Below are 70864 nucleotides of genomic sequence, written 5' to 3'. Positions count from 1 at the left end.
GATGACAGTTAAGCAGTGGAAATAGACATAGAAATAAATAAGAGCACAGAAGTGTTCCCATTCCCTCAAGGAAACTCTGAGCACAGTCTGGACTCCCACATGGGGAGAAGAGAAGAGAGGTGTTGATGGATTCACCTCTATGCTAGCTAGATGGGGGGCTGGCTGGTTGGGATGTTGGATGGCTAGGGGGCTGGGGGCTGGCTGGCTGGGGGGCTGGGAAGCCGGCTGGGGATTGGCTGGCTGGGAGTCTGGCTGGCTGAGGGGGTTGGGGGTCTTGCTGTATGATTGGCATAAATGACTCTCAACTTATTCATTAGGCTTGGGAGCCTGGTTAAATGCATCCACCTCAGACACAGATCCAATCTCCACCACCTGCTCACCACGCCATTAGTCAGGCTTCAGCTATGGCGAATTTACAAAAGTGGAAAATAATTATAGGATAACAAAGTTTAATACTTCTCAAGCCACTTACCATATGCCAGGACAACCCCCAAGCAGGTAAATATTATCTTCCCATTTAAAGATAAGAAAATTAAGGCACAGAAATGTTAAGTTTAGTAGCTGTGATTTGTACTCAGACAGCCCAGCCCCCTAACCACTATATGGTACTGTCCTGCAAAAGGCAGCTGAATTTAACCCTGAGGGTACATTTGTCTTTGTTCTATGCATGAAAACCTAATCCCTTTCCTTTCTTCTTAAACCTCAACAGGGTAAACTCAAGCTGCCTTTAATTCTCACTGTTTGGATGAGCATTTTGCCTTAATATGGTCTTTTTCTTCTACACAGAATTGCCTGCCAGAATGAGGTGCAGAGTTTCTTCCTGCCCTAAGCTTTGCACCTAAGAGGTGCAAGGACACTCAGACCCTAAGGTGGCCCAGACTCAGGACTCACAGACTTGTCTTGGGGCCTCAAGGACCTGGGCAAAAGGATCCTCTCGGCCCCAACCTTCTCCCTCTAGCCCTCCTCCCCAGCACCCCAAAGACAATCACTCACCACCACCCCCTCCCCCACCCCCTGCTTTGGTTCGCAAACAGCTTCCTTCTCCCCCAGACAACAGCCAGCCTGTATCTCATCAACCAGCACGCTGTGCGAGCGCGCCCTTTATGGCTTCAGACAGGGCTCAGAAGACAAGTAATGAAACTGCCTCGGTGATGCCCAGGCTCCTGCCCTACCTAGTTCTAGTAATTCAATTTCTTTTCAGCTATTGGAACAAAAGGCCCTCTTCACCTCAGAATATTTCAAATGCCAAAACAAATAGCAACTTAGAGCAGATGGGACCATTCACATCCATCCCTCTTTGTTTACTGTAATGGAAGTAAGGATGAAACACCACAAAAAGAGTGGGAATGAGAAATGGGTTTCTCTCCTACCTTCAAGCCCTACCCCCACCCCCCACTCAGAAGTAGCTGTTGTAATTGAAATTTTACATGAATGATTTTATACACAAGGAACATTTTCCCTTTTCAACATAAATGGCAACATAACATATTTACTGTTTGGATCGTGTTTTTGTATTTTAATTTAAAATTTTCCTGCTTACAAATATATCTTGGAAAACTTTCTATCTGAGTGTGTCCAGATCTCCCTTATTTTTTCCTTTGGCTGCAAAGAATTACATTATATGGCTATACTATATTTTATTTAACTAGCTTTCCACTAATAGATAGTTAGGATACTTCTAGATTTTTGTGATTACAATTGGTGCTTTATTTAACAGCATTGTCTACGTATTTTGGGGAAGGCTGTGAGTATTTCTGCAAGATAAATTCCTCCTTATTTTTAAGTAGATGGTGCCAAATTGCCCACCAAACTGAAGTTTTTCACTGGAGGCTGAACAAACAGCTGAAGCCTGGTTGTTAAATTATTTAAAATAATCAAAACTATTTTATATGAGAAAGCATCTCATGGCTCTAAGACACAAAAACATGCATCATAAAGGGAAAAAAGGAGATGTTTTATTTCATTAAAATTTTAGGCTTCTGTACCATAAAAGACACCCTTAAAAAATTAAAAGACAAGGCACAAAACTGGGAAGGGATATTTGCAATACATTCAGTGGAGCTAATATCAACACCAAGTTGTCATATTAGCAAATGACAAACACTTTTTGTATCCGGTATACCAGAGTAGTGAACGCTCTGGGAGTGCAAATGGCACAGGCACCCGAGAGAGCAATTTGGCTACACCTCATCCAATGGAAGGAGCGCCCGCTGCAGTGACTCTATTTTCCTATTCTATATTCTTGGTATCCCAGCATCTGTGACCTCCCCGAGGTGGCAGAGAGTCCCCTCCAGGGAGAGCCATTTCTTAGAGATAGCACAGGCTCAGAGCACACAGCTCAATCCTTCTGCCTCTTCTCTCCAGCTTCTCTAAGGCAGTATTCACTCCTCAGTTCTCATCCCCCCAAACTCAGGTACCGATTGATCGCCAGAGGCTGCTGCCACAGTTACTGTGCCACAAAACGTTTTTGTAAACAAAAGACTGAGTATTTGAAGGTGTGTATAAGCCTAGCTTTGTGTAGGTACCCTCTGATATTTACACAGGATGAAATTGCTAACGATGTATTTCCCAGAACATAATCCTGTTGTAAGGCGGTATAGGACTGCACAGTCCGAAGCCTGCTGACTTTCAGACCAGTGGTTTTGTAACAGGGTGGTCCCCAGGAAAGGGGGAGGTTCCAGGTTCCCTGCCCCACCCAAATGGAGGGTGGAGCTGAGCAGGGAGAGAAAAAGCTGCAGAGGAGACTGAGGAAGGAAGCAGGATGGAGCCAGAAGGAGACCTGGAGGAGGCACATGGAGCCTAGAGACACGTGAAGAAACTGTGCTTGCCTTTTGGTTGTGGACTGGGTGACACAGATGTGGGTGAGACCTGTGGGGAGGTGACAATGGCAGCTTTTATCTTGATTTTGATTTTGCTCTTTTCCTTCCAGGCTTGTCTGGTTGTTTCTGACCCTTTTCTGTGGGTCCCCACTGGAAGATGCTTTAGACTTGTGGCAGGCTTTGGGGACTTGCTCTGGGCCAATCCCATTTGGATGGACTTTTACCCACGAGGGGACGGGTAACTTTGGGTGCTTCACTTAGAAACTAGACTCTTTGCCTTACCTGTATTGTTTCCTAGTTTTATTAAAGTTCCTTCCCATTAAAGTCTCCTATGTTTTGTGTTGATGTGGCGGATGGCAGAACCCATTTAGAATAGGCAGTTTTGCAGGGTTTGGGCTGTCCCTCTCCCTGCCCTGTAACAGTTTCTACATGCAGAAAACATGATAAAGACTCTGGGTCATACTTTCCTCTAATCCCGCTGCCTCCTAGCTAAACCGGGTGTTTTTCCTTGTGACCCGGGATGACATGGGCAATCTCCCTTCATCTCCAGAAATGTGATATATTTCAATGGCATTATTGTCACTCTCTTGTTGTCACTCAGTCACCTCTATCAATTAATATCCTGTGGGCACAATGGCTACCCCCATATTGCCACCTGAGAAAGTCCCATACCACACAGAGGGAGATATATGCATCTCACTGCAGCTTTGCTGGTTACCCCGAAGAACTGGAAAAAACCCAAATGTCCATCAGTACGAAAAATAAGGAACATATTGTCCTGTGATCTCATAATGCCCAAATCAGGAAGACAGAAAAGATGAGAGTTGTGTGTCACAAAACTGAATGAATACAGCAAATTGCAGGGTAGATCAATGTGTCTGCTTCTGAATTTTAAAACTATGTAAAATAGTGTGTATTATTTATAAAATGTGCTAAGAGTATAAAAACATGGAAGAGAAAGGTTCTCACCCAACTGGAGCATGGTTTCTCTGGGAGGGAGAGCAGGGGTCAGGGTAGGAAAGAGTTCAAAGGAGGCTTAACCTCTCCCAGTGATACTTTATTTCTTTCAAACCAAGCAAATATTTGACTGAGGTATGAGGAAATGTTAAGATTTGTTTAATTTGTGTGTTCAGTCTGAATGTTTGCTATTCTATTTTTGACACTACTGTAAGTTGGAGCTATTTTATAATCAGATGCAGATATGATTTAGGCTGCATGATGACCTCAAGGTCATATATAAAGACATCAAGGTCATATATATAGACAGCATGGTGGATGCCGGCAAGATCTGTCCCCACCTCAGCTGCATCAGATTCTGCCCCACCCCCCATCTTATTTTCAAAATGGCTGACCTATTAGAAAACACAGAAAATATACCTATATGTTTATCAAGTGTTCAAAAGTTAAGCCACACGCCTCAAAAGATAAGAATGATATTAGAGTGTTGTTCAATTAATTAGCTAAAAAAATAAATTATTTTTCAGGACGAATAAGGAAGAGAAAAATAGTCTATGACTCCCAATAAAAGCAATAGTTGGCACACCTATTCTTTTTTTTTTTTTTTTTATAATTTTTTTTTTTTTTTAGAGGCATGTTTATTTATTTATTTATTTGTTTGTTTTGTTTATACATGCACTGGGTACAGTCAGAAGCGCGGGAGGGTGAAAGAATTCACCAGAGCCAGAGTAGGGAGCAGAGCAGGCAGAAGGACCGAAGTACACTGCTGAGGGGAGCAGCGGGCGGCAGGAGAGGTCTGCGCGCCATGTGGGACCCTCCTCCGGTGGCCGGGGAGCAGCCGGGGATCGAACCGGCGCCGCAGAGGCCGCGGGCAGCTTCGCAACCCAGCGCTCAACCGCTGCGCCACCGGGGAGGCCCCTGGCACACCTATTCTAAAAAATTTTTCTGAAATGTTCAGATTAAAATTTTCAGAATTTTCATGAAAGAGAATTATTTCACCCATAATAATGAACTTTCTATCCTTTAAAGTATTTCTTTTATTTTTACTAAAAGCAAAGAGTGTCTGGGCCTCCCCGTTGGCGCAGTGGGTTGAGCACAGCACTGTGAAGCTGTCTGTAGCCTCTGCAGCGCAGGTTCGATTCCCGGCCAGCCAGGGAGATTCCCACATGGCACAGCAGAACTCTCCTGTCTTGCCCGCTGCTCCCCTCAGCAGTGTTTTCGGTCTGTCGGCCTGTTCTGCTCCCCACTCTGTCTCTGGTGAATCCTCTCACCCTCCTGCACCTCTGGCCTGTACCCCAGCTATTGTATAAATAAAAAATAAATCTTTAAAAACAAAAAAGCAAAGACTAGCTTTTATTTGTTCTCAAAACAAAGGCTACATTTTGCTAGAAATATTTTTAAATCTTTGCATTAGTCACAGGTTTTCAGCAGCAAATATCAAATGAATAGCTTAAACCTTATGAATAGTTTTTAACAAATGACTAGCTTAAATGATAAAGACATTTGGTTTTTGATATAACAGGTGGGGTTCAGACAAATGGCATGGAAGTGGCTGCTGTCACTCAATTATCTCAAGGACCTAGGGTCTTTCTTTCTCATCTGCTGTCTTCAGTGTGGCAGCCAGCCTCCAGATTGGCCCTTCATTATCCCCACATTCTAGTGTTCACATCCCTCCTACAATTTACCATATTTAGATTTGGTCTATGTGGCTACTAGAATATGGTGGAAGGAATGGTATTACTTCTGATATTAGGTTCTAAAAAGACTCCAGAATCCATCTGATTCATCTTGGGTTCACACACTCTCTCTTGTTTTTTTTTTTTTCTCTCTCTCTCTCTTCCTCTTTCACTCTCTTGCATTTCTCACTCTGGAGAAAGCAAGCTGTCATCTTGTGAGCAGCCCAGAGGAGAGACCCTGAAGCTTTTTATCAATAGCCAACCTTTATTTGACCTTTTCAAACTAGTGTGCCAATTATTGCTTTTATTGGGAGTGACAGGCTATTTTTCTCTTCCCTATTTGTCCTGAAAATAATTAATTTTTTTACTAATTAATTTTCTATCAATGGTAGAAATGATCCTTAGCAACAACCAAGGGAGTGTGTTTGGAAGTGAATTCTCCCAATGACCCTTGAGTTGACGAATCTGAGAGCTTGACTACTATACGACCTCAGAAGAGACCCTGAGGTAGGACCACTCAGCTAAGTGATTTCTGGGTTTCTAGACCTCAGAAACCATGTGGAATGATAAATGTTTGTTATTTTAAGGTGTTACATTTTGAAGGAATTTGTGACACAGCAGCTCCAAACACCATGTCCTCATAGGACAGCACCTCAGCCTTGAAGAAAGTGGGCTGGGCAGGCAGGGCTCTCCTTAGGTACTTTTCCTTTTTATTATGGAGGAAAATCTTTCTTAGAAGCCACCCAGCAGACAACCCTTACTTCTCACCGGCTGTACTGTGTGTCTTGATCACCTCTAGCTGCAAGGGAGGCTGAGAAATCAAGTACTGGATCTTTCAGTTGCTTCATAAGGAAGTGGGCGAGCAGCAGGAGGCTGAGGGAGGGCTGCTGTGCAGCAACAACAGCCTCTCCCAGCCCTTCCCAGTTTAATCTGTCTGGTTTTCTTCACTTGGAATCATTTAACTTGTTCCTTCATACTCTGTATTCACTGAAAACTAGAGTTAGATTCAGATTAAACATAATTGGCAAAATTACTCATGGATGATGCTGTGACTTCCATACTCTCATGTCAAGAAATAACCAAGTTCTTCATTAAATAGACATTTTATAAGATCTAAGCAGAGAGTGGTGCACCACTGATAGAGGGCTAAGCCAGAATCTGGATCCTATCCTTCTACCCCAAGAGCTGTCTTATACTTAAGGGAACTCTAGGTTCTTCTAGACTCTAAGTTCATTTTGGACTGTCTTGTTGGAACTGTGTGTGATAAGCAGTCTCTGCTTCTTGCATGTGATTTCCTCAGGGCCCGATGAATCATAGAAACAATGTAAACACAGTCAAAACACCCAAAAGGATCATGAACTGACTTTGAAAATCAAATGCAGAAACGCTGAAATGTGATCCTTTCTTGTTGTCCGCTTGGAGTTCTTAAGGTTTTAAAAGTAGAATGTCAGGGGGAAATGTGGCGAAACTTCTCCACTGGTTGGCTCCAAGGCACAGGACAGGCGAGAGACCCACCAGCTCTGCTCAGACGTATAGAACATTTGACCACATCAGCACCCAGTTACATGCTCCTCTGGGGCCCTCTTGTGCACAGCTATGATGAATGTAAGATGGCAGCCACAACTAGAGTTGGCTTGTCTGCATAGGGGCTGTGCTGCGCCAACTATGGTCTTTACCCCTCTCCATGGAATAGCAGAATCTGTATCCTCAATGAAAATCAAGGCCTAGGGCCTCCGTGGTGGCACAAGGGGTTAAGAAGCAACCTATGAAGCTCTCCGCAACCACTGCAGCATGAGTTTGATCCCCAGCCGGCCAGAGAGCTACCCACATGGCACAGCAGACCTCTCCTGACTCGCCCGCTGCTCCCCTCAGCAGTGTATTTCAGTCAGTCTGCCTGTTCTGTTCCCCACTCTGTCTCTAGTGAATCCTCTCACCCCTCACACCCTTGGCCTATACCCCAGTTCTTGTATTAATAAATAAATCTTAAAAAAAAAAAAGAAAAAGAAAAAGAAAATCCAGGTCAGAGGAAGCAGGGACACCAGAGACTGTGTCAGGACATAACACAGATCCTGAAAGGGCAGTGGGCTTCCCTAGATCTCTTCCCCGGGAGCCCGAGTGAACAAGATGGGCTTGCTTCCTGCATCCCTGAGCACAATGAGATGATGGGAAGGAGAACACCTGTCAGGGCAGTCGGCCTTGAAGACCACCTCCAGTTGCTTACCATTGTCTGCTGCCTTCGTGGTGGGGGTCTCTGCTGGCTGTGTGGAGCCTTCCCTCCTTCTCCTTCCCACCCCCAGATCTTGCTGTCATCACAGACAAATCTTAAACTCACCTTCCACCCGGTTTTCCAGGTTCTGTCCCAGTTTCCCCAAGTTGGTCAAAGGCAGCCCCACCCCTCCCAGCTAAGACCAGGCTGAGACGAGGCATTTGCCGTGACTCATCCTGCCCATCCAACCAGTCCCCGGGCCCCGAGAGTCTTCTGTGGCAACGGCTTTATTAACTTGTCTTCTTTCAGCCACCACCCTCCTGGCCACCGACATCCTTAGGAAGACTCAGCTCAGCGTTATTCCTCCTTGTTCTCGTTGCCCTTCCAAGACGTGCCTGCCTGGGGACGCTGCAGTCTCCGCCTGCCCGCTGCAAATGGTCTTGCCCTCATCTTCTGCTCCTCCCTTCCACGGCACCTTATCTCCCGCTCCACCTGCTTCAGAAGCCTTGTTTCTTACCACCCTGGGTAATAATAGACATACCATGTGCCAAGCATTTTATGGTCATATCTTTAAACTTTATTTATATTTACCTGCACAGCATGGGTGTTATTATCCCTTTGACAGATGGGGAAAACTGAGGCTCGGAGAGGTTACCCAGGTCATGCTGCCTATAAAGAACAGAACTGGGATTCAGTCCATGCCCTTCGTCCCACGTAGCAAACTGCATTGTTCATTCCCGCCTCTGCAAGGAGCTCACACTGCTCCTGGGCACAACACCTGCGCTGCTCCTTGCGGCTTCTTCAAACCCCTCAACCCACAGCTCCCCTGAAGGTCCCAGCCCTTCTCTCTCAAATTCTCTCACAGGAGTCTCCGTCCTGTACAATCCAGAGCTTTATTACAGTCTGCCTTGTATTTTTCTCTCATTATTTCACATTTGCCTGTCTTGTTTTCAAGAAGCCTGGAAGTGTCTGAGTTGGGGAATGGGGTTTCCACTTACTCCTGTCTTCTAGAACCCCTGGATACAGAACTGGGTGCACAAATACTCTGTGGAGCTGACCTGATCCCCCCCAGGAAAGTGGGTTGGACTTCACCCTGTCACAGCCACCCGTCCCCGCAGCAGCCTCATATCTCTGTGGGTAGGTACACACACACACACACGCACACACAAACACATGCACATGCGCGTACACACTGTCACACATACATTTAGTCAAAAGATCTCTTCCCAGGATCCTCTCTGGTGGCTCAAGGGGTTAAGTCTCAGCACTATGAAGCTATCTGCAACCACTGTAGAATGAGTTTGAGCCCTAGCCAAGGAGCTAACCCAAATGGCACAGCAGACCTCTCCAGACTCGCCCGCTGCTCCCCTCTGCAGTGTATCTCAGTCAGTCTGCCTGTTCTGCTCCCCACACTGTCTCTGGTGAATCTTCTCACCCCCTCCAACCCTGCACCTCTGGCCTACAGCCCAGCTCTTGTATGCATAAATAAATAAATCTTAAAAAAAAATCTCTTCCCAAACAGAAGCAATTACATGCCTGGAACTACCCACCCAAGATGGAAAACTGCCTCCTCACTGAATACTGGGTGTTGTGGAATTCCAGCACGGCCCAGTGTGGCCACAGCATTGGTGGCCGCCCAGGGAGCTCAAGAATGGCTCTGATATCCAAACAGAGGATGGACATTGGGCGGGGACCTGCAGTCCCTGCTCCAATTCTGGTCCTGCCACTGTGTGGTCTTGGGGGAGGGGAGAGATGTGATCTGGTCACTTGGCTAGTTTGGGACATCCTCAGGCAGTGTAACTCACAGGCTATGAGGAAGCCCCTCCTCTCCAGAGCCACGTTGCTGGGCTCCTGAAGAAGCATCACTAGTGACTCCTACAGCTAAACCCCACTTCTCACTCCCCACCCCTCCCCAGCCACGCTCCCACCTTCTGGGCCTCAAAGCCTCTCTCTGTCCTGAAGGGGTGTGACCATATTTGGCCTCCAAGCTAGAATTAAGTGTTGCCACTTCAAATCCATCATTTCAAAACAGGAAAAGGAGCATACAATAAATTTCAGATCTTTTTCTTCCAACACTTAAGGGAAGGTTTGGGGTTTGGTGAGAGGGTGCTGAGTAAGGGCTAATGGTATCATGAAGGGTGGGAGGAGAAAAGATAGTGAGAGATAGCAGTGGTATCAGATGGGGCCCCTGAAACCAACTTCCCTTCCTTTACAGTTTTGCCCACAGCCAATCCTAACATGTGAATAAACAAACAAGGGGGTAAGCAGAGGGGGGCTTATGTAAGAAAAACAAATAAAAATAATTGTGTAACACGTCACACATTCCCCACAGAGGCCAGAGAAGGAGTGTGGGACAGACGTCACTGTGAGGGGCACTGGGGGCCTGAGTGTGTCCCTTCAAAAACCAGAGACATCTGGTCAGGCTTGGCCCTGCGGGGAGGGGACGCTGCCTGCTGGAGGGAGGCCAGCACTTAATTCCTTTGCTGCCACAGCGCATCAGGGAGGGAGGCACCTTCTGATAACCATCGGTGGAGTTTTGCAACTCGAAGTGTGAAGCCTTCTCAGCCGGCTAAGGCCCAAGCAGAGCCCGCCTCTGTGGGCATGGCCCTGGGCGGCTGCCAAGAATGCTCCTGATTGTGCCAGAGATGAATGTACCCACGCCGTGAAGCCAGGGGGCCGCTCCCAGGACCAGGGTGCTGCTCATACAACCGGGGTGTCTTCTGCGTCTCTCCCGGGTCTGCAGCCCTTGACCGAGTTTAACAGGCCCAGGTGGCGGCTGCCTGAGCCACCTGTGGGTGCGCCAGCCACCAGGGAGAGACGGCCATATTCCAGGCTCCAGGCTGGCAGGGAAGCTTGGCAGGGAGGCCTGAGCTCCGGCAGACAGCGCTGAGGGGCGGCTCCTCCCCACCACGGGAGGCCCGGGGCTGAGGACATGGAAGAACAGGTGTTCAAGGGAGACCCAGACACGCCGCATTCCATCTCTTTCTCTGGCAGCGGGTTCCTCTCCTTCTACCAGGCTGGGGCCGTGGACGCCCTGCGGGACCTGGCCCCCCGCATGCTGGACACGGCCCATCGCTTCGCAGGCACGTCTGCGGGGGCTGTGATTGCCGCGCTGGTCATCTGTGGCATTGAAATGGGTAAGGGCTTTTTTGGGGGTTCTCTGGGGGGCTTCTGGAGGGATTCTCCAAAACAGAGCTGGGTGACTGCCTAGAGATGCTCTGGGGACCAAAGCTAAGCTTTCTGGGTGGCAGGAAAGGAAGTGGTGGGTTGAGCGGGACAGTGAGCAGTGCGTGCAACATTTGAAGGCAAGGTCTGTGAGGGCCCAGGCTTCTCTGACCCACGGGGTGAGCTTGGACTCACCCCCCACCCCCCTCCTTCCTCGAGTGACTTCTCTGTGGGAAGTCAGTCTTCCAGGGCCTGGCGAGGGAAGTCAGTATCTCCCACAAGCATCCTGGTGTCAGATGCTACACCAGGACACAGTCACACTTTGGGGTAAAGTGTTGCTCCTGTCTGGCCTCTTCAAATGCAAATACTCATGGGAAGGGAACCCCTTCATGTCTATATCACCTTCATGAAGATGAATTTGTGAGAGCAGCATCCAGAAGGCTGGAGAGGTGGGACCCCTGGGAGTAGAGGGGGAGAAACTGGGAAGGAATGTGGATGATCACCTTTACCCTCTGTGCTGCTTGTTTGGGGTCCCCAAGAAGGATGGGCCCACACCACTGACACATGAGCAGAAGAACCAGCGCCTACAGACTCATTCTTAGCAGCCCCAGACCTAGTACTAGAAAGACCCTATGTCCTTGGGGTGCATTTATTTTATCTTTGTCTTGATTATAATTTTTATTTTTTAATTATTTTATATCCTTGCTAGTGTATTGACAATATTATAATAATATATGTGACTTATATATGTGATTTCTCTCCTCAAGTGTAGTCACCACAGCACTCCCACCACCAAAACACCCATAGTCCTCCACCAGAGCACATCGTGCTCTACCCCCTGGCCCTAACTCTCTGAAAGCCACAAATCCATCGCTAGCTTTCAAAGATTGGTTTTAAAGTTTGTCTTTGTCTGACTCTTTGTTTGGTTTCTCATATTCCACATGTAAGCGACGCCATCCTGTACTTACCTTTCCCTTCTGGCTTATTTAGCTTAGCATAATCCCTTCTGGCCCCATCCATGTTGCCCCAAATGGCATGAGTTTATCTATTTTTCATTGCTGAGTAGTGTTCCACTGTGTGTATATACTACATCTCGATCCGCTCATCTGCTTTGGGGTACTTAGGTTGTTTCCAGAGTTTGGCTATTGTAAATAGTGCTGTCATCAACATGGGAGTGCAGGTTTGCTTTTGAATTAGTGTTTTTGGATTTTTGGGGTAGGGGTGCATTTATTCAGTTACTGCACTATCGTTTTGTGTCAGGCTCTGTTCCAGGTACTGGGACAAAGTCCCTGCCCCCATGGAGTAGAAATTCTGTGGGGGTGGGGGGCGGGGAGGACAGTTAACATTCAAACAAATAACCTCCCCCTGTCAAGAAGTGATTGCCTTATGTAAAATCACAGCAGGAAATGTTCAGAGAATAAAGTGCGGTGTGTCTTAGAAAGGGTAGTCAGGGAAACAGACCAAGTGGAGTGAGTGAACACACCAGGTAGGGGAGAGTCAAGTTGCCTGGGGGGCTGGGGAGTGGTGGGAGAGAGAAAGGGGTGGGGATAAGGCTGGAGAGGCAGGCAGGGGCCAACTCACATGGACCCTTGTAGCCAGAGAGATGGGGAGCACAGGCACTAGATGAGGAAGGTGACGTGGGGGAGGTGATGCCATGTGGGTTATATTCCAGTTCAGCTGTCTCATGGAGTGGGCCTGGGACAAGTTATCGACCTCTTTGTGCCCCAGTTTCCGCATTCATAAAGTGGAAATTCCACTTACACCTAATTCCCAGGGTTGTTAAAAGATTAACAGCTAATCAATTAGTGCCTGCTGTTCCACTCAACCCATTTCTTATTTTCCTACTATCCAGAAGGCCTAGCTTTGCTCCCCAAATCGTCTCAGGCAATCATCCATGGCTGATATGATAAATTGCTTATCACAGGGCCTGGTATGTGGCAAGCTCTCTTCACACTGTTTTTAAGGGACCCCTGTTGCTGGGTCACGTGAGTTAGGGAGCACAGCAGAAACATGACAGTGGGAAAATACTGTATGTTTATGTGAGGAATGAGCGAGGCAGGTGGCTGGGCGGTGAGGTTGGTGAGAAGTGGTTAGATTCAATACATACTTTGAAGGTGGAGCCGGGGAGACTCACTGAAGAACCAGGTGCAGTGTGTGAGGATGTCAGCAAGCAGGGCACCTCCACTCGAGATCCCTGAACTGCGTGGGTAGTCTTTGTCTTTGTTTTAAAGAATAATAGAAATGCCCATTCTCTTACATGCAAGATCATTACATTCTTTTTAATATTTCACAAGCAACAAGTTTCTTCTCACTGTACAAAATTCAAACAATGGAAAGTCACACAAAGTAAAAGTGTACAGAATTTAAAAAGAGCCTCCACCCAACCCCTTCCTGTAGCCAGTCTCAGGGATCCATGTGGATCCTTCCAGATGTTTTTTTATGTACAGAGTCTGCTGTGACTGTTGTAGCTAATGTCACCCAGTGGACTCTGGGACAGGCCTACGGACTGGGGCTGGGAAAAGGGCCCCACTCCTTCGTCCTGGAGTCACAGCACTGACCTGGGCAACACCTTGCCTCTGTGACACTCATCTGCTCCATTGCTTGCACCGTTCTCATGTCTTTATTCAGCTTCCTATAGTTCACTGTCTAAGAATCATTCTCTGGCATTCAAGGACTTTCATAATTAATTCAGCTCAAGCGATTCAATAAATACTGGCCAAACCCTATTCGGCCAGGCTGTGATGGGTCCTAGAAAGACCCCTAACTGTGGGCGTAACCAAGGACTGACTGTGTGCTGCTATAAGGAGGATAGAGCACAGGGAGCGTGAGACAGCAGCACGCTGATGAGATTCAGCCACATCGCTCCTGCCTACTTCGTTCCTTTTAACTGCTATGCAACTATTTATTAAAAGCATTTCCTTTATACCCAACCCTATTCTGTCTTTGACACATTAATTCATTTAGTCTTCACTAACCCTCTGAGGTGAAAACTGTTATTTTCTCCATATTACAGAGGAGGAAACTGAGTCACAGAAGGCTTAAATAACTTGTCTAAGGTCATACAAACAGTACTTGGTGAAGATGAGGTTTGAACCCAGTCCGGCAGCAGAGTTGACATTCTCACCCCTTCAACCCCTCTGCCTCCTGTCAAAGCAGTGCCAGGGGTGGGGATGCTGGCTGCATGGATAGTGGGATCAGGGAAATCTCTTTGGGCAGGTAGAATTTGCACACAGACCTAAAGGAGGTGAGGGAGGCTGCCGCAAGTGTATCTGGAACATTCCATGCAGAGGACAGCAACTTGTACTACATCCTGCCAGCTGTCAGAAGCAGGGGAACCAACACTCAGTCTCCTGGCTTTCTTCAAGGTCCCCCAGCTTTCTTCAAGTTCTTTTCCCTCCGTCAGTGTGTAGTCCATCAGACCCCATCACGGTTCACCCAGCCATTCCAGTGATGGACACAGCCAAGCTGTGGTTATAAGCAACCCCACAATCAGCATCCTGTCATGTCTCCCATGGTCACGTGGAGTGTTTCCCTAGGATCCTCCATTAGCTTGGCGAGACTGTTATATTACTCTCAAGTCAATTCTACCAGCTGGACACCAGCAGTGTCTACGAGTTCTAACTTCCCCACAATGTCATCAGCCTTTTCGCTATCAGACTTCAAAGTTTTCAACAGTCTGTGGATGTGAAACTCTATCTCATTTCATTGTGTCTATCGAATCTGCCTTTCCCGATTGCTAGGGATGTGAAACTTCTCTCTGTATTTATTGACTGCTTGTGTTTCTTCTTCCATCACTGGCCTGCTCGTGACCTTGTTCCATTTTCTCTACCGATCTGTCATTTTCTCTCTCACTTGTAGTTACAGTTTATACACCAAGCATTTGTCAGTTATAGAGATTGCAGCTGTCTTATTCCACTCCATGGCCTCTCTTTCTGTTTTATTGATGTCTTTTGTCATTTAGAAAATTCCAGCTTCTATGCAGTCAAATGGTTCAATGCGTTCCTCTTTACATTTTGTAATTTTCAGTATCTTTGTCATAATGAGCTCCTCAATGTTTTCCAGTTTTGCTCTCTCAAATTTAGGTTAATACCTCTAGAATTTATTTTGTGGAGAGTTTGAAGTAGAAATCTAAGTTTTCATTAGTTTTGCCGTGTGAAAACCAATTATCCCACTCCAGTTAGGGGCAGTCCTTGCCACTTTTTTCTGAAATGCTGCTTCTGGCTTATTCAAGTTCCTAGATTTTCCTTTTTCTTCCATTGACTAATTCATCTGTTTCTGTACCAGACCCTATGGTTTTAATCAAGATACCCTTATCATAGGGGACATACAGCATATGCAGCAATCTTTCTCCTACTTCCCTTCCAATTTTTTCTTTAAATATTGCTTCTGCCACTTTTAACCCCTTCCTTTCCACATGAGAAGCTCTATTGGGATTTTGCTTAAAATGACACCTTCCCATTTATAAATATAGTCTTCTCTATTTTTTCTGGTCCTCTTGTCCTTCAATAAAGACCTTGTGTATCTTTTATTAGATTTGCTAGTTTTTGCTGCTATGGGGATGAGATCTTTTGTCCTATGGCATTTTCTTTTTCTTTTCTTTTCTTTTTTTTTATATAGGAACTGGGATACAGGCCAGATGTGCAGGAGGGTGAGAGGATTCACCAGAGACAGAGCAGGGAACAGAACAGGCAGAAGGACCAAAGTACACTGCTGAGGGGAGCAGCGGGGGGAGAGAGGAGAGGACTGTCCTGCCATGTGGGAATCTCCCTGGGGCGCAGGGAATTGAACCGGAGTTGCAGAGGCTGTGGACAGCTTTGTAGCGCGGGGCTCAACCCACTGTGCCACTGGGGAGGTCCCCCCCCCCATTGCATTTTCTAAGTGATTTTTGCTGCTGTAAACTATTGTTGATGGTTTTGCACAGTGAGACTGTTTTGAGCAAACTTGTTAAACCTTGAAAATTCGGTGCGTTTGCTGGTAGATTATCTCATACTCATGTGCAAACAATTACACTATCTGAGTATTATCAAACATCGTCTCTTTTTAAAAAAATTCTTCAACATATGGGCCTCCCCTGGTGGTGCAGTAGTTGAGCGCTGGATTGTGAAGCTGCCCGCAGCCTCTGCAGTGCCGGTTTGATCCCCGGCCACCGGCCAGGGTCCCACATGGCACGCAGACCTCTTCTGCCACACCCACTGCTCCCCTCAGCAGTGTACTTCATCAGTCTGCCTGTTCTGTTCCCCTCTTTGGTTCTGGTGAATTCTCTCACCCTCCCATGCTTCTGACTGTACCCAGTGCTTGTATAAATAAATAAATAAATAAACAAACAAACAAACAAATAAATAAATAAATCTTAAAAAAAAAAATTCTTCAACATTTGTCGCCCATCCCGCCCCTTCTCCAGACCTGGGCTTTCTGTGTGGGGATTATGTGTGGTTCCTGTGAGAACTGAGGCAGCAGTGGGGCCATCTTCTGGAAATGCATGCCTCAATTTGGATACACATGAAGTTGTTTATAAAAGCATTAAACACAGAGTTTATTCTTAATTCAAAATGCAGTAAATATTCATTCATTCATTCATTCATTCATTCACCTGAGGAAAAATGGCCTCTATGACAACCAGTGGGGCATTCAGAATTTCCAGTCTGGTCAGAAGTAAGGCTGGGAATTTGCCTCAAAGCTATATTTGCATAATTTCAAAAAATTTTCTTATCAAAGAGTGGGGACTTGGGGAACTTGAAACTACAATCCTTCTTAAGCTACTACTTGGTATCTTTTTCCCTATAAAAACTGCATGGTAACCGAATTACTCATTCATTCATTCATTCAGTCATTCAACTAGTGTTTATTGACCATGTGCAGAGGATACAGAGATGTAATGCAAAACAAAACTCTGCTCTTGCCCTCATGGAGCCCACAGTCACCTCAGACTTGAAGGCAACCACCAGGTGGTTACAATGCAAGACAGTTGCAATTGAATGTTAGAAAATTTAAAAGCATAGGAGTTCAGAAGGAGGTTGCAAACATTGCAGTGATGGAAATCCTCGGGGTGGTGGTATTTGAGTCACCACTTGAAAAGTGAGTAGAAGCCCCATAGGTCGGGCAAGGTGAGGTTTTTAGCGAGGACAAGACAACAGGACAAATCACCAGGTGGGGACGTGCTGCCTCCTGGATGTGAACAGAGCAGGTGGGCTGCTGTCAGGGCCATGGGGGAGTTTCAGAGAAGCAGCTCTTGGCTCAGCGAGAGTTGCCCAAAATGGGGAAGGGCCATTTGGGGGAGCCAAAAAAGGGGAGCACCTGCCCTCAGAGAGGTCCATACTGAGGGTAGAGCACCCCCACCTGGATGCTGCTGTGGGGGTCCCATTATTTAGTGTGGTGACCAAGAGGATCTGTAAACCTAGGGTCCCCAGATTCCCAGCCCCAAACCCAATATTTTTTATGTTGTTACATGAGTCTAAAAGAAAAGTTTCATAATAGAATATGTACATCTGTTAAACTTTTCAAGTAACTCTAATTCCCCCTCACCTCATCCTTTATATTCCCTTGATACTTTCTCCTCCCCAATCCCTCTGACTCTCATTTCATTTTTTAATGTTCACTAATTTTTATAAGTCTTTGTTGAATTGTCTGCTGTATAAATGTCGATCATTTGTCTTTGTCATTCTGACTTGCTTACCTACACATAATTCCCTTGAACTCCTTCCATTTTGCTATACGTGTCAGCATTTTGTCTTTCCTTGTGGCTGAGTGGTATGCCACTGTGTTGGATATCCCACATCTCCTTGATTTAATCCTCAATCACTGGGCATCTAGATTGTTTCCATGTCCTAGCTATTGAAATAGTGCTGCAATTAACACTGTAGAGCATCTAATTTTTTGGTCCTGCATCTGTTGGATAGATGCCCAAGAGTGGGGTTGCTGGGTGGTATAGTATTCCCAATTTAGGTTTTTTTTTTTTTAAAGATTTATTTATTTATTTATTTATAGAAGAACTGGGCTACCTGTACTGCTACACACTCTGTCTCTGGTGAATCCTCTTCCTGTCCACCACCACCATCCTGCTGCCCCCTCCCTACACCTCTGGCCATTTTAATTTTTTAAGGTAAATCCAGATTGCTTTCCATAGTGACTGCACCAATTCATATTCCCACCAACAGTGTAATAAGGATCCTCTTTCCCTGCATCCTCTCCAGCATTTGTTGTTGGGGGTATAGCTTTCCCTAATCAGATGAATTTAACCAGAATGGAGGGGATAATGTAACAAACCCCACAGGCAGCTCAGAGACCAGCACGTCCACAGGAAAGTGCACTTAACACGGAAGCAGGCTCTCTGAATTCTGAGGACAAAAGTATCCTATAGTCGGAGTAGAAACAACCTTGTAGGTACAGTCTTCTCACATAGTCTTTCATTGTGGGATTTAATAGGAAGGTGGGATTCAAACTAAAGCTGGTGTGACTCAAAAGCCCAAGTTCTCTCCATCTCTCCCTCCCCCAGGTCCCAGGAAAGCACTCAGCAGTGAGTGACCTCAGAAAAGTCTGCTCAGCGACTGTGCATTGGAAGGAACTGATGCCTACTTCCCACTCCCCACAGCTGACCCTGGGTATCACCAGTGATCCCATGAAGGAGCTTGGCAAACTAAGGGGTTGTTGTAGCTGCACTGGGCAGGATAGCAGAGGCTTCTGCCAGACAGAAGAGCATTGTCTTCCCTGTGGCCTTTGCGCGCCATCCCCCCATCCCCGAAGCTGGTGAGGTGATTCTGGAGTCTGGACCCAGCTTCCTCCCACTGTGGTCCATGAGGGTTGCCAGCCACATCTGCAATCCAGCCGGTCAGAGAGGGAAAAGGGGAGGCACACCCTTGCCTTTTAAGTGTAGGCTTGGGAAGTGACACATGTCTTGTCACCTCACCTCCCATGGGTCAGAACTTAGTCACATGGCCACACCTGGTGGTAAGGAGGGCTGGGAAACGTAGACTGTGTTCTGGGAGGCCAGGTGTTCAGCTGAAGCTTGGAAGCTCAGTTACTAAGGAAGGAGGAGAGGAGGGATATTGGATATTGGGGACAATATTGTGATTCTGACCCAATAGCCATAAGTGGTGAGATGAGAATGATGATGATGATGATGATGGTGATGGAGAAACTAATTTTGTCTGCGATCAAGACCATGGCTCCATAATCATAAGTTCAAGTCCAGGCTGTTGGCTGGAGAGGGGCTCAGCTCTGCACCTTCAGGGGGACAGTGCCCTCTTGGCAGCTGGAGGCAGGAGTGCCTTGGTCCTACTGGAGTTTGGGGGGCTGGGCAGTACCCTTCAGCTCCCACTGTGTCCCCCACTTAGAATGACCTGTTTTCCTCCTCAGACATAGAGCCTCTTCCAAAGCACCCTTTCATCTTACCCCACTTGATCTCCAGGCCTGATTTCCAATTTGTCCACAGAATCTGTCCCCCACATCTGGCACTTGGTGCACTGTGGTGCATCTTAATTGTTCCAGATGTTGTGTCTCATTTCATCAGTTAGATTGGATGAACAATCAAGTTCTCATGAGTCCCCTGGCTCCCACAAATTGCTTGTCAAACAAGAGCTGCTCAGTAAATTCTTGGTGATTTCCGGCTGTCAGCAGGCATGGCACTGGAGGTGTCTTTGAAATTTCTATTTTGGGGTTTACTGGTTCTTAGGTAATTTTCTGCCCATACATATGACTTAAAATACCAGAATTTTATAGACAGAAAGTTAGCAAATCCAACTCTTCCATTTTATAGATGATTGTATTAGAGTTAAATCTTAAAGAAGTGATCAGTTGGAGGTGAACTTCACTTAGGTCAGTGGTTTGTAAACTGTGTTCCAAGGAGCCCCAGGGTGCTATGGGAGGCAGGAAAATTATATACACTGCAAGCCTGTGGCTTTCTCCTGGCTTCAACAAGTATAGCCTTGTTATTATCTGTCTTATTCAAGGAAGTTCTTTCTAAAATTTCATTTAAAGAAAGTGTTCTGATGACCCCCCCTTTTTTTTTTTTTTGAAGTTTGAAAGCTGTCATTTGAGCCAATGTGCAAAGAAATTGAGGAGCAGATTCTGGCTGAATTACAGTGATCAAATAAAGCCATTCATTCAATCCTTAATTCTAGGGCAGTAGTGAACAAAATGGGTGTCTGCCCTCATAGAGCCAACATTCTTTTGGTAAAATCAAATCATAAGTAACTAAAAATGTAGAAAAATATCAGCATGCATGCTCAAAGGAAGGGGAAAAAAGCAGGAGGTGGTATGGTGAACGATTTGAGGGTATAGTTTCAAGTGAGATAATCCTTCCAAGGGGAGCTGGGGGAGGGAGAGAATCTGTAGGCTCCAAGAGGGTTCCTGGATGACAGGTCCTTGGTGGCATATCCCTGCAGAGATGCGTTTGCATCCTCCATCCTCCATCCTCCCTTCTAGGCAGGAAATAGGCTTCCACAGCATCTCACAAAGCACATGCAAATGCCAGGGAGCAGTAGGGTCTCTGTCCCACCAACACAGGCACAGTAGGGCCCAGGATGACACCTCGCTGGGAACAGAGGACAATACAGGCATTTTGTTCTGCCCCCTCAACTTGCCCCCAAGTGTTCCAGTGCCACCTAGGGCAGCTCCTGCCATCCTAATGACAGAGGGTTTTGGGGGCCCTGGAGTTCAGGGTGACTGAAGTTACTGTCATTGGCAGGTGGTTCACTGGGATCTCCCTGACTAGGGCTGGATGGACGGATGACCACTATGAGAACCTTGGCTCTGGTAACTCCTTGCTTTGGGCACCAGTGGAGGAGAAAGATACCCCAGAGTTGGTGGATGTAGGGCAGGAATAGACTCGGTGCAGGTTTTCTGATCCAGCAGACCAGGTAAAGGAGGAGTCAGAGTTCTCAGTGGCTTTTGCAGGTCTTTTATTGGGGTTCACCAGGCATATGGCAGGCAGGGGTGCTGGGGGGCCGGGAGGCTGGCAGGCCTCCCAGCCCCCAGCAAATCCTTACTCTATCTGGGCTCTCTGGTGATCTCGGCTTCTCTTCGGCTTCTGCTGCTGCTTTCTCGGCTTCTTCTCTTTCAGCTTCTACTGGCGTCCCCATGACAACGCCCTTAAAAAGCACAGTCTTAGCACAGGTGTACCCACTTCAGGTGCCCGCCATCAGGCATGCATTCAGGATCACAGGGTTCCCTCATCTATCCTGATGGCAGGAGGGCAGAAAAGCCTGATTTTTTACCTTACCCTACAGTGGAGAATATAGGTTCCAGGAAGTAGGAGAACTAGAAGTCCCATCTGTGGGTCCTTGACCCGCCAGTGACCTGCCTCACCTTGCTTTTCCTATCTGTAACTTGGAGGCGGGAGGACATCCCGCTTACAGGCTAAGAGAAGCCATGGCTGTGTTCCCAGCACAGGTGCCTATGATCAGTGCGTGAGTCGTCTTTGATCAATGAATGTTGAGTGAGTGGATAAACATGTGAAAAGGAAACTACCTTGAAATAGAAAAACAGGCAAAGCAGTGTTTTTGAAACTTAATCAAGCATGTCCTTGAGAACTTATTAAATGTATTAAAGCAAAAATGACTGGACACCAGTCTACGTGATTAAAATTTTTACTATCTACTTGTGAGTTCATCCGCACAGATTAGGGTTTTCCGTGGGAGTTCCGTGTGGCCTGGGTGTTGGAAGGGCCTGTCTGGACTGGTTTGCCTTGGTCCTGGCCTGGAACCCCAGGCTTATCACCAACTGTAAAGGCAGGCAGGACACGGAGCAGGTTTTCTGATCCCGCAGACAGGGTAAAGGAGGCGAGAGTCCTGGAGCCCTCCGTGGCTTTTGCAGGCTTTTATTGGGATTTACCACGTACACAGGAAGGGGTGCTGGGGGGCCAGGAGGCTGGCAGGCCTCCCAGCTCCCAGCAAGTCTTCACTCTGTCTGGGCTCTCCGGCCTTCTCTGGTGGTCTCTGCTTCTCTCCCATTTGTTCTGCTTCTCTGCTTCTCTTCTGGCGTCCTCGTGACGCTGCCGTTAAAAGCCCGGTTTCAGTCCAGGTGAATCCCATCTACCTCTGCCCACACCCTACTCCAGGTGCCCGCCATCAGGCATGCCTTCAGGACCGCAAGGATCCATCATCTATCCTGATGGCGGGAGGGCAGAAAAGCCTGACACTTTTACCTTACCCTACACCAACTCAAGACCGATTTTCATGTTAATGACGCTGTGGGTGATGGCAATTCCAGCCTGTAGGGTCAGGAATAGACACGGTGCAGGTTTTCTGATCCCATGCAGACCCGGTAAAGGAGGAGTTAGAGTCCTCAGTGGTTTTTGCAGGTCTTTTATTGGGATTTACCCGGTACACAGCAGGCAAGGGTGCTGGGGGACCAGGAGGTTGGCAGGCCTCCCAGCCCCCAGCAAGTCTTCACTCTATCTGGGCTCTCCGGCCTTCTCTGCTTCTCTCTCTGCTTCTGCTGCTTCTCGGCTTCTGATGGCGTCCCTGTGACGCCGCCCTTAAAAAAGCAGTCTTAGCCCAGGTGGATCTCATCTACCTAGGCCCACACCCTACTCCAGGTGCCCGCCATCAGGCATGCATTCAGGACCGCAAGGATCCATCATCTATCCTGATGGCAGAGGGCAGAAAAGCCTGACATTTTTTCTTTACCCTACAGAGCCCTACGCCCCATATAAGGCAGTGTGGGGCTTTGAGTGTGTAAGGGACTTATGAGCTTTTGTGTTTTTCCACCTGAGCCCTGGACAGATGAGCCACTGGCTTGTTTCACTGGCCCAGCAGCTGTCAGAGGGTCCTGCCTTTAAGCAGGGTCCCAGCTCAACTCCCTGTCACCACATCCTGGTCCACCGCCCCTGGACCACAGACCAGACTTTCTGGTCTAATAAGAGTCTCTGGGGCCACCGCATCCTCAGCTTTCTCCCTCAAGCCTCTGGCTTTCAATTCCTCTTTGCTTCATCTCTTTCTTCTTGTGAGTTCACCCATATCTCACAACTTGGTTTTATTTTACATCCAGGATTTTTGTTGTTCTTGAAGCTGGAGAGATTCCTTTTCAGTTCAGTCCACTAGAGGTGGAAATCTCTCCAAAGTTCTTTAAAGATATGAATAAGATGAAAAAGAACCTCCTTTTTCCCCCCCTGTTGTAGGGGTGTGAGTGTGTGAGTGTGTGTGTGTGTGTGTGTGTTACATTTGATGTAACCTGCAGTTCAGTCCTGGCTGCTGGGTGTACTTTAGAATCGAAATATCTTCATCAAAAAATGATACAGAGTTATCTGCCTAATATGGCAGCATTTCTGTAAAAAGGTAGTCTGCTCAGATTCACATCTTAGTGTCATGCTAATAGCTAATGGCCATTTATCAAGCACTTAGGACATGCCAGGTGCTGTGCTCAATGCTTTACACAAATCATTCACTTTAATCCTCTCACAACCCTATCAAGCAGATGCTATCTTAATACTCATTTATTCCTAGGGATGGAACAGCCATTTAGAGAGACTAGATCATTTGCCCAGGTTTATGCAGCAGAGCCAAGACTGGAATCTCTCTTAATTTCTACATTTTGCATCCCTCTAATTATGATTTCAGAAGTCGCTTTGCAAGCAATACAACTTCCCTGCCAGGATCCATGGGGCAAGCAATTATTTACACACTGACTAAGAAGGTGAGAACAAATGAAATAAGAAATGCAAAAAATACTTCATAGGATGTTGTGGAAATGACATCACTATGTGGTGGTGGTTGCGACTCCCATTTCCATGTGGGAATCATTATCTTTCAAGTCATTCAAAGTAACTTGGGTTTCACATAATCAGCCTCTTCTACCAAATGGATAAAGATTTATTTCCCCCAAATAAACCTTTGGACTGTTGAGTGGAAAGTGCTTGAATGGAAGTTCTGGTAAAACTCTGAATGTGTTGGTTATATGTAAAACCACCTATCTGGAAAGTTCGTGTGGGTGACATTCCCCCCAATGTCCATAGGCTTTTTTTTAAAGATTTATTTATTTATGCAGATTTGGGGTGTAGGCCAGAGATGGGGGGGGCAGGTGAGAGGATTCACCAGAGACAGAGTAGGGAGCAGAACAGGCAGACTGAATGAAATACACTGCTGAGGGGAGCAATAGGTGAGTCAGGAGAGGTCTGCTGCACCATGTGTGTCAGCTCCCTGGCCAGGAATCAAACTCATGCTGCAGTAGCTATGGATTGTTTCACTGTGCTGACTTAACCCCTTGAGCCACCTGGGAGGCCCTGTCCACAGGCTTTAACTGAACCCCTGCTGAGTGGCAGGGACTGTGCGTCTAAGAGCCTTGGGTGAGCTGGGTTTTTTTTTTTTTACTTTAATAACATAAACTTGTCATTCTGGAATACTGTAGATTTATAGGAAAGTTGCTGAGATAGCACAGATAGCTCCATCCATCCTTCATCCAGTTTCCCCAACTTTAACCTCTCACATAACTATGGCACTAATTACTATTAACTATAGATTGCCCCAATTTTTCTGCTAATGTCCCTTTTCTGTCCCAGAAACCAATCCAGAATCCCACACTATATTTGAGAGATCTATTTTTTTTTAATTTTTTTATATATTTTTTAAGATTTATTTATTTATTTATATAAGCACTGGGTACAGTCAGAAGCGCGGGAGGGTGAGAGAATTCACCAGAGCCAGAGCGGGGAGCAGAGCAGGCAGAAGGACTGAAGTACACTGCTGAGGGGAGCAGCGGCGGCAGGAGAGGTCTGCGCGACATGTGGGACCCTCCTCTGGTGGCCGGGGAGCAGCCGGGGATCGAACCGGCACTGCAGAGGCTGCGGGCAACTTTGCAACTCAACCGCTGCGCCACTGGGGAGGCCCTGAGAGATCTATTTTTAAACCATTTCACTTAAAAAGTATTTAAATAGTGTTTGCTTTATTTTGGGATCAAAGTCAGCAAAGACAGCTGAGCTCCATTTCTGATTCTATAGAAAAAACAGGCAAATAAACGATAAGCAAACCTCCAGACTGACTTGGCTGCCATTCAAGTTAGCAGTTGACCCACTGACCTTCAAGGGTCACCCAACTCTGTCCTCCTGAGATCACCACATTAGGAAGAACGTCCTCCCAGCTCAGGGTTTTATGTGCACTGAGCAAGAGTTGGGACCAGGCTGGACAGAGCAAACTGCTTTGTGGTTTGGCCCCCAAGCCCAGGTCTGGCTGAGTCACTGAAAAATTCTACCTTCCTGACCACCAGCTGGAAGGATTCCTATCAGCCCAGGAGAGAAGACACTCTTTGGACTTCTCCTTAAGTTCAGTTCATTCATCCGCTTGTGTTTTCTTTTAACCACTCATTACTAATTTATCCAACAAACATTTATTAAGTCCCTATAGTACTGATTAAGGGCTGGGGATATAATGGGCAACAAAACAGAAAAGTCCCTGTTGATGGAACATTAAGAAGCTCACGTACTCTTTCTTAAATACTCACAGGTTCAGCATTAACATTATCTAGCATGTAAACAGGCAATAATGGGGAGAAGGATATTCTAGGTATGGGCCTTGTCCTCAAGGATGGGCTAGACAGGCCGGGCCACTGGAGACAGCCTGAGATAAATGGTGCAGACAGAGAGGGCAAAGACAGCACTGGGCGTGGGGGTGATCAGGGAAGGCTTTGTGGGAAGTCAGAGCTTAAGCTGGACCTTAAGGTGAGGTCTGCATAGGTGGCAAAAGAGAAATAATAGTGTGTGTTGGGGGAGAAATTCAGGATTGTGTACTTTGTATTTACTGGTGAAAGAAGAGACTGACCTGGCCCGAGAAGGGGCTTTAAGTCTGGGATCAGGGAGCTTAGATTTGAAGATGTGGTTTGGGTTCTGTGGATCTAAAGTGGGTCTTCCTATCTCTCAGGGTTATCTGGGCCCTGAGGACATGTGCCCAGACTCAGTCTTAGAAAGGCAGATCTCCAAGAGCTGGTAGAAAGAACACCGGCTCTGTGGGCCTCAGGACCTGAAGGCCCGGCTCTGCTGTTTTCCAATGGCACAAGCTTGAGCGAGTTAATGAGCCTCTATTTCCTCACTGCACAGACAAGATACCTGTAAATACCTGATAGGAATGTCCTGAAGGTGAAATGAGACAATGAGGCAGAAACCAGCACAGAGGCAGTACTGAGAAATGGCAGTTGGTAAGAGCAGTAAATAGCCAGAGTGTGGCTAGACCCTGTGCTTTCATGAGAATTCCAGACTCATGTAACAAAGACATAGACACCGGTAACAGACCCATGTGAAGCCTGGGACAGCCAGGCAGTGAATAGCTCTACTCAGCAGAAATGAACTTTAATTATGGGCTTGAAAGAGCGGAGGCATGGGCGTTCCTATGCAGTGGCGCCCTAATTTGAGAAAATCCCCAATGACAAGGTCCTCTGAGATGATCTTTTCTCTGTGTAACAGAGGCTTGCTTACCTGGAAGTCCCTGGCTACGCGCACACATGCACACACATACACACAAACACACCCCAACTCTGAGGACAAGAGGGTGACTACTTTCCTGCTTTTGCAGTTTCCAAGTGTTCCCTTAGTATGCAGGGAGAAGCTGCAGGGTAGGACAGTCACAGTCTGGAAGGAGGGGCAGTACTGATTTCTGTCTTGGAGCAGGATCCCCAAGGGACATCTAGGTCCACCAAAGAAAACAGCCAGAGAGAAAAGAGCAGGAGTAATGCCCCAAGAATATTATGAGGTTCCAAAGAACTTTCTAGACACACTCCCTATGTGTCTGTTTCATCTCAAGATAACCAGTGATCCTGCAGTGGAAAGTTGGGGAGATTGTGTCTGGATACTGAGGAGAAGCATACAGGGGCAGGAAGAGGCCTCAGGTCCTAGGAGAGGGGCACAGGGCACCTTCTTTGAATCCAGGTGCTGAACCAATGGAAGACAATTCCATTTCTATGGCAATCTGATATAAGAGCATCTAAACTTTTATTTTAAGATTTTAAAATGATTATTGAAGCTAAGCTTTGGAAACAACACAAATGCCCAAAAAGAGATGACTGGATCAAGAAGATGTGGTACATATACACCATGGAATATTACTCAGCATTCAAAAAAGATAATCACATGCAATTTGCAGCAACATGGATGGCGCTGGAAGGGATCATGCTCAGCGAAATAAGCCAAAAAGAAAAAGAAAAATACCAGATGGTCTCACTCATAGCAGGAATCTAGAAAACCTAAATAAGGGACCAGGAAAAAGAATAACTATAAGAAAGAAAATATCAAAATCAACAAACAACTATGAACCAGAGACACACTATGGGGTGGGGGGGAAAGGAGGGATTGGGTCAAAATAAGGGGGTTGCAATTGTACAGGGAATATAAAAATAAAATTTAAAAAAATGAAAAATGATGTAGAATATATAAAAATTATTATTGAGTATTTATTTATTAATTATATATTTTACATTGTTCTTCCTTTTTTGTAATATGCATGCTTTCTTCTTTCAGGTGTAGTCCCTACAAAATTCCCACCACCAATTTACCCATGCACCATCATCATAGTCCCTTGTGTAAGAACACATTCCTCCCCTGTTTTGATCTCTCTACTTCCCCACTTCCCTGCAGAGTGTCTCTGATTAATAGTTGCCTGTTAATTTGGTTTTTTGATTTATTATTTTTTCCTGGTCCCATATTTTGTTCCCCTATATTCTTCCTATAAATGAAACCTTCCAATATTTTTCTTTTTCCTTCTGGTTAATTTCACTGAGCATAATCCCTTCCAGCTCCATCCATTTGCTGCGAATGGCATGAGTTTATCTTTTTTGATTGCTGAATAGTATTCCATTGTGTGTGTATGTATATGTATATAGATGCCACACACATATGCCATATCTTCTTGATCCAGTCATCTACTTTTGGGCATTTGGGTTATTTCTATATCTTACCTATTGTAAATAGTGCTGCAGTCAACATAGGGGTGCAATTATCCTTTTGAATTAATGTTTTTGTGTTCTTTGGGAGGATTCCTAGGAGTGGAATTGCTGAGTCATGTGGAAGCTCCATTTTTAGTAGTTTGAGGAACCTCCACACAGCTTTCCATAATGGTTGAACCAGTTCGCACTCCCACCAGCACTGTAGGAGAGTTCCTTTTTCTCTACATCCTTGCCAACATTTGTTGTTTTTTTAATATGTGCCATTCTCACTGGTGTAGATGGTATCTCATTGTAGTTTTGATTTGCATTTCCCTGATTACAAGTGATGTTGAATATTTTTTCATATGCCTGTTGGCCATTTGCATTTCCTCTTTGGAGAAGCGTCTTTTAAGTTCTTCTGTCCATTTTTTGACTGGATTGTTTACTTGTTTTTGTTGAGTTGTGTGAGTTCTTTGCAGGTCTTTGTATTGTGTGCAAAATTTTTTTCCCATTCAGTAGAGTGGTTCTTTGTTTTGGTTAATGTAAGAGCATCTAAACGCCAGTTCTCTTAGAGTTCGATAAAAGTCTGTGTGGAAGAGTGTCATTATCCATTTTTAAAGTGGTGTTGTTGTTTTGAATGCTTACTAGGGCAGAGTTGGTTTGCTTTTGACTAAAATCTATAATGCATTCAGAATCGAGTAGAAAACTGTGACTTTTCTCATACATCCTAGCTCTGGTTTCTGCTAACAGACTGTGACTTCGAGTATATGCTTCCTTTATTCATTTATCCCGCCAGCTGGCCAGCCAGGCCCCCCGTCCACTCATCCATTCAGCCATTTTTATTCGGTTTCACCTTTGTCCTTGCTGTGGATTTCTCACCTATAACATGAGAAGATTGGTCTGGGTCAGCATTTTTGACCTAGGCTTCTAGCATCTTAGGCGTTTCAGAATAGTGCTTTCAGGGGCTTCCTTCCTACAGTGGGGTGGGGGCGACTCGCTGTTGACTGTGAAGACAAAATGAAGTTTTAAGTGTGAAAACCTGCTTGGGTAAACGACTATTGTTAAGATAATGATAATAATTACTATGATAGTGGCACGGGGCAGTCAAGATATAACCCCAGGGAGATGCAGTCTAAAATTCAGCCTACAATTAGGGAGCAGGTAAGAGCAGAGACAGATGCTGCTCACAGGGACTTGGAGAATTGCCAGCGCTTTCCTGGGAACTTATCTCTGCTCTCTGGCGCCTCCCCAGAGGCTGAGGCACCCCCAGCTACCCACCGTGCACCCACCCTACAAGCAGCTGGGGGAGCAGGGCAGGGGGGTGGGAAAGCCTCACAGCGATTGGCTGAGCCCGAGGTTGTTGCTAGGCTACCAGTCCACGGGAGACCGGGCCTGTGCGGTCCCATCCTCCACCTCAGACCATCCAGACCTATTTTGGGCACCCTGTGAGCGGGATCCCCAGCAGTTAAAATTCTCAGCTGCCAAGTGCCCATCTTTCTAGGATTTTTCACATAGCGAGAGGCCATATGGAGGTGGGGAAGCCCTGGTTTTATTCTCTGAATCATTTAGAATAGCTGCTTCTCTCTCTGGACCTCAGTTCCTCCTGCTGTTTCTAGGTTCATTCTTTTCTGCTTTATTCATGCAAGCATTCACGTTTACTGAGCGCCTACCATCTCAGCAGGTGCTCCAGCCAGAGACTGACCAGACATAGCCGTCCTAGGCCTCACACAGGGGAAAATATTAGGTACTGAAGCAGATAAATAAGATAAAAGGCATATCTAATTATCCCTAATTTCCCCCTAATTATAATATCCTAGTTAATACCCCTAATTATTCCTCCCCGTTCAATGGTTTTTCTAAGACCCCTTATTCCCTTCTATATTTGCAGGTCCCCCACACTGAAGGGGAGGGCCGGCTCTGCCCACCATACAGGTCACACACCGCAGGCTCCTCCCTCTGCCCTGAAGCAGGCTGTGCCCTCTCAGCTCCCCCGTGCTTTTGCTTTGCTTTTTTGCATCCACACATGACCTGATCACACCCCAATAAAGTTGTGTGAAGTGGGGGTTATTGTCCCATGTTCAAATGACAAAGCCGAGAACCAGAAACACCCCATGGTTCCATGGAGAATTACTAACATCACTGATACCCAACACTGCATGATAACTATGTCAGGCACTTTAAAGCTATCTGCCTTATAATAGTCAGGTCAGTGTTATAATACCCATTTTAGAGGTGACAAAATTGGGACTAAAAGAAGTTTTTTGGCTTCCCAGTGATGACCCAGAGTGTGGTAAAACTGGGATTTGAATCAAGTTTCTTTGATTCCAGAGCCTGAACTCCTTCCAGAACAGGATCTGGTCACAGAAAAGAGACCAAGACTCTCTGAGTGACTGAGACTAGGAATGGCTTCCAACTGTCTCTCCATCTCAAAATCTTATTTATATATTTTTATACTGAAGTTCTTGTACGTAAGGCTGGCGAATTGACCACACTTATGAATATTTAGTCATCCATTGATATTCACAGACCCACAGACACAAAAATCCAAGGATGCTTAAGCCCCCACTATAAAATGATATATTTATATATCTGCACATCCTCCCATGTACTTTAAAACATCTCCAGATTACTTGTAGTATTTAAAGGAATGTAAATGCAACATAACGATTATACAACTATTATACTCTTATCATTATGTAATGACAAGAGTTTGTACATGTTTGATAGAGATGCAACTATTGTAGCCCTAACATATTATTTATTTTTGAGGTTGGTTGAATCCATAGATATGTGACCTGGGACACAGAGGTTTCACTATAGCTTAACTCTGCTATTTTTTTCTGTATGGCAGACAGAAAAGGGGGTCTCAGAAAAACCATTGAAGGGGGAGAAATAATTAGGGATATAACTAGGATATTGTAATTAGGGGGGAAATTAGGGATAATTAGATATGTGTTTATTTTATTTATCTGCTTCGGTACCTAATGTTTTCCCCTTTGTGAGGCCTAGGACGGCTACATCTGGTCTGTCATGTCTTGCCTTTAGGCTTTTATTGGGCAATGATGTTCAGTGGCTCTTTCCTTTGAGCAACCCCATCTCTTGCTTTTCCTCCCAGTCAGGTTTTTATTTTCCTTTGTTCACACACTGAACAAACACTGAGCATCCACCAAGTGTGGGAGGCTTTCTGGGTCTAGGTAAGCATAGCCCATCCCTGGCCTGGAGGGCTTCTAAGCCTACGGCCAAGTTGTCTCAAGGGCCTTCTATGGGCAAAGCACAGTGATAGACTGGAGAAGGGGAGGAGGGCATGACAACCTCCAGCTTGACTTGGGAGACAGATTTACGTTTAGATAACACTGAGGCATGAGAGGAGGCAGGAAGGAAGAGCAATGAACATGCTTTATGTGGGCTGTGGGTGACGAGCCAATCCCAAGTTTCCTGATCATACATGTGCCAGTGGTGCTGCTTTTAAATCCCATCTGCTCTGGTCAGTGTGGGACACTGTGTCCCCAGGCACAGCAGCCTGCACCCTGGAAGGAGAACGTGAAATGGGAGAAAGTGCTAGAAAGTACAGAGATGCCTAAAGAAGCAAGCTAAATTTATCTCTCCTCCCAGCACCCAGCAATTGCTATCTTAACACTTAACTTTCCACCAATGGAGGCTTTTAAACTAGATTAGTTGCTTCTCCCTCAGATGGGAAGAAAGAAAGAGAAGGAAGAGAGGCAGAAAAAGAGACAATCAGAGACTGAAGACAGAGTGGACAGGAGCAATGAGAGGCAGAGATACAAGATTCCCTGGGTACACAGCCCCAGTGAGCAGCCAGAGGAATTTCAAATTGGGCATCTGAACAGGAAAAGTCAGACCATCTCCTGTTCCCTCCCTCCCTGGCTACACGATTCTGGCGAAAGCATTGCTAATTTCCAGATGATGCTATTTGCTGATGTAAGTGCATTGGCAACCCCTATACTATTAGCATGGGCACTGTTTTTTCCCCTGTCACCCCTTCCCCCATACGTGAGTGTTGACTGTAAAAGGATCATATATAAAAGCCATGATTACAATGGGCACTGCAATTTATTTTTTAATATTTATTTATTTTATGTACAATACATGCTTTCTCCTCTCGGGTGCAGTCCCTGTAAAATTCCCACTACCAATTCACCCGTGCACCATCACCACAGTCCCTTGGAGCACTGCAATTTTAAATATACATGCCTCTGAGTGACCTAGCCTTCCCTCCTCTAGGAATTTATCCTAAGGAAAATAACCAAGGACACAGGCAATGAATATAACATGAGGTTATTCATTGCAGCAGTGTTTAAAAAGGCAAGGAAACAAACTAAAAAGCCACCCCTGTTGGGGGCCTGTTCAATAAATATGGTATACAATAGCATTCCACACTGCTTTTAAATTAGGTCATCAATGGATATTTATTGATGTGGAAAGACACAGCACATTAGGTGAAAAAGGCAAGTTACAAAAACGTAAATAGCAATATGTAGTATATTCCAAGTAAGATTCATACATATAGGAATAAATACAAATTTTTATTCACATGTCTTTATATATATGTAATTTTGTAAATACTTTTATCTAGGAAGACAATAGACCAACAATTAATCTCTGGGTAGAGGGATTCCAAGAGATTGAAATGTTTTTCTTTTTGCTTATCTGCATTTTTTTAAAATTATTTTTTCCACACAAACAGGTTCTTCTTGTGTGGTATGAACAAACTTCCCTCCTTGGTCCAGTGAGCACCTCCTGCTGGGGGTCCAGGAGGATATCATACGTTGACTCAGGTGCTCCTGGCTCCTAGGCGTTGTGGGAAAGGTCACTGACCCTCTGTTCATTAAGAATTCCAAAAACATCGTGTCCCCACCCTATCCTAACTGGTCCTGTGGGTGAGACCTCAGTGACCCATCATCTTAGCATCCACACTCTCAGTTGCTTCATAACCTGCAGGTGGGTTGGCCCCCACCACCCGCCCCTGCAGGAAAGCACTGTTTCTGCGAGTTGGCACATGGTTAGGCTAACTGCTCTAAAACCACAAAGGCTTTCCCATCACCCGCCCCTGGAAGGAGGTGACAACAAGAATGCTCAGTGGCTCTAGTCGTTCCCTAATGCACATATGCAGCTGTGATTCTGAGTGTTAGGAGAAAAGGATGTTACCATGGCAACCCAGGCTCACTTGGCCTCTGGGATCACCAACACCCAGAGAAAGCAGGTGAGCTTTAGAGCCAGAACAAGCACTGCCTGGGTGTCTGATCTCAGGCAAGACACTGAGTTTTTCTCTGTCTCAGTGTCTACATCTGTGAAATGATGTTGAAGCTCCTTATTCCATCCACTTCCAGACTGACAAGGAGTAATGTGTTAACTGTAAAATGTGAACTTTGCTGTGTGTGACTTTGGGCAAATAATTTAACCTCTCTGTGCCTCAGCTGTTTTATAAATAGGAAAGTCCATGGTGATAACTTGCCAGATGTATTGTAAGGTGCCCCAGAGAATTCCAGAACCTCAAAGTTGGATGGAATCTTAGCTCTTAAAACCCAATGCAGGGCCCTCCCTGGTGGCGCAAGGAGTGAAGAAGCAGCACAATGAAGCTATCCACAGCCACTGCAGCACAAGTTTAATCCCCAGCCAGGGAGTTGACCCACATGGTGAAGCAGACCTCTCCTGACTTGCCCACTGCTCTCCTCAGCAGTGTATTTTTTGGTCAGTCCACCTGTTCTGATTCCTACTCTGTCTCTGGTGAATCCTCTCACCTCCTGCACCTCTGGCCTGTACCACAGTTCTTGTATGCATAAACAAATAAATCTTAAAAAAAAAAAACTCAAAACAAAAACCAAAACCCAGGAATTCCTTTGAAAATTTCTCTGGGGTAATTATTCCCCTTCTGCTTGGTTACCTCCAGTGCAGAGAGCTTGTGAGACACCACTTTTAAGGAGCCATTGCTACGTAATAACAAACTGCAAGAAAGTTCTTCTGCATGGGATGTTTTACAATTAAATATTTGTTTTTAAAAAATTAACAATCCTTTTCATAGCTATTTCTGTTTCTGATTTTCTCAGAGGGTGCACCCAGGGTAGACAGTAGCAGCAGTCAGCAGGAAGCAGGGATAGGCCTGGCTCTGGAAGCTTGCAGCTTAGTGTAGCGGAAGGACCACGGGTTTTAGGGTCACACACTCCAGCTTAAAATCCCACTGGGTCCACTTAGTAGATGCAAATTATGTTACCTCTCTGGGCTTCAGTTTCCTGATTAGTAAAATGAGGATATAAAAACTTACCTCACAGTATTGCTGTGAGAATCAAGTGTGTCAGCACGGCTTATTAAGCCTACAACCCAGACTTCTCTGGTGGGATTTTGGGGATTGGCAGAAGAGAGGGGGAGGGGTTATACTTCCCCTGAACAACACCTCTGTGGTTGTATACATTCCCTGAACAACACCTCTGCCCTCCATGGGAGCCCCTGGTGCTCTGCCTGTGCTCCTCTCCAAAGGAGGGAGAAGGCCCTTCACCCACCCCCCACAACCTGCAGTCCCACCTGGCACATGTGTCCCATATTTCAGGAACTTCTCCCTCCCTGGCCTGTGTCAGAGGCCATAAAGGGAAGGCCAGCATCCCTACTTCCTCACCCCCACCCCCACATACACATGTCTCAGGGTGTCACTAATAGGCTTTCAGGCAAGAGAACATAGTCTGGTGGTGGTGGACTTCTAGCATCGTGGCAGGAAGTAGGGGAAAGTCATTTGGTCTTTGGCCCTCTCTATGGAGGAGGCCAACCCCGGGTCTGGTTTCGCCTTTGACTAGTTTCGCAGCTGGTCTCTGGAGCCAGTGACTTAATTCTTCTGTACCTTGCTTTCCTTGTGTGCAAAATGACAGCTGGATTCCTGGGACCTTCCCTGCCTCGCAGTTCTAGGTTTCCCATTTGCTGGATGCAGGAAGAAATTGCCACCCTTGACGTCTCTCAGCCACAGGCCACGGTGTGCCCTGACCACCTGCTCCTCTCTGCTTCCTCCACAGATGAGTACCTCAGAGTCCTCAATGTGGGTGTGGCTGAGGTGAAGAAGTCCTTCCTGGGGCCCTTGTCCCCGTCCTGCAAGATGGTGCAGATGATGAGGCAGTTTCTGTACCAGGTCCTGCCTGAGGACTCCTACAAAGCCGCCAATGGGAAGCTCCACGTGACCCTCACCCGGTTCACGGATGGAGAGAGTGTGGTGGTTTCTGAGTATACGTCCAAGGAGGAGCTCATAGAGGCAAGGGCGCTGGCCTGGTAGTGAGGCGGGGCCCAGCATTGGAGTGGGGCCTGGCTTGGGGCTGGGGCCAAGGGCAGGGCCTAGGGGTGAGAGGTTGGAGGGCTGGTGAGCTTCCTGAATTTCTTGACAGGCCCCCCCCATGGTCCACTTCTCTGCTTCGCTTTCTTCCTTCCATTTTCTGCTTCCCTAGTCCTACCCTGCCTTCACCCTCCTGGCATCTCTGTTCCAGGCACACTGCTAGGGACATAGACTCAGAGAAGCCCAAGATGAGTAAGACTCGGTCACCCTCCTCTACACTTCAACACTCAGAGTCCCCAGGGCTCAGCTTCTGCTCTCCCCTCTGCCCTGTGGTCTGTCTTAATCCTGGAGCTTCTTAGAGGTCCAAGCTTGGCCAACAGAGGTTCCAGCGCTTGTCATCGGATACTGCCACCTACTGACTCACTTCCCCTCTTTGCATAGTCCCAACGGTGGGCGTCTTGCCCTCCTTTGATTCGAGGGACTGGCCCTGGAGACATGGTGGTTGTTGAGTCCTGTTAGATTCATGGAAACATGGGGCTAGAAGGACCCTGGAGATTGTTAGGCCACCACCTCCCTTTAAACTTGGGACATCAGGGCCTCCTCTGGTGGCGCAACGGTTGAGCTCTGGGCTGTGAAGCTGCCTGTGGCCTCGGCAGTGCTGGTTCAATCCCCGGCCGACGGGCAAGAGTCCCACATGGTGTGCAAACTTCTCCTGCCGCCTGCTGCTCCCCTCAGCAGTGTACTTCGTCCATCTGCCTATTCTGCTTCCTGCTCTGGCTCTGGTGAATTCTCTCACCCTCCTGCGCTTCTGACTATACCCAGTGCTTGTATAAATAAATCTTAAAATAAAATAAAATAAAATAAAATAAAATGTTAGCTATAATTGGTTTATGAAGAAGTCTCAGTTTAAATAAATAAATAAATAAATAAATAAATAAATAAATAAATAAATAAATAAACTTGGGACATCAGGCTCAGATTGACCAAGTAGATTACCGTGGACCCAGCTAATGAGTCAGGGCAGGAACTGAACTTGAGAATCCGCTTCCCTGGTGAGGAAGACCAGACCAGTGGTGGCCCAGTGGTCTGCATACGACCCCCCTCGCCACCCAGCCACCAGGCCTCAGCACCTCAGTCCTGCGCTCTCTCCACAGGCCCTCTACTGCAGCTGCTTTGTCCCCGTCTACTGTGGCCTCATTCCCCCAACTTACCGTGGTGTGGTAAGTGCTTCAGCATTTGGAGGGGGTGGTGAGCTGGGATCAAGGGGTGCTTAATTCAGGGGGCCAGATTGTGGTCTCAGAACTCAGTGGGAGAACCAAAAGTTGGAAGGCTTCTTATGTTTTTCTACTCAGAATTCCCAACAGATAGATTTCTGGGACTTTAGGGTGAATTTTGGGGACTTCCCAGCTGCATTGGCTTCTCTCTGAACCCAATGACCTATTACTGAACCCAGCAAATCAAGACTCCACAGACTTGGCAGTTAGAATAAGGGCCCTGGAATATTGGGGCCTGGAACCTTCAGTGATGGAGACTTTCTAGGTCCTCTAGGCTCATGCCTCTGAAACCTTAATGTGCCCGTGAATCACTTGCAGCTTTTATCAATGATGTGAACTCTGAGACAGTAGGTCTGTAAGGAGGGCCCCAAGATCTTGCACCTCTAACCTGCTTCAGGTGAAGCCACTCTGCACCCATGCCCCCTCTTCATTTTATGTACAAAGAAAATGAGATCCAGAGATTAAGGGCCAGTTGCTTGCTGGAGCCCGTGTCGTGTGTCAGTTGTGTAGCTGTCAGTCACCCCAATAGCTAGAAATTTAACATTTATTGTTCTTCATTCACAGCTTAGGAAGCAGAAGCCCTAAGGGGGTTGGGGGTGGACACATGGTAGCCGGTGGCCAGGCTGTGGCACAGGGGGGCTCTGGAAAGTGGTAAGGGTGCCTGGCCTTAGGAGGAAGGCTGTTTGGACCCATAGCTGTCTGGCGGGAGGAAGGGGGGATATTTCACACTTTGCCGAGACCCAAGATGAGTATGCCTTCCTGAAAGGCCATGAGGATGGGCTCCATTGCCCCCCACCTGCCCTCAGCAGTGGAGTGGCTCTGGGAGAGATAGCCTGGGAGGTTATGGTGGAGGGGGGGGGGCATGTGTTCCTGTTTTTCCAGGGTATGGGGACCCCTCCTCATAGAGGCCTGAGATCCCCACCCTCAGTACCATTAAGATGGCTGAGAGGGGCTGGTGCAGGACAGAGCACTGGATTGGGGGTCTGAGGCCACCATGGACTCCCTGAGTGACCATGGGCACACCATTTACCTGCCCAGACCACGGTCCCAAGGCTTGTCCTGAGTGACCCATGTCCTCGGTGCCCCCTGGATGAATGAGGGCTTCTGCCACCAGATGAACATCTCTCACTCTGCTTCCCCCCAGAGGTACATCGACGGGGGCTTCACAGGCATGCAGCCCTGCTCCTTCTGGACCGACGCCATCACCATCTCCACCTTCAGCGGGCAGCAGGATATCTGCCCCCGGGACTGCCCTGCCATCTTCCACGACTTCCGCATGTTCAACTGCTCCTTCCAGTTCTCCCTGGAGAACATCACCAGGATGACCCATGCCCTGTTCCCCCCGGACCTGCTGGTGAGAGACAGGGGGACGCTGGGGGGTCAGGGGCTGGGTGGCCTGGGGGAGTCAGTGGCGTCATTCTGTTCCATTGTGTCTCCTCCCTACAAATGATCCTTTAAACTTTCTCCTAGACTGTCCTGGCCTTGTCGCCAATGCCAACTAGCTATATGACCTTGAACACACCTCCCATGTCCTCCCAGCCTCCATTCCTCCCCTGAAAAATGCAAGGATGTCAGAACCACTGATAGGAGTGTTCACGCTGACAGGAGTCTTCCTCTCTGACCTGCAATGTGGAGGTCAGCGAACTGTGGCCAAGCGCCAGATCCAGCCGGCATTTGTTTGTGTACAGCCTGTGAGCTGAGGATTGGCTTTTCATTTTTAAAGAACTGTAAAGCAAAAACAAAAGCAAAAGAGGAAGAAAAGGGAAAGGAGCAGGGACAGATACTATCTGTGGCCTGCAAAGCCCAAATTATTTCTTTTTAAAAAAATGTTTATTTTTTGTGTGTAGAAGAATTGGGGTATAGGCCAGAGATGGGGGTCAGTGAGAGGATTTGACAGAGACAGAGAGGGGAGCAGAACAGGTAGATTAACTGAAATACACTGCTGAGGGGAGCAGCGGGAGAGACAGGAGAGGTCTGCTGCCTCATGTGGGTAGCTCCCTGGCTGGGATGGAACTCATACCCTAGCGATGATAGTGCTGAGACTTAACCTGGAGGCCACCAGGGAATGCCCCCAAATTATTTCTTATGTGGCCCTTTGCAGAAAAGGCTTTGTGGTTAGTGTAGCATCCTCTGCAATAAACACTGTTATTCCCACTTTATAGATGCATGACTGGAGGGCTTACATTCACACAGCTACACAGCCAGTGGCAGCACTGGGGTCTGAACCAGTCTCCAGACTCTGTTCTTCAGATGGCCCAGATGCACCTCCTCTGGGTCTACCCTAAACCTCTCACCCTTTCCTGCCCAGAGGCGTGATGACCTGCTGTGAATAGTTGCACACATTAATGCAGCATCCCTAAAGACCCCTGATCAGAAATTGCTCCCCCTCTTTCAGCACATAGTGAGGGGTGGGACACTGGAGGGTACATTTCAAAAAGCTGACCAAATAAAGCTCAAGAGCAATGAACGTAGCTGCTCAGGGTGAGGGGTCCGTGTGCTCGCTGCTGCTGCAGCCTTAGTTACTTTCTTGGTGTTCACCTTGCAGATCCTGCACAATTACTACTACCGCGGGTACGAAGATGCCGTTTTGTACTTGCGGCGGCTGAGTGAGTACTGTGTGGAGCCCGAGGAAGGGGAGGATTGGAGGTGGGCCAGTGAAGACAGGAAATAGAAGGACTGAAAAGAGCATCCCTCCAAAATTTGTGAACTGGAGTTGACCTTCACCCAGGAGAGCCAGAAATGGGGCAGGACCTGCCAGCTGGCATTTCCCAGCACAGACCCCTGTGACTAGAAATTAGGATCTCCATGGCGAAGGGGCTTTGAGGTTAACTGATGGGCCAGTGTCTAGGGCTTTTCTGCAAATATATTTCTCGATTTAAAAGCTGTATTTAGGAAACCCCTATGACATCTCCATTTCCATGCCACCTCGCTCTCTTCCATTCGATTCTCTTTCCAATAAGCCATATTGTGACTGTAGGGCTAGGATGAGTGGTTTATACTCTGAGTCTGGGTAAACCATACTGAACAAGAATGAGGGAGAGGTGTCCTGGTGCTCGGCGGGCCTGGGAAGTTGTGGCCCCACACTGCGCAGACTCTGTGCGTCTCCAGGCCGGGATGGAAAGGCAGAGGCCAAGGACATGTATCCCACACACAGAGTCACCTAACTCCGTGAAGGTCAAGGCCAACATCTTCATTAAAAGAGAAGAAAAACACTCTTCCACCTGGGGAAGTAATTCCTTAGAATTTATTTCCACAAAAAGGAAGTCCTGGATCAAAGGGCACTTTCGTAAATGCATATCCTGTGTTTATTTCCTTGCCGCCATATGGTCTTTGTACCTGTCCTCTGGGGCAGTTGTGAAATATTCCATCAGAGTCGTATCGAAAGCTCTGGTCCCTCCTTTGAGTTTCCACATGTTCACTATTCTAAGCCTTCTGAGTGGATGTTTTGTGTATGCAGTTCAAAAAATAATTCAGGAGTGAGACTAGGGGGTTGAAAGAGGTTTTTCCTAGGATATGTTCACTTTTTTTTTTCCTCCAAAATTGCTTCCTGCTTTCTCAATTGTCCCCTGTCCTGATTCTTACTTTCTCCCGGGTCCTTTTTCCCAGTAAGAGGGGTGCAGAGCCGGAGCACCGGAGAGAGAGAACTTGGGCACCAGAGGCAATAATCCCAGGTCAAGGTCCCCCTCCTGCCGCCTCCCCACGCCCAGGCTGTGTACAGTGGGAAAATACTTCCCTTCTCTGAATCTTGGTTTCCTGATCTGCAAAGAGGATTTAAATGCTGATTCCTGACCACTATAACCATGTGATCTCAGACGGTAACCTCCAGGGCCTCAGTTTTCTCATCTGTAAAAGGGGGCTGGTCATAGAAGCGACCTCGGTGTTTGCTTGTGAGGACTAAAGGAGCATGGCCGCATAGAATCCTAGCCCAGTGCTCAGCCCACTAGCAGCTGTTCCAGGGAGGCCGAGTGCTGTGTCCGGGCAGTGGTCAACCCATCCCACTGCCTCCTCTCACTTGGCCACTGCAGCACAGACTCCTGCTCCCCTAACTCTCCTCGGACTGCTCCCCCATCCTCCACATTTACTCAGCTGTGAAAACTGAGTCCAGCTGCCCCAAAGGCTGACTGCCTAGGGGTGTCAGTGGGGCATGATCAGGTCTCACCTACAAAGCCCTGGAAACAGCAGTCACTGGCTGGGACCAGGGGTTCTTTCCACCATCAGTCGGGGAGCCCCTGCACCCTTTCCCAAGTGATGGTGTAGGCTGGGGACTTAGGGCTTGGAGGATTCCCTGGTTTTCATCTCAGATCTTGGCACAGACACCAACTGGCTACCCTAGGAGGATCTACCACACATGGTTACAGTCCAGCTACCTGGCTCCCTCCAAACCTGTTTCTTCCCTAGAACTTTTCTCCTCCTGGGGGCACACTCTGGGAGAGTTGCAAAGTGGGTTGTTAAGTCTCTCTCGTCTTTCCCATTTCTTAGTAGCCCCTCTTCCACACACTGGGAGGAACCCAGAGCCTTCTCCCTCCCACTCACCCCTGCCCCTCTCCCCAAGTTGGTGTGAATATTTTCACAGGCATGAACGGCAGGTATAAATGGCAGTCTTAAACCAAAGGGTCACCCTAGCAGCAACATAACAGGTATCCACTCAAGAACTGGGGCTGTGTCTAGAGAATGGCAAGGTTTCTCAGTGGGCCTAGAGTCACTCCAGGTAGGAACAAACAGCTCATAAGCAAGGAAAAGCCTGGTGCTGGCTACCAGCTGCTTTTGCTTTCTCTTCCACCTGGCCAGGATGCAAGGCCTTCTCAGTGCAGGTTTCCGCTGCCCCACCTAAGTCCTCTTGGGTTTGGCAGGGCTGGAGTTTTCTCCTGGAATGAGTTGCAAGCAGGAGGTTCTGACACATCCTGAGAAATCGTGCTTGGTGCCCAGAATCACACTCAATGCCCACCTGTCATTTGGGAACAGAAAACAGGAGTCAACTCCAGCTTGCTTTCTGGCTGGGATCAGGCCCAGCAGGAAGTCGCACCCACAGGGTGTCACCCTCAGTTCCTCAACTCATATCCTGGCATCCTCTCACCTCCCTCTGAAGAGCTCTCATCCACCTAATTATTCCTGCTGCCAGGCGAGCCAACCTCTCCACCCCTGGCCTCCCAGCAGCAGCCTCCTACCAAAGGGAAGGGCACTGCGTGCGGGTGTGCTTGAAAATCCGCATTCCCCACACAGGCTGTGCACGTGGGTGTTGCGTGAGGCTGCAACTCAGAGGATGCCACATGCACAACGTTCATCTGGGAGCTGGAAGGGATTATGCTAAGGGAAATAAGTCAGAAGGAAAAAGAAATATCAATGGTTTCACTTACAGGTGGAAAATAGAGAAACCGAACAAAGGGTCAGGGAACAAACAAAACTTGTAAGCTAACCATAGATCTGAGGCATACAGCAGGGGAGGGCGGGATGATTGTTCTGAGATTCACCCATGGTTTGCATGGTATAAATCGTTCATTCCTGTGTACAGCCCATCCCATTGTGTGAATATACCACAGTTCATTTATCCATCCACCTGTCAATAGACATTAGGGGGTATCCAGTTTGGGGCTAGTATAAATAAAGCTGCTGTGTACACTTCCTCATGGGTCTATATATGGACAGATGTGTTCATTCTTTCCTTTTTTGCATAGAAGAACTGGGGTATAGGTCAGAGGTATGGGGGGTAAGAGGATTCACCAAACACAGTGTGGGAAGCAGAGCAAGTGGGTCTACTGAAATACACTGCTGAGGGGAGCAGCGGGAGAGACAGGTGAGTTCTGCTGCGCCATGTGGGTCAGCTCCCTGTCTGGGATGGAACTCAGGTCATAATAGTGATAGCACTGAGACTTAACCCCTAAGCCACCAGGGAGGCCCTGTGCTCATTCTTTTGGCAAATACCTGGGAGTAGAAGGACCAGATCATATGCTAGAAGCCTGTTTTGTAGATATGTAAATATTAACCTATAGCCACATATATAATTTAAATTATGTATAATTACATATGATTATATATAGATAGACACAAAATTTATTATACATAAATTATATAAATATATATAATTTATATGGTATATAGGAAATTGTGGTAAGAACATATAGCATAAAATGTACCATCTTAACCATCTTAAGTGTGCAGTTCAGTCATGTTACATATATTCACATATATTTCTGTGACCAATCTCCAGAACTACTTCATCTCAAAAAACTGAAACTCTGTACCTATTGATCAATAACCCCTATTTCTCCCACTCCCACCCCCCCCCCCCGTAACTACCATTCTGCTTTCTATTTCTATGAGGTTAACCATTTTAGATACCCCACATAAGTGAATCACAGCAATTTTGGACTGGTTTATTTCACTTTGCATAATATCCTCACAGCACATTCATGTTGTGGCATGGACAGCATGCTACATGCTTAGAAAGCATGTCCTTTCTAAGGCTGAATAATATTCCATCATGTGTCTTAACCACATTTTCTTTATCCATTCATTCACCAATGTACATTTGGGCTGCTCCTACCTCTTGGCTATTGTGACTGATGCTGCAGTGAATGTGTGTGCAAGTATCTCTTCAAGATCCTATTATCAATTCTAGATACATGCAGACTAAGATATGCCCAGCATTTATGTTTCACTTTTTAAGAAACTGTTGGGTTGTTTTCCAAAGTGGATGCACCATTTTACATTCTCTGCAGCAGTGTGTGGGAATTCCAGTTTCTCCAGGTTGTCACCAACAATTGGTATAATCAATCTTTCTAATTTCAGCCTTTCTGATCAGTGTGTGGTATCTATTGTGGTTTTAATTTGCATTTTCTTTAGTGACTAGTGGTGCTAAGCATCTTTTCATCTGCTTATTTGCCATCCATATATCTTCTTTGATAAAGTGTCTGTTGGATTCTTTTGAACATTTCATGCCCCCCCACCACCTGCAACCTTCAATAAGCTTTATTCTTTACAATAGTTCTAGGTTTACCAGGAAAAAAAAAAAAAGTGAAAATAGTATGGACAAAAGCACCAAAGGGAAGTTCTTGGAACTGAATATACAGACTTACCTTTCTCTGACCTCTTCCTTCTTATCAGACTAAAGGAAGCATTCATCTTCCTGCATAAAGCTTACGCCTCACCTCTGTGGAGGGCCCATCCCATTTTAGGGCTTTTCAAATATCCATTATTCCCCCTCTCTCTTATAACCAACTTCCACCTCTCAACTGGATCCTTACAAGACACTTCTCAGTCTACTGCTGGGTGCTCTCTCCTCACTCAATCCTGGCTCCTTCCTCTTCACACTCTGCGTCTCTTCCCTAGGCGGTCTCCTCCATGGCCACCCCAGCTTCAGCTTCCACCCCTAGGTGGGTCTCCCAAAGACGCATCTCCAACCCTCATCTCTTCTCTGAGATCCAAAGTCATGTATTCACTTGCCCCTGTCATCTCTCCTGGGTCTTCACAACAAGTCCCCAAACAAACTCATAACCTGTGCTCTCTTCCATGGTTATAGTCTCTGCAAACAGTACCAATCTTTATCCGATTGTATAAGCTCCAACCCTTTCTTCCCCTTCTTAATCCATCATAATTCTAAATTATTTTATCTCCTAAACAGAATCTTCTTTCTCCTTCCAGTGCCAGCAGCAAACACTTCTTGCAGCTCCCTCTGTCCTCTATGCCGTTCTCACTGAGTCCCCAAACAGCAGCCTCAGTGGTCTTGTCAAAGTCAGAGCTGGAGCCAGGCTAGCATCTCCCTGCCTATAAGGCTTCATGGTCTCCATGGAAATTAAGAACCTGGAGGCTGCCTACTACCACCCCTTGTGTAATCTGGCCCTTAGGCCTCCTCAGCCCTTCTCCCACCTGTGCCCCCACCCCTCCTCCAGTCACACTGACCGTTCAGGTCCTGAGCTTCCTCAAGCTCCCTTGAACTTTGCATGCTGTTCCCACTGCCTAAAATGCTTTTCCCCACGGCACCCTGACCTCCCTGGAGAACTCTGTCTTCAGATCTCAGCTCACATGTCACTCCCTCAGGGACGCTCTCCCAACTAAACCCTCCCTGCTTCTCTCTGTCTTTTTTTTTTTTAAAGATTTATTTATTTATTTATTTACACAAGAACTGGGGTACAGGCCAGGTGCGTGGGAGCGTGAGAGGCTTTACCAGAGACAGAGTGGGGAACAGAACAGGCAGACTGACGAAACACTGCTGAGGGGAGCAGCGGGCACGACAAGAGAGGTCTGCCATGCCATGTGGGATTCTCACCAACTGGCCGGCCGGATTGAACTGGCGCTGCAGAGGCTGCGGACAGCTTCACAGCGTGGCGCTCAACCGCCTGAGCCACCTGTCTTCCCTTGTGCTTGTCTTGGTTAAAACTTGAGATTTGGGTGGTCAGTGCTGCCCCACACTAGACCATAAACTCAAGAGACCAGGAGCATTCACACTTGCTTTTGTCCCCCTGGCATAGAGCCTGGCACATAGAGTTGCTCAGTGAATATCCATTGAAAAGTGAAGCAACATGCAATCAAATACTCAATAGAGACACACCTAAGTACAGAAAAGGCATTGAAAAGTACGAATCTTGTTTATGAAAATAATTTGAGAAATCATTTTTTGCAAATTTCTTGCAGATGCCAAGGATTAATAATGCCACCTATTGACCCCATGCTGTTATTTTCCCTAGATGCTGCTTACCTTAACTCTCCCTCCAAGAGAGTGATTTTCCCCCGGGTAGAAGTGTACTGCCAGATAGAACTCGCCCTTGGTAGTGAATGCCCAGAAAACAGTCAGTCCAGGCTCCAAGCAGGGCAGGATGATATGGAAGAATCCACACAACTTCATACACAGTGCACTCCCAAAGGGGAAGGAAGTGGTGGCCATGGTCCCTCCGTGTCCCCACCTGTGCAGACAGCTGAGTCCACATGTGAGTGGCCTGTGGAGCCACCAGTTTCACCACCTGTCTCCTCACTCTCCGCTGCCTTGCCACTGGCCTCATCTCCAGCACATTCACCATCTGACTTGCCACCTGTATCACTGCCAGCTGTGCCCATACTACCCAGCTCACCCCCTGGGCTATCCCCTGCGTCACCAAAGCATCAAGTACAACCACCTGGCTCATCACCCAGATCCCCACCCTTGAAGTCATCTATGTCATCCAGGCCATCCATGGGGTCTTCACTTGTGGGGGACCCTCAGATATCACCCCGATGTTCTGCAGCATCACCTGCAACACCGCCTGTGGAGGAACTGGGCCCAGAACAACCCCAAGGTATGAACCCTCTGGCTTCTCATGGCCTTCTCATGTTTGGAGCTTCTCAGCAAGTGCACATTAGCACCGTGGCAGATGACCGTTTCTTTAGAGATGAAGGTTGTGAAGTGAAGGTGGTAGTTTCTAAGTGACAAGGCTCTGCCTGTTATGAAGACAGGTCACCACACGGGGGCAGTGTGCTCGACATCTGTTCAGGTCTTCAGGTCAGTGATTCTCAAAATTTGGTCCCTGCCTGGAAACAGCAGCATCTCCTCAGAACTTGTTAGAAATGAAAATTTTCAGACCCTACCTCAGATCGACTTAATCACAAACTCTGGGGGTGGGACCCAGTGTCTGTCTTTTTTACTAGCCCACTAGGTGATTCTTTAACCCGCTAACACTTAAGAACTGCCATTGTAGTAAATTTTTATTGTGAAAGCCTCCGAGACAGGACAGTGTCTCTCAAAGACTGGCCTGTGGTCCGAATGACAATCCCGGAATGTTAGGTACCAGTTCATGATGAAACAGCGCAGAGACCCAGAGTATGCACAGATAGAAATGTCTATAGCAAGAAGAGATTATTGTGTCATCCAAGAAGCTTGGTCAAATTCCTACTAATTCATTTATATTGTATTTCACAAAAGTGCTACTTCTTTATGTAACTAGTCCTTATTATAAATAAGATTTTTAAGAACTGATTCCTTGCTACAGACAGTTCAAGAAGCACTTCTCTAGGGGCTGCCAAGATGAACAATTTTCAATTCCTTACTCTCAGGAAATGAAGGGATGGCATGACTACCAACCTCAAAAATACAAAGAGAATCTTTAAGTAGATATAAATCACATAAACAGAGAGTTGAGGGTATTCATAGAGAACGCGATCTCTTCTCTTGGGGGGAATAAAGAAGGCATTTTGGACAGATGAGTCCATCAGTCACACTCCCACAGTTACTGTGATAAGCAGTAGCACAGAGGAGCAGATCTGCCCCGCGTTGGGGGTAGCCCTTTATCTGTTATAGGCTTGATTCTTTTCATCACAGTGAGACAAAATATCGGGATATTTAAAGTCAGAGAATAGGTCAAAGTGATTCACATTCTCTCTTATTTTCTGTTAAATGAAAAGCGCATGTTTTATGTAACTCACAACTGTGCCCAAGGGCATCCATTGTCAGGGGCCTGAGTAATCCTGGCCCCGAGCTAGTATTCCTCACTCACCTTGGGGGTGGCTAGAGGGTACAGAGAGTACAGAGGGTCCCATGGTTCTCACTGGAGGCCAGTTTTACCCCGAAGACATTTGGCAATTCCAGAGACATTTTCAGTTGTCGCCTGGTGGGTAATACTAAGTGGGCAGGGGACCGGGGATGCTAACGTCCTACAATGCATGACCCACACAGCAAAGTGTTTTCTGTCCTTAAAGTAAGTAGTGCTGAGGCTGCCTCAGCAGTGACATCCTTGGCTGTCTGTGGGAGCTGGAGTGTGGAACCTCCCCAGGGGTTACTGTTATTAATCATTTCATCGTGGCCATATTGTCATCGTGAGGGTTGTTGCAAAAGTCCTAGGAAAAGCCAAAAAGTTGGGAAAGTCAAGCATAGCTGACAGACAGAGGAATCTCAATATATTCTATATTACTTTTATTGGCATGTATTATAGTATTATGTGTTAATTTTCATGTATATCCCCATACTTACCAAAACATGAAAAGAGCTGATTTAAGATCAGTGGGCATGAAACTATTAATATTTTCTACGCCAATAAATAAGAAAATAGCATTACATAAAGCAGGTGACAGCCTCTGTGGGGGATTTCTTGGAAATTTTCCCTAACGCACTGCTTTTGGTTGATAATTTTGATATCACATCCAAGGTCAGCAGCCCTCCTTCCAAGGATGCCCTGGATCTTGGTCAAATCCAACTATATGAGTCTTGACCTAAATATGAGAATTTGAATCTAAGAGAATTCTTTGCTGTTTCTAAACCTTTTCATTTATTTCCTATGGATATTTCAAAAATGACTAAGTTCTCCTCCACCTTTATCACTCACGTTGCTATATTTTTACTTTGCCCTATAGCTCCCCTAGACTCCTCAAACCCAGAATGCGCTGTGCCTCTGGTTAATGCGAAGGAAACCACCAGCAAGTCTCATGCAATGTAAGTTTCTACTTAACTGATAACTTGTTCTTTCTTCTGGTGGGGTCAGCTAAGTGATAGTTTCCATCTCATTAGCTGTCCTAAAAGCATTGAGATACTTTTTAGTTTGCATGATTATAGTCCACCCCTTTTCACTTCACAATCCAGTCCCTTCTCTCTCATGGGGAGCAATGTGTGGGAAATGAACCTATTCATGCTACCAATGTCATTCCCTTAGGCTCCCTGCTGTGCACACGGGGCTGTGCTCCTCGGGGTGCAACAGAGCACATGCACCCCCTCCTGTCTCTTACTCTCTGGTGGTGTCTCAGTGCAGGAGGGCTAGCCTTTGGTAACTCCTGCATGGTATGAATTGAGGGACTATCAAAGACCTCCCTTACTCCAAATTATTTTCTGTCACCATGATAAAGGGGCTAATATTCTTATGTTATAGAGTATCCCCCCTAAACATTTTTATTATAATATACACCAACTATCTGGTTTGTGTAACATATATCCATTATTATCTTTGAAGTAATTATGAAAGGGCCTTTATTTTTAAGTCTCCTGGGCACCATATTGCTCAGACCACCTTGCTGGCTGGGTTAGCCAGTAGAAGGCACCCATAGGGACCAGGCTTCTTTATGGTCACAACTGCAGGTGTCAGAAGAGCATGGTCTGGACCACTCTTACTTTTGGTGTCGCAGTCCACATAATATCAAAAATACTAAAATATGCCTGCTTCTCACATTAAGTATAATTTTAGCTATAGTTATAAGACATTTTTAAAAGAGTTTGCACAAATTTAATAATTTTGTGCTTGCACAAAAATGATATGCTTGGTCAAGTGATTTACACTTTATTGCATTGGCATATAGCTGTATAAAGGTTTGAGTTTCAGTTGACTAGTTGCTTGATTTTACTTAAATAAATATACATTGCTGGGGAATTCTGTTGTTCCACTAGGGTTGAGGATCGGGCATTGGCGTTATCTACCTTCCAAGCTGGAGCAGGGAACACACAGGGCACTAACAAACTACTTATTCTACCTTTCTCCAGGGAAAGCCCTTCTGAAGACTCCAATTGGATGAAAAGAATATTCAAGAAGAACAAACAAAAGACAAGTGGTACCCGAAAAGGTTTCCTGAGACATCCACCATCCAAAAAACAAAGCTGCAAAGCACAGTGAGCATGACTAATATTTCTCAACTTCCAAGGGCAAAGCAGTTTGGAGAATAGTCTACAGGAGATATCAAGAGTAGAGGGGGGGTCAGGAGAAGTGAGTGTTAGGAGCTTTCTGGTTCTGGGAATGCTACCTGGAAGCCAGGCCCTAATTAGGATTCCTTGAATCCAGGGCCAGGCCTCTCCCCATGCATCAGAGCAGTGGGAAAGATGAAGTCCGGCCAGAGCTACCTTGGTTGAAAAATTGCTAGGAGTTAAGATGTTTTATAAAGAAGTAGCTGTGATAAAAACAAAAAACAACTTTCATAAATTGCAGGAAACTTGTCCATGGTCACATACCTTGTCTGTGTCTTTATAGAACAGATTAGGAAACTACTTGGAGGCAATTTACCAATTAATAACCTTAAGCAATTCCATGCGAATTCACTGCTTTGAACTTCAAAAACCATGGCAGGGGTGGAAAAGACAAACTCAAAAATGTTAGATTGAGAAGAAGGAACAATCCAGGAAGATAAGACAGCTTTCATTTCCTCTCATACTGCAATCAAGAGAGACACTGTCACATCCATGAACTAGCCCTGCATAAACTCTTGGTCTCCCTTGCCTTTGGGTTATTATGGAATCTTCCCTTGTTCAAACATGAGTGTAGTAAGAGCGAAAATGTTCACAGCATTTATGTTCCAGACACTATGGAGCAGAGAGGTTGAGTTACTTGTCCAAAGTCACTCAGTTGAAACCCGCACTCTCATGTTCATAACAGCACTATTTACAATAACCAAGATAAGCAAACAACTTATGTGCCCCAAGCAGATGACCGATCAAGAAGATGTGGTATACAGATGGTCTCACTCATAGCAGGAATTTAGAAAACCTAAATAAGGGACCAGGAAAAAGACAAATTAATACAAAGTAAAAATCAAAATCAACAAGCAACTATGGACCAGAGACACCCTGCAGAGGGGAGAGGAAGGATTAGGGTCAAAATAAGGGGGGGTGCAATTGCATGGGGAATATAACCAAAATGAAAATGCATATATTGTGCAAAAATGAAAAATGATGTAAGAATTATATAAAATAAAATATTTTTTCAAAAAAGAAGATGTGGTATAGATACACAATGGACTACCATTCAGCAATCAAAAAACACCAAGTCCTACCAGCTAGAAGGGATTGTGTAAGCGAAATAAGTCAGAAGGATAAAGATAAATACTATATGGTATCCCTTGTAGGTGGGATATAGAGAAAACAAACAAAGGGCCAGATAAAGTCAAACTTTTTTTTTTTTGCCAAAAAAAAATTATGTTTATTTTGGTTAACTTTGAAAAACTGAGCAATAAATTTAAAAGAAGAAAATAAATGTTCCCTACTATCTTGCAATATTTTAGTAGTTTGATATTTAGTAGATTTACAGTTAAAGAAAAATTGCAATGACTGTACAGAGAGTTCCCATATACTTCATACCCAGTTTCCCCTATAATTAACATATTATACCACTATGGGTCATTGGTTACAAGTAATGAACCTGTGACAATAGATTATTATTATCTAAAGTCCATATTTCATTCATATGTATGAAAGATAAAGTCAAACTTAAAAACTAACCCTTGGAAGCTGACTATAGAACTGAGGCACCCAGAGGGGGAGGGGAGCAAGAAGGGTGAAAGCAAAGTGGGCGGGAGCACAATAGGCTGCGGTGGTGGACTCTGGGTGCCTGGGTGGGGTGTGCACTGTGGTAACATCACTTGACAGGGGAGCACCCTAAACTTCCCAAACTACAAACAATGATGTAAATCAATATTACCGCAATTAAAAAAAAAAAAAAAGAAAGGAAAGAAAGGAAAACAAAATCACTCAGTTGGTAGCTGGCAAAACCAGGATCTGAATCCAGGTTCTGTCATGACTGTCTTGCTGTTGACCACTAGGTGATACAGTCTCCTGGGGTAAAAGGGGCGTTGATGAAAGAGTCAGAGGTCACAAGGTCAAGTCCTGATTTCTCCCTCAGGGCAAGGAGTGGGCTGGGGTGCACTGGAGACATGACAGGGGTAAGGCAGGCTGGTTTGGTTGCCATGGCAATGAGCTTGGGTTTCTTCAGTGCTGAGATGTCTTCACAGGATAGGTTGGTTGGTTGACTGACTCATTGATTCATTTAGTAGGAAGCTGGGTTTATTGGTTGTCACAGCCAGAAGAACACACAGGGAAACAGGGAGTGTTACAGGAAAAAAGAGTTGGAAAGAACCTATCAGGGGATTTGCATTCTGATTTGGGGGAGGGTCCCCAGGAAGGAGGTGCCCACTGTAGATTGGAAGCTGCTAGAAAGTTGCAGGGGAGTTCTGTGATTGAGTATTTGGGGAGTAGTACAGTGACCTTGTTTTTGTCTGTGATTAGGGAAATTAAGAAGTGGACTTGTTTTGTCGCGTTTTTATCACGGTCTCAGAGTAACTACATCACCGGGTTTAAACAACAGAATGACACCGTCAAATCTGATGGTAATCCAAGAATGTGCAAGTCCACATTCCAGCCTTTCTCCAACCTGGGCTTCGAGGTGTCTCCCTCTTGTTTCCCAGAAAGGACAAGTGACTTGCCAGGGTCACACAGCAGGTGGAAGAGGGTTTGGGACTCAGGTCTGTCACCCTCTTTTTGCCTCATTTTCCTTACATGAGCTTCCTTGATTTCTCACCCCCAGGTCTGTTCCCTGCTCACTGGATTTCTCTCTGCTCTCCAATTCTGAGAGAGTTTGGGTGACCTACAGGCCTCATCCCAGCCGGATCCAGGAATACAGCTGCCCTGAGGTGTGAAAGTCCCCCAGAAGTCCTTGGAGGATGGACATTACCTGTCCAGTCCCGTGATCCCCAAGCCCCAGCTTTTTGCCCCTCTTCCTGTCAAGGCGAACACTATATAAAAGCAAAAAATATAGCCTCTTATGCACTGAGCCCCTTCCTGGAGAGTTTGACCATGAGTTGCTGCAAAATTGTTATAAAATACTGATTGTGCTATCACAATTGACTTCTAATAGCTAGAAAACTGTATGAGAAATACACAAAGCTACAAAGTGTCATGAATAACACAAAGAAAACTACAAATAACATATGACATGTATCTGTGTCACTCTGTGAAGAACATACAGCTTTGTGCTGGAGTGCGGTCTTGCACAGTGTGCAGCCTGCACAGCTGTACTTGGCACTCAGGCAGCCACCCCACCCCTACCCTTTTCTGGAAAGCCACACTGTACTTTTTGTAAACTGAGTAGTGTTTCAAACATTCTTTTCTCAACTCCTGCTTTGCAAAACTGAGAATTCCATTTGCAGAGCAGCAAAAGATCCTTGTAAAATAAAACAAATCTCCAACCGGCTTTTGGTATACATTGAGATTTCTAATTTTCATGCAGTGATACCTGGCTACTTGCTCAGGGCTTCCCAAGGCATGTGAAGCTGCGAGGGATGTTCTCTGTGGAAATACAGGGAGTAACATCCTAGATGGGACTTAAAAATGATAAATCTGTGTCCTTTTTTGTAGGAAGCTGTGAGCCAAGAAAGAAAACCCGAACTGGAGCGAGAAAGAACATGAAGACCCGAGGGCTGAGACTTGTCCCACATCTCCAATGCCTTCCCCTCACGTTAGGCTTTCCGGGAGCAGGCGTGACAATCACAGACACCAAGCCTGTTGGTGTAGAAGGTCCTACTTTCCCAGGCGAGCACCTCCCTGTCTAAATATCCTCTCAGCTTCCCTGCGGTCCTTCCAGCCTTTCTGCTACCCTGCTCTGGACAGATGGACGGACAGACACCACCACACTGAAGAGCACTGGCACAGCCTCTTTCTGGCTGCTTTCCTCCTGCCTGGGCCTGAGTTTGCTTCTTTGAGATGAATCAGATCAACCCTGGTTCTCCTGAGCCTAGTTCACAGGCCAAAATTCTTGGGGGTCAGGCAGGACTGAGCCACGGACACACTTTCCTGTTACCTGAGGTGTCAAAATACCAAATTCTCCATCTGTTTTGATTTTAATTCTCACAGTGGACTCAGGGTTTGACCTGGAGCCCCTGGCCTCTGCTCCAACCACTCAATGGGGTCTCTGACGGAGCTGGTCTGGCACACGGCCTGCAGCAGGGCCTTTAAAGCAAGCAGGGAAGATGTGATAACCTGGTGTGGCTATGTTGAGTGGTCCTCCCTGGGCCTCCCCAGGCCTAGGATGGTTGTGGAGGAAATGGGAGGCCCAATGTCCCTACCCATCTCTCTCCCACCCCGAATGAGGGCAGACTGTTATTCACATTTCAGTGAAAATGTTCCTCCTTCAGGAAACTTCAGCTTTAATTTTTCCAACCTGTCCAGAAAAAAACTAATAATCTTTAGCCCCATTGCTTCCCAGAGAGCAAATGGCCTCCTGCCTGTTAGGTCTCAGAAGGAAGCCAGGCCTGCCCACAGGCCATGGATGCATTTGTTTAATATCCTGGGATGCAAATCCCAGAAGACTGGGTGGAAGAAGAGTATGAACTGGACTGGGGCCCCTTGGAGGGTGGGACTGTGGCAAGAAGCCTCCACTTAGCAGGACCACATCAGGGAGCACAAGTCCACATCAGCCCCCTTTAGGAGGTTCTGTCTAGAAGAACCTAAGTGTGTCTTGAGGGGGCGGGGAAGAACCAGAGTCTCGGGTGTCCTTGCACTCTCTGCTGACTCTGATTCTGTGGTCCAGACCAGTCATGGGAGGTGCCATAGGCATTACGTAATGGGGAGATCCCTGGGGTGCCCATCCGCCCTGACTGAGGTCTGCCTTGGGCTTCCGTTCAGGATAGTCCTGCTGTTCACATGTGACTCTGTGCTCAGCGTCCCTGAGAACCAGGGGAGAGAGGGTTTCAATTTTGTGCAACTGGGACGCTTACCCCCCAGTGTGCAAACGCGAAGTGAAAGTGGTAACTGTTGTTTTCATTCAAAGTCTGTATTTAGAGCTCAAATGCTCATGTGTCACAGTTATGTTATTAAATCGCCTTGTAATAGTTTCCTTTATTTCACTTAATTGCCCTCTTTCCCATTTTGAGGTAATGAAGAGAATTGTTCTTGCATTCGTTCCGCGTTGCCAGATAAAGTACAGGACACCTTGTTCAGTTTGCATTTCAGATAAACGGCCAAGAATTATTTAGAATAAATATGTCTCTAACATTGCAATTATTAGTTGTATCTGAAATTCAAATTCAACTGGGCTGCCCAAATTTTTATTTGCTAAATTTAACAAACTCTTCACATGCCCTTTTTAAAAAACCAACACTAACGGATTATTGATTTTACATGCTAGCCATATGCTTTGAAATTGGGGATCTCCGTAGTGCCACAGTCAAGGCCAGAACACTGTCTGGCCTTGTAAATGTGCACAATTGACACCTACAACCCCGTGACCCTCTACCACCCCAAAACACAAACAGTTCTCAGCCGACTCAACCACTTAGCCTCCTAACTTCTCACGGTGGGAAATGAGATTCATAATGTCCTGAGGGCATTTGCCACCTTTTAAATACCCTTCAAAGCATCAGGGTCTCACATACACTGCAAAGGTCTTTTTTTTTTTATTCTTTTAAAAAATTTTTTTTATTTATATTTTATTTTTATATTCCCCATACAATTACAACCCCCTTATTTTGACCCCAATCCCTCCTTTCCCCACCCCCCACCCCCCACTGAGTGTCTCTGGCTCATAGTTGTTTGTTGATTTTGATATTCTCTTTCTTAAAGTTATTCTTTTTCCTGGTCCCTTATTTAAGTGTTCTAGATTCCTGCTATGAGTGAGACCATCTGGTATTTTTTGCAAAGGTCTTGAAATCTCCTCCCGCACTGAGTTGCAGTAGGCGCACCCTCACACGGTGCCCACCCTGTATTCCTCTTGGCACAAAATTCTCCTAACCAGTCAGGCCTGTGAACATCTGGAGAGCAGGGATTGTGACTTTTGTTTCTGTGTATTCCCCAGAGCTAGCACCAGACCTGGCACATAGTAAGTGCTCAGTAAATAAATACTGGTTGAATAAATGAACTAGTGGATTAGTCATGGGGGTGTGGCCACTGAAGTAGGGGTTCTGCGAGTTGGGTCCTGGCCTGGTTCATCTCTAGTTGCAGGGAAGCAGGGAAGCCCCATTGCTTCCCAGAGAGCAAATGGCCTCCTGCCTGTTAGGTCTCAGAAGGAAGCCAGGCCTGCCCACAGGCCTTGGATGCATTTGTTTAATATCCTGGGATGCAAATCCCAGAAGACTGGGTGGAAGAAGAGTCTGAACTGGACTGGGGCCCCTTGGAGGGTGGGACTGTGGCAAGAAGCCTCCACTTAGCAGGACCACATCAGGGAGCACAAGTCCACATCAGCCCCCTTTAGGAGGTTCTGTCTAGAAGAATCTAAGTGTGTCTTGAGGGAGTGGGGAAGAAGCCCCATGACCTTGAACAAGGCACCTCTGCCTCTGAGTCTAAGCTTCCTGTCTATGAGGTGAGGACAAGGCTGCTGCCCTCCTCTCAGGTGCTCAGTGCCTTAGGTGAGGGCTGGGGCACGGGCCATGTGGTTCACAAAGAAGGCAAGCTGTATAGACAAAAGGATCCCCTTACCCAAGAGGCTGCTGACAGAACTCACGAGTAATCCGAGAGAGGGGAAAGGAGATTTCCCTAGATATAAAATTAACCTGGTCAGAGTTAGAGAGTGTCCACTCTGGAAGAAAATTGTCTTATCTCCAAGGTCACTAGTCTGGGGGTAGCTGGACTAAACCCTGGTCTCCTAATGCCCAGTCCAGGGCATTTTTTGCTGACTCAGAAAGTTTGTGCCCCAAGGATGGAGAACTTCTGATTCCCCCCTGCCCCACAGAGACAAGGAGACTCACCCTGAAGTCTTGCAGGTACAAGGCTACCCTGGGCATGGCATGGCAGGTGGGTCCCCATCTTACCTCCATTGTGAATAATTCAAGTGAGACTTTTGTGCAAGTCAACTTCTTTATTTGTTAAATAACAATACAAAAATAAGACTCAGATGCCAGCATCGGGAACTTATACTAAATCCTCACATAACTTAAAGAACGCCACTGCAAAAAAGAAACTATGTACAGAAGCTTCCTGACCCTCTTTTCAAAACTGATTCTGATCCCTCCCATTTTGGGGCAGTGTTCCTGAACACTGCCTAGAATAAATCTATAAATAAATCACCTCTCCCCCACTTCTTAGAAGCTACAATAAAACAAAATGGCTTTTGAATATGTCTAGTTGGAGTTCCTAAAACTTGGCCTTAGAGTTGAGGTCAGTCCTCTCTCAATACCCAGGACCTCTCTCTGCCTTGGGCTTCTCCCCCTCTCTAAACTCACACCAAGGCTCTTGCCACTGAATCAATAGAGCAGTAAAAAAGTCTACAGAGGATAACAAAACTGGGTTTCCATCCAGGTTTTAACACCCTCTCCCCTCTGGCCATGTGTTCCAGGCAATGTCCAAGGAGAGAGATGTCTGCTCATCACCCCATCAGGCACACAAGCTTTCAGGTTGGCCATCTGAGCCAATCTGTTGAAACTTCAGCTTGTAGGAGGCAGAATGACAAGCAGGCCCTCATCTCACCTTTGTGCAAAAACAAAGTGCCTTTCACAAGTTTACTTCCATCAGATGGAAAATTGTCATCATAAGTCTGCAAATCCACATGTCTTGGAAGTAAATAGCACTTCCTGGGGTATGGCAACTTGAGCAGTGCATACCCATGTAAACAGCCATGGCCATCCAGCTTGAAGACCTCCCTTATTTCCAGAAATTTACTCAAATTACCACTATAATAATGACAACAGGCATACACATGGCACTATGTAATTTTCAGAAATCTCCACATCCATTTTCTCACTGACTCCTGGCAAATCCTCATAAGACAAGAGAGGTACAAGGCACCAATATCCTTTTGCTGGTTCCAGGATTATAGGACACAGGTTGAAAGGATTCTGAGAGACCAGAGACCCCCAATTTGTAGGTCATGCCCATCTGGGACCTCCAGATTTCCTGAGAGGCATTTACAAATCCATATGGGCATTGAGCACTGTTGGTCAATTGAATAAATTATGTCTTACGGAGAGATGCCCATCTATTTAAATGCAGGTAGATGTTCCAATGAGATTAAATTAAACAAAAATTTATTTGAAAAGATGTCAGCAAGGCTTCTACATGATAGTAGGTATATTTTAGACCCTGTGGATCAAGAAAACATACAATAATAAAAAATACATATGATTGGGGATATAAAAACATTCAAGTCTCTTGAGGACACTCACCCAAGGGTACCAAAGTTGGCACTAAGGGTGACCTTACAACAGAGACTCCCAGTTCAATGCTCTGGATCACTGCCTATAGAGGTAGCTCTCCCACTTCCTCCATAACCCCCTAACTTACTTGGGTCTATCTAGACCCACAGGGCACACAATTCCAGTTCAGGATCAAGCCTTCTTAGGAATGCCTGGCAGAACTGCCTGATCTCAGGAGTTCTCTTCATTCATGCCTTTGTTCATTCAGTAAATCTTCCAAGATTGCCTCCTGCCCAGTGGGATGTCTTTAGTCAGCGAGTGAAAGCCCTCACTCCCTTTACAGAGAGCTCAGCACAACAGAACCAGACTGCTCTGATGACTCATTGATCCGGCTCATTATCCCAGGTCCAAGCAGAGAAGAGACACATAGAGGGCCTGTGGCCAGTTAGGGCAGGTCAGCAGATGGAGCCCTGGTCTCCTGACTCCCAGTCCAGCGCTTATTCCCCGCAATGGGCCTCTGCCTCCAGCTTTGTGGAAGAACGATTCTCAGTCTCAGAAGCCCACAGGGGTCCCCGGACACAAGAGAGCAGTTTTCCACATGTGTCTCTGTCACATCTGATTGCACAGCACAAAGCAACTTCAGGGTCTTCTGGCTAAAGCTCCCGATTGTGTGGCTAGTTCAAGAATTCGCCCAAAGCGTTTGAGTGAATGGCACAGTTTTCAATCTGGACTTTGGATCTCAGGACTAGTGATGTTCTAGAGGGAGAAAAACATAGAGTTTAGCCACAGTCCATTTCTTTGAGGTCCCCACTGTGATAACAGACTTCTTGTTAACCCATCAAAACATCATTCTGGCTCCCACCTCTGGGTCTTTGCCCACACAGTACTTCCTGCCTATGTGTTTTCCTGGCCCTTTCGCCCCACCTGTAACTTTTCCATCCTCAATGGTCAAAACTAAATGTCTGCCACCTCCAGGAAGGCTCCCAGAGCCAAATTGCTTCATGGACTTCCCGAACCATAAATTTGGCATTTAATTGATGCTCAATTTTGTCATGAGAGAATATGTTGTCTTTTCCACTAACATATGAAGTCTTTCAAGGCGAACCTTGAACAGGCCCTCACCACAACTAGACACTAGGGGAGCTTTTAATGTCCATTGGTTGAATGAATGAGTGAATAAATGAATGAGTGGTTAATAAAACCAAAATATGGAGTTAGAGCCACTGAGGATGTCAGGACAGATGTTTCTAAAATGTCTTTCACACACAGTCCAGATCATTCCACCAGCCATTATCTAACCCATCCTAGAGAGAAAATTATCTGTAACATTCCCCTTCTCCTGGAGGAGACAGGGAGCTTGAGAAAAGAGAGGTCAAGGTCACAAGGGGTGCCCACTGGAAAAACAAGGCAAGGTGGAACAGAGCATTCGGCAGACAAGGTACCAGGACCATGAAATAAGACCAGCATTCTGGAGACACTTGTCACAAGGCTTCTAGAGGAAATTCCAGGAGAGGAAGAGAGTGTTTGAGTGATGGTGACATTGAGAGATCAAGGCCTGGCTTCCCAGGGGACCATTTGGATGCGTAAGTTCTGATCATGTTTGTCCAACACCAACAAACAGAAAATTCCATTCCTTCACTGTCAGCTGCATTCAACGGCTTCTGGCCGATAGAGCTGTCAAAATGCTTTAAACGCAGGTGATCCTAAGTGAATTTGAAAAGGATGTGGAAAGCTGTTTATCCAGCTTCACCAGGAAACAGGAAAACTTAGATGTTCAAAAAACCAGTGATAAATTTGCTTTCTAAAGAGAACCTCTCAGAGACTTAAGGGGAGCAAACTGTTAGGAAAAGCATAAAACCAATCAGAAGAGAGAGTAATGGGAGGAGCAAGGCTGTTCTTAATCCATCAGCTGAGACAAGGTCAGTGAATTATCGCCTCCTGGGAAATTTCCAGAACCAAAAAATCTGTGGCTCCTTCTCATTTACCTCAGCCATTCCTTAATTCATACACAATCTTCCTTTGCTTTATTATTTAAATTTTATGACAGTCTAGAACTGGGACACCAAGCAGCAGAAGCCATGCAATAAGAAGAGGGCCAGCTGCAAGAGCAGCCAGTCCAACATTCCATACTGATATCAGAAGGTATGAGATTGCACATATAATGAGAGAATAGAACTGAACGGAGAAGATGCTAATTATCAAGTCAGCGAGAGATTTGGAGAAGAAAAAGATCACTGTGGTGTAGGGTTATCTGAGAGGCTTTAGCAAGGAGGTAGGATGTGAGCCGGACCCCAGAGGCCCTGCCCTCAGCAGGGGAAGAGAGAGGACTGTGAGTAGATCTTTTTGTGCCCTGGGCTGCTGTCACTGGCTCACACTGTCCCTTCTCACCTGCTGGGCCTCTCTGTAGGAAAACTGGCCACAACTGTGTCTTCGGCCGTAGTGCCCAGTCAAGTCCATGAGGCTGATGACATTGTGGCTATTGTTGTCAGCAAACTTGTTCGGCAAACCCAAGGACAACTGGTAGGGTCTCTCCACAAGGCTTCTGTTCAGTTCTGTGGAGCCGGCCTCCTGGCTCTGCAGGCTGGTTACCAGCTTTTCCAGGGAGGCGTCTAAGATCTCTCGAAAATACTTCTTAAGGCCGGGGTTTCGCCTGATCTGAAGCAGAAATAAAGGTAGGTCATCAGTGGGCAGGGTAGTCCCCTCTCACCAGCTGCCTCCTCCCCCAGCTCTGTGGGTGGGGGGTGGCCCAGGGCTAGGCACCTCACTGTCCCTAGGATGAGCTCCCCTGGTTCGATTTCTCCACCACCCCCAGTCACTCCGAATCTGTTTCCCAGCTCCAAGCAGCAGGACAAAATGAAAAAAATGTATAGGTCTTTGGACTCAGATAACTGATGCTGGAATCACATTTCCTAGCTGTGTGACACTTTGAAATCTCTTTCAGGTCACGCGCAAAATGGGCGTGATGTTCCCTCCACCCTTTGTTGTAGGGGAGAAGAGACTCAGTGAGACAGGTTATGCAAATGCTTCCTTCAGAGTAGATGCTGGATGAATTCTAGTTCTTACCCCAAGATGCCTCCTTTTAATGCCTAAATGTCTTTGGTTAGGATCCCCCTGGGCCAACCCAGTGATGAGGACTGAGGGGCAGCTATTTGTGGGGTACGTGATCCTGAAAGCACTGATGGAGGAATGGAGACCTGGGCCAAGGATGGGAAGGCAGCCCCCAAGGGAACTAACATGGCCATTCTCCTGAGGGCATGCAGGATGCTAGTGTAGAACACACTCCTCAGAGCGATCACCCCAAGAATGATGGGAGCTAGGGCCTGGACACACCAGCTGCCCTAGGCAACTGGTTGAGGGCTGCTTCCAGGGAAGTGGGGGGTGTTGACTCTGGCCTACTACATGGGTGGGAAATTGGCTCTGGGGACCGCCCCACGTGGGCACCCCTGAGTTGGACCAGTGTGCACCACGGTGTGCGCCAAAGCACCTACAGCATCTGATACACCGATTCCTCATCTCTCGCCAGCACTCACATTTGACACCCCTTTATATGCCACCTGTGTTTGTCTCTCCATGTAGACAGAGAGACTTTCAAGGTGAGGGAAACTTCTATTCCAGGCTATCTGGGAGGGGTAGAGAATCCAAGTGCTTGAAAGAATTGGAGACCATATAAACGCCACGGCCAAGACAGCAAGAAAGGCTCAGCCAGGCGGGCAGGTGGGGTGTGGGGAGCGAGGCTTCCAGGGAGGTGACACAAGAGCTGAACTTCAGAGGACTTGGATAGGGGGAGATCCTGGCTGGCAGGGTGGGGCACACGTGAGCTTTATATTATTTTAAACTAACATTTATCACATCTTGTATGTGTCTGTGCTCAACTTTGTCAAAAAGGTATTTATCTCGCATGTTGTAGAAGAGGAAGCTGAGACTCAGAGAGGCCAAAATATATGCCACAGTCTCCTAGATGCAGAGATGGGAATTGTACTTGGATCTCAATGTGGGGTGCAGAGGACCCCACCCCCATGGTCAGTTTTGAGGGGTGAGCAGTCTTACCTGATCCCTCAGCTGGTCACTCACTTCTTGGAGAATGGCCGCCAGCTTCTGGAAGATCTTCTCTTCTAAGGAAAATAAAGAAGGAACTGTTGACACCTTCTGCAATAACAAATCCACCAATCACACCCATGGGTTAGTTATGATGAACAAAGAAAATTCTTCCCCTAGTCAGGAGCATGAGAGCTATTTGGTTTTGCTTAGTAGAAAGAGAAGAATTTGGTCTGCCAAGTCTCAGCCGTCATTACGTTGTTTCATCTGACAGAGAGGGAAACTGAGACCTCCCAATATCCCTTATCCTGGAATGGGAGCTGGGATGAGAAGCTATTCATCAGAATTCAGGGATAGCCAGGGTTGCTGAGACAGCAGCACATACACACCCAGGACCGGGGCGATAAACAAGGGTGTGCAAGTGACTGCTTGACCAAGAATTAACTGTAAATAATTTGGAAACTTGTCATTACAAACTATTGGCAGCTTGACGTTCACCTTGATGGGAATATTTATAACATAGAAATCACAAATACTACAAATCGAATCAAGCATGTCTGCCAGCACACCAACGGTTATGAGACCCAGTGCATGCTAGGAAATTGATTTGCGTGGGGCAAAATCACATCCCCCAGAATGGACAGGTGCTCTCTACCTGAAGAAGACTCTCCACCTGCAGCTCTGCCCCAACTGCCCCTGTTGAAGGACCAGTCCTGACTCCTCCCTGCCTTCTAGAGTCTCCTGGGTTATTGTCAGCTGACTTCCACTTCCCTACTCGGATTTCTTTTTAATTTTTTAAAGATTTATTGATTTATGCCTATAAGAGCTGGGGTACAGGCCAGAGATGCAGGAGGTGAGAGGATTCACTGAGACAGAACGGGGAGCAGAACAGAAGGATCTACTGAAATACACTGCTAAGGGGAGCAGCAGGCGAGACAGGAGAGGTCTACTGCACCACCAGGGAGGCGCCCCTTCTCGGATTTCATCTGTGAAGTCCATGCAAAGAGGCGCCCCAGGGCAGCTAGCTGAGAGCAGGGGGTACTCACTAAATTCACATGCTCCATCCTGCTGAGGGCCTGCTTCTGCCTTGTGGCTTCCGGCCTGTGGAGCTGCTTCTGAGGCTCCAACTCGCACCCCTTCTGCAGGCAAGGACTCCTGTAGCTCGACCTCTGGCTCTGGCTCTGGATTTGAGGGCAAAAGGGAGTGAAGCGTGAGTGGTTTGTGCCTGTCTCAAATGCACAGACACACACTGACTCTAGGTTCTGATAAGAACTGCCCAAAGACGCTGGCACTGAGGGGTACTGGTCCCCAGGCGCCTCCCTGACTCTCCCAGAGCCCTGCTAGACTCGCCTCAGACCAGTGGATTTCACGGTGCCCTTCGCCCCCTCCAGATTTCTCATTCTTCTCTCTTCCACCAAATCCTCCTGCATCCTCACTGTCTGGGAGAATGAAGAGGCGATCAAGAGCCCACCAGTGAGCCCACTTTCCTTTAACTCTGTGAGGCCCTGCAGTCACTTCACCTGACCCAACATCATGTTCTCCACCTGTCAGCAGGGAGTCATCAACCTGACTTCCCAGGCCAGCAGGGAAGTAATGTGTATGGATGGCAGTGGCATGTGGGAGGCAATCCCAAAGTCAGGGAGATGAGTGCACCAGGAGTCCTCACAGAGTTAACCAGCAGAGGCCCAGGCCCTTTTCCCATCAAACCTCAGCCTTCCTGGATGTTCTGCTGCACTTATGTGATATGCAGATGTCTGCTCTCACACACATTTGTTCTTAAGTGGCCTCCCCTTAAGGGAAGGGCAAGTGATCAGCAGAGTAGCTGCTGCTGGGGAGCAGCCCCTCTCTTCTCCAGAGCCCTCCCACATCTCCTCACTCTCCTGAGAGCAGAGAGTAAAAGTCAGGACTGAACCTGACAACCAACAGTAGCCAATCCCACCCCCCATAGAACTTCCAGGCCAAAGGCAGCCTCTGTTACCATGGCAACACCTGTCCTGCTCACCAGATGTGCTGGAGGAGGTTCGCTGGCCCACACCACACAGAGGATGGAAGCTGGGCCTCTTGGGAGGCCGGGATTCCAAGCTGGCACCGCCTGCAGCCTCCACTTTTTTGGGCTCCTCAGATCCATATTTCTTATGAGAAAAGACTCTCTTGAAGCTTATCTTTTTCTCCTGGGATTTCTTCCTGGGGGGTGGTGCTGGGTTTTGTGGAACCACCTTTGGCTGAGGGAGTTCCTGTGGGGGAGAGGAGACACACTGAGCCAGGCCCTGATCTTGAGGAGACAGGAAAGCTCCCCAAAAGCAACAGAAGAACAACCAAGCACTTTAGGGTGGCCCAGGGGAGGGCGGCCACAGAGGCCTGGAAGGACAGGTGAGGTTAGGCAGGGGCAGGGGTCAAGGCAGCCAGTCCCTGGGGATTTATGAAGTTTGCTCCTCACCTCTTTTTCATACTGGTCTCCTACTTTTTTGAGAAATTCCACTATCATCTGGATGATAGCATCCTCTAGAAGAGAGAAAATAGACCCAGTTAATCTTTCCAGATGCAGAGAATCCTTTCTAGATGCACAAAGGCTCTTTGATTGTGAGACCAACCTGGCCTTGTGAATTAAATGAAGGTTCTCTGAAAGCAGCTCCTTGGGCCAAGGAAAGGGGGAAAACCACCACCCTGGGTTGGTCCTTCTGAGAAGCTGGCCGACCCACCGGTGGGGAGGGGTGGGTACTAAGCCAAAACATGATATTTAAGAGAAAATATTTAAATACTCAATGTGAGCCCTATTCCCATTTAAATTTAAAGATGCAGGGCCTTCTTGGTTGCACAAGGGGTTAAGCACAGCACTGTGAAGCTATCCGCAGCCCCTGCAGCACAAGTTCGATCTCCTGTGGGCCAGGGAGCTGCCCACATGGCGCAGCAGACCTCTCCTGACTTGCCCGCTGCTCCCCTCAGCAGTGTATTTCAGTCGATCTGCCTGCTCTGTCTCCGGTGAATCCTCTCGCCCCCCACACCTCTGGCCTGTACCCCGGTTCTTGTATGCATAAATAAATAAATCTTAAAAAAAACAAAAGATGCAACCATCTACTTTGGGTCTGGCAGGAAAGACACAGTCTCTCTTTGACTCAGTTTCCCTTCTGCAAGTGGATGGGTCTCCCAAGGGGGCTCTGAGAAAAGAAAGGGGTACTGACTAGATTCAGAAACTCTGTCCGGTGACAAGTCCTCTTCAGGTTCCTGGCGTCCTGCTCCTGGGTGACCCTCCAAGGGGCTTAGATCCCCACCTTCTGTGGTCAGAGCATCTTGGACTTTGGGTTCCTCTATGTCTGAGGAGGAAAATGAAATGGTAGGTGTGTTGCTCTGTTGCCAGGATGTTAACCCATGGACTGAAGTCAGCAGAGACACCAGCGTGCCCTCCTCAGCCACGTGCTACAAAGGCCTTGCTGCTGGAGGTGAGTGCTGAGCAGACCCACCCCAGCCAAGCTTCTGTGTCTCTTTGCACTTCCATGCACCTGACTTTCCCCTTTTTTCTTTCCACATTGCTTATGGAAGTGAAACTCAGCACTTAAAATGGCCAATTCCAGTCTTGGGAAGGTTCTAGAGCAGAAGTCAGCTAAGTCAAACAAATCAGTTGTGTGATGGCAACACCTGGCCTGCTCACCAGACGTGCTGACGGAGGGTCGATGGCCCTCAACACACCGAGTCAGGAAGCTGGTCCTCTTGTGGGGCCGGGATTCTGGGCTGGCAGCACCTGCAGCCCCCACTTTTCTGGGCTCTTCAGATACATATCTCTTATAAGAAAAGACTCTCTTGAGAGTTAACTTTTTCTCCTGGGATTTCTTCCTGGGGGCCGATGCTGAGTTTTGTGGAACCACCTCTGGCTGAGAGACTTGAAGTTCCTGTGGGAGAGAGGAGATGCACTGAGCCAGGTCCTGATCTTGAGGAGACAGGAAAGCTCCCCAGAAGCAACAGAAGATCAACCAAGCAGTTTAGGGTGAGCCAGGGGAGAGAGGCCACAGAGGCCTGGAAGGACAGGTGAGGTTGGCTAGGGGGGCAGGGGTCAAGGCAGCAAGTCCCTGGGGATTCGTAGAGTTTGCACCTCACCTCCTTTTTGAGAAATTCCACTATGATCTGGATGATAGTTTCCTCTGGAAGAGAGAAAATAAACCCAGTTAAGCTTTCTAGATGCACCAAAAACTCTTTCTAAAGACTGTCTTAGATTGTGAGACCAACCTGGACTCATGTATTAAATGAAGGTTCTCTGAAAACAGCTCCTTAGGCCAAGGAAAGGGGAAAACCACCACCCTAGGCTGGTCCTTCTGAGAAGCTGGCCGACCCAACGGGGGCGGGTACATGATATTTAAGAGAAAATCTGTAAGTACTCAACATGATTCCTATCCCCTTTGAACGTTTAAGATGCAAACATTTACTTCGGGTCTGGCAGGAAACTGACTCAGTTTTCCTTCTGCGAGTGGATGGGTCTCCCAAGGGAGGTCTGAGAAAAGAGAGGGGTACTGACTAGATTCAGAAACTTTGTCCAGTGGCAAGTCCTCTTCAGTTTCCTGGCGTCCTGCTCCTGGGTGACCCTCCAAGGGGCTTATAGCCCCACCTTCTGTGGTCAGAGCCACTTGGACTTTGGGTTTCTCCATGTCTGAGGAGGAAAATGAAATGGTAGGTGTATTGCTCTGTTTCCAAGATGTTAACCCATGGACTGAAGTCAGCAGAGACACCAGCGTGCCCTCCTCAAAGGCCTTCCTACCACAGATGAGGGCTGGGCAGACCTGCCCTGGCCAAGCTTCTGTGTCTCTTTGCATTTCCATGCACCTGAATTTCCGCTTTTTCCTCCCCAGGACTCCCCACACTAGTCAGGGTAGAACAAAACCCAGCACTGGAATGGGATCTCTTAAAATGGCCAATTCCAGCCTTGGGGAAGTTTCCAGAGCTGAAGACAGATGCATTGTAGCTGTGACAATTGTGGGTCTGCTCACCAGAACTGCTGGAGATGGGATGCTTTTGGTTCCCATCATACAGAGGCAGGTGGCTGGGCCTCCTGGTGGGTTGGGATTCCAAATTGGAAGCATCTGCAGCTCCTGCTCCATTCTGTGGGGAGATGAGAGAAACTGAGTCAAGGCCATGATATTGAGCAAAGAAAGCTCCCCAGAAGCAGATGAGTGAGAAAGAGCTTCAGGGTGGCTCAGGGGAGGGAGACCACAGAGGCCCGGAAGGACAGGTGAGGTAAATCAGGGAGAAGGGCAGAAGGCAGCAAGACCCTGGGATCCACGCGGACATTTGCTACTCACCTCTTTTTCACAATAATCTGCCACTTTCTTGATAAGTTCTACTATCGTCTGGATGATAGAATCCCCTAGAAGAAAGCAAATGTGCCTTGTTAATCTTCCTGAATGCAGAGAGAACTCTTTCTGATGACTGGCTTGGATCGTGAGACCAACATGTATTTAATGAAAGTCCTCTAAAAACAGCTCTTTAGACAATGGAAGTGGGGAAATCACCACAAACTAGGTGCTGTTCTTTCCAAGATGTTTGGAGGATCCACATAGAAAGGGTAAGTCAAAGCATGAAATTTTATGCAAGAAATTTCAGGTCAGTCCTTGCAACATTCAACTTGAGCCTCCTATTCCCTTGGGCCTTTGCAGATTAAATAGCTGCTTTGGGTTTGGCAAGCTGTGTGAGCTTGGGTAAGTCTCTTACCCTTTCTGGGCCTTTGCCTCTCCCCCTGGGAAATGTGGATCAGCCTGTCCTGTTTGCCTCGGAAGGCTGTCAGGCCTTCAGATGAGAAATTGTGCTTGGAAATACTCTGCCAGATTAATGCTGACCCCAGTGGGGTCATAGAGAGACCTGGCCTAATCAAGGGGAGAATGGTGGACTCCAGCACGCATGAAGAGATAGTCTGCCACACTGACGCCTCAGCCTCATTACCCTCTTTACAGAGATGCCACAAACAACAGAAATGATTTCCTTAGGTCCTCCAGTGGACCTCTCCAAACAGAGGCCCAAGTGGCCTCTGTGAGTTGCCAATTTATGAATTCATAGAAAAAGAGGAACAGACAAGATTCCTGCTCCCTCATTGGCTTCAGCTTTGCCTCTCACTCTCCTCCTCATTTCCCTGTCATGCATACATCCTAATTGGCGTCTATGCTTAGACTCCTTCCACTAACCCACTCCCTCTCACAGGAATAAATAATTAGCATGTAAAATAAACACCCTGAGAACTAATGAAATAAATGCCATTTACTTATGTGTTCACAGATGTGTAGCACCTCCTTTTCATATCTTTTAAATAGTTCCCATTCTTTGTAGGGAATTAGGTGAATAGTGCATTATTGATTTTATTCCGGGCAGCACAGTATTGGGGTGGTATATGAGACTATCCTTATTTCTTGGAGACACGTGCTTCAGTATTTAGGGAGGAAGCATGGTTTTACTTGAAAATGATTCAGCAATAAAATGACACACACAGACACAGACAGACATGCATGCAAAGTACATACGGCCAACTGTTAGCAGCTGTGAGTATATGAGTGTGCGTCTACTGTTTGATTTAAAAATATAAAAATTCTCTCTCTCTTTAGTCTATATTCCTCCTGTAAATTTAAAAGACTTTTAAAAGTCTCATTCTCATTAACACATAAGGCAGGGACATTGCCAGTGACCTTTCTAATTTCTGAGACTCCTTCCTGAAACTCTAAGATAAATCAATGTGCCCAGAAGCACCAGAAGGGGCAGGACCCGGGCACATATTTTGAGAGCTATGTTCAAGGCCTAGTCTTCCAGGACAATCCATCCATTTGGTCTAGTCACACCTGGCTAATTATTATCTATGAAAAAACTGAGGTTCAGAAGGGAAAGCTGCCAGTCCTGGGAGTGTGTGGCTAGCTGCAGGCACAGAGGACACCAAGTAGATTCTGACTCACTGTCAGACTTTCTGGGCGTCTCTTCTGACTGATGACCAGAGTCTTGGGGTGCAGCCGCCGAGACACCAGAGCCCTGACGCTTGATGAGCCCAGGATGGTAGAGATCAGAGTCTTCCCCGCCTGGAAGGAAGATAAAAGCAAGTGTGGGTGGGTGTATCAGGGACATTTTTCTGGCTTTGTTCATCAACCCAAGAAAATGGCACAGAATTCCCAGTGGGACTGATACAGCTGTAGCCAGCTCCGGACTGCACCCCAAAAATCAGGAACCTGCCAAAGTTGCCATCTGAAAAGAGAAAATCAGACACCTTCCCTCCCTCCCCAAACTTCCTGGATTTTCCTAGTGTCCCGCCACTCCATTAGAAACGTGGGGAGTTTGGAGTGTTACCAGCCCTGTGGGGGCATCAACTCCAGGACCTAGAGTGGGAATAGGAAGGTGGCGTGGGGACCAGATCCCTTGTTTTATAAATGAGGGATCAAAGTTTACAGAGAAGGGCAGCAACTTGCTCAAGGTCATACAGCAAGTTTATTCCTAGAGCTAGTACCAGGTCTAGATAAGTCCAGAGCTAGCACCCCAGCGGCCAGCTCTTTCTCCTCCCAGCCACCCACCCCCAGTCAGACATAAGGGCGGGTGTGACTAGTGTGGGGGTGAGGCTTCCCTCCCCCTCCACCTTCCCATTTGTCCCTGCTCCTTGTTCCTTGAACTAGAGCACTCAATAATAATGATTATTTATAAGACACTTTCCAGGTGCCACCCCACGAGACAGTAATAGTTATTATCTCCACTTTATCTATGAAAAAACCAAGGTTCAGAAGGGAAAGCTGCCAGTCCCGGGTCCCCAGCTCGTCAGTGGTGGAACTGGGGTCTGACCTCCGGGGCTTCAGTCACTGTGCCAGCCTGCCTCAAAGAAATGTCAGTGGTGTTGTCCCTGATGGTTGCCCCATCTTCCAGGGCCCCTCTGTTGAGAGGTTTGAGGAGCCAGCATAGAGCACCCTAGCTTTTGGAGGTGGGGCAGGAGGAGTGCCATAGAAATGTTTGCTAGGCTCACCCCCGCCAGCTGGGTCCAGGATGGCTTCCTTCTTCGAGCCCTGGGTAGCAGCCACCGTGGACAGGCCTGCCTCTTGGCCTTCAGCCTCCTGATCTTGGACCACCGTGATTTCCTCAACAATAGACTTCCTGTAACTGTGTTTCTTGCGGCTGGCCTTCTTGTCGTGGGATTTCTTCCTGACGGCTGGCTGCGCAGGGATTTCTGTGATCTGGGGGAGGCCTTCCTTCCCCTTTGTCTTATCGGCCTTTTCTTTGGGCTCCTCAGGACCTGACCTCAGGAAGAAGTTCAAGAAGCTCTTCACCCACCCCTGCTGGTGCCACTTCTGGGTCTTGTCCTTCTTGGCATCCGGGGGAGTACTTTGCTCGCTGGGGAGAAGCTCACTGGATGCCTCCACACTGGGAGCTGCGGCCGCGCAGACCTGAGCCTCTGCAGGCTGCACAGGGCTCTCAGGACTTCTGGCCCCGCTGGCCCTGGAGGGGGTGTTATCCAGAGACCTGGCTTTCCCGGATGGAGCTGAGCCCTGGGGGTTTTCCAGCATGCTGCAACCAAAGAAAACAGTTCCCTTAGAGGCCTACCCGAAACTAGAGGTGAGCTAATAATGCTGACCCCACGCCCAGCCACCCCCACCCCCAACTCAGTGAGTATGAGTATAGCAACCTCTCAAAGCTGTTGTCTTTGGTTTAAATTCCCCAATAACCCTGAGAGGCAAGGGTGTCCTTGTCCTCATTTTCCAGATGACACCTTGAAGAGCCCATTGAGATTTAGTTTGGACTTCTGACCTCTAGAGCTGTAAGGCCATTAATTCGTGTTGTTCCAAAGTCACTGAGTTTGTGGTATGTTGTTACAGCAGCCATAGGGAACTAATACAGCCTGAGCCAGAAGCCACGTCCTGCCCCTGGACTTTGGGCAGTTCATGTACCTTTTCGGGCCCAGTGTCCTCATCCAAAACTTGCCTGAGACCTGCCTGTCTCGCGCAGAGCAGTTACGAATCTTTCACAGGACAGTTCAGTAAATGATAACTCTGTTCTTCCAAGAACTGAGATTTAGGCTCAGGCCAAAAAGTTGAAACTCTCCCCGAGTCCTTTCTTTCTCTTCCCACATATGAGCCCTCGGCACCACCTGTTAGCTCCACCTCCAAAGCATCATTCTGAGAGCCTAGACCCATGCCTGGCACATCACCAGCTGTCAGGCATTGAACAAATGAGTAAATGCACAACACAAATGTCTAATAAACTGTACAATACATAAGCATCTTTGGTGTAGTTAACATCCAATGAACACACCTGAACCAAGCCTTTCGTTCTCCATCTGGAACAACAAGCTGCCCCTGGGAAAGATGGAAGAACTGCCCCATCCTGGACGGCATTTTAAGCAGGCCAGGCATGAGTAGTGCAGTCAGGGCATCTTTGATCTGAAACTCTGGGGACCACTCAATTCTTCCAAAGTTGTTTAGAAACACTTTGCACTTGGGGTAAAAGTTAAAAGGAAAACAAAATACGGTTTTTGAATTTCAAGCCTGTCCTCTCAGAGATTCCTGTGGTGTTTACATTCATGGACTTCCAATTCTCTCTCATTTGTAGTTCTAGCCTCATTGTACATTTATGGATTATTTGCGTATTATGTATTTTTGTAATATTGTGTTACGTATTTACGGCACATCTCCTGCATTACCAACTTACTCATTTACCAACTTACCCATTTACTCAGTACACGAGGGTTCCCCCACATGTACTCCATTGCTATATCCAGCTTAGAGGCCCCCCCAAAATAAAGAATCTATAACTTCAATTTCATAGGATGGGGGCCCCTGTGAATGTGAAGAAGATACATAAAGGGCGAGAAGAAAAGGTGTGAGGAAACAGATTTGAAGGTGACAGTTATATTCAGGGTGCCA

General features: G+C 46.9%; 2 protein-coding genes across 2 annotated transcripts; one reads left to right on the top strand and one right to left on the bottom strand.

Annotated features, from left to right (window-relative positions):
- Positions 1 to 10590: 10590 nt before the first annotated feature.
- Positions 10591 to 52443, top strand: PNPLA1 (patatin like domain 1, omega-hydroxyceramide transacylase; the record flags this gene model as incomplete). Its single annotated transcript, XM_084257558.1, has 10 exons — positions 10591 to 10795; positions 34679 to 34911; positions 36084 to 36149; positions 37348 to 37557; positions 38749 to 38809; positions 44885 to 45469; positions 47517 to 47595; positions 48631 to 48756; positions 51437 to 51542; positions 52267 to 52443. 10 exons carry the CDS (start codon positions 10591 to 10593, stop codon positions 52315 to 52317), a joined length of 1722 nt encoding a protein of 573 aa, XP_084113684.1. The 3' UTR covers positions 52318 to 52443.
- Positions 52444 to 57692: 5249 nt separating this feature from the next.
- Positions 57693 to 69508, bottom strand: BNIP5 (BCL2 interacting protein 5; the record flags this gene model as incomplete). Its single annotated transcript, XM_084259218.1, has 10 exons — positions 57693 to 57728; positions 59361 to 59627; positions 61020 to 61084; positions 62054 to 62188; positions 63010 to 63241; positions 63445 to 63509; positions 64510 to 64891; positions 66293 to 66357; positions 67925 to 68044; positions 68971 to 69508. The coding sequence occupies 10 exons, from the start codon at positions 69506 to 69508 to the stop codon at positions 57693 to 57695; spliced, it is 1905 nt and encodes a 634-aa protein (XP_084115344.1).
- Between the last annotated feature and the right edge of the window lie 1356 nt (positions 69509 to 70864).

This window comes from Talpa europaea (genome assembly GCF_964194135.1).
Source record: "Talpa europaea genome assembly, chromosome: 2".
NCBI lineage: Eukaryota > Metazoa > Chordata > Mammalia > Eulipotyphla > Talpidae > Talpa > Talpa europaea.
Note: the sequence above shows the minus strand (reverse complement) of the source record. Positions and strands in the feature narration are given on the sequence as shown.